We start from the raw sequence: 72,089 nt of genomic DNA, 5'->3' as shown, positions 1-72,089 counted from the left end.
GAAAATTGTTCGTAATCATAAGGCTAATGTATAATAGGTTTAAGTTTGGGTTAGATGTGAGTTAAGTAAAATTTAGGTTATAACGTAATGCGGTTTGATTTGGTTTTGTTCAGTTTACAAAATACAAACCGCAAACCGAAAAGAACCATGCGGTTTTGTTAAAAAATGACCCAAACTAATCTGAACCAAATGCGGTTTTTTACGGTTTTGGTTTGGTTTAGTTTGGTTTGCGGTTTTCTATTGGGTTGGTTTGGTTTTGAACACCCCTAATTTGGAGTGATTCTTTTGTCAAAGAGTCTCAACCCAGCAGCAGTTCAGGCGAATAGGAAACGTGTGGAGGTCGAAGAAATGCTAAAGGCTACGAGTAGGGTGGAATCAGATGTTCAGGATAAAGTAGTAGGGAAATTTTCACAGACCTTGGGAAAGATGAAAATGCTTCCTGGTTACACTAGCCCCAAGGAAAACAATGATAACTTGCACCTGGAAAGTATACGTGATGGAGACTTGGAAGAAAGTTAATGTTCGTGGAGTGGTCCAAAAAGCATTATCAGATACTGGTGTTGACTATTAGGCCAAGAGAAAATACAAGGCGGAGAAGGCCCAACTTTTTAAGGCAACTAAGGCCCATAGTAATAAGGGATTCTTTGATGATGTGGTGGCACAAAGCAGTAGCGTTTCCCAATTTCTTTTCAACAAAAAAGATTCTTAAGCATCTGATAAACAAGAGGGCAACCAAAATTTGGGTGACATTAAAATCTCAAAATCATACTTCTCTGTACTCAACAGATTCGATTCCAAAATAAATACGGATAGGGTTGCTTGAAATTGGGAAAGTAATTACTTATCTTCTTCAAAAAAGGGCTCGGCGACAACTCAATCTTCAGAGGGTTCTACTATATGCAGTAATTCCCTAACGTCCTCTCAAGGGAATCATATTTCAAAACGGGCGATAGAGGAGGATACGGCGAACAAGGTGTGGTAGGGCCTCTCACAATTGGGAATTTCAGGAGGTGGGAAGAATGATATGTTTGTGGAAGCAATTAGGGACATGGAATACAGAGATTTAGAAAGAATGAAGGCGAAAAATTCGGGGTTAAAATGAATATCATGTCATTCAATATACGTGGGTGCAACATCTCACTGAAAAGAAGGAGATTAAGAGAGATGATTATCAAGGGTCAGGCGGACATGGTCTTCATTCAGGAAATAAAAACAATGAATGTGAAAGATAGCTTTGTGTCAAGTTTATGGGGCAACAAACCAATAGAATGGACGGCAAAAGACTCCGACGGTGCATCAGGGGGGATTCTCACAATGTGGAAGAAGGATGTGATTTTCCCTTTGTTTAGTTTTAGAACAAAAGGTTCTCTGAGGCTCTGCGCGTTTTACGAGGGCCAGGTTTGTTACTTTGTGAATGTTTATTCTTCCTGCTTTTTAGACAAAAAGAGAAAGCTTTGGTCTGAACTTGTGATGTTAAAAAGAAAATTTGGTGAGGGATGGTGGTGCTTGGGTGGAGATTTTAAAACTACCAGAGATAAAAAGGAAAGGATTTGGAGATGTATGGTACAAGGAACTACGGATATGACAGATTTCAACGAATTTATAGTCATTATGGAAGTATTAGACTTACCTTCCTTTGGTGGTATATTTACTTGGTTGAAAAAAGAAGGTAGTGCTAGAAGTAGACTTGACAGATTTCTATTATCTGAAGCTTTGATTGATAATTGGAAGATTGTGGGTCAGTTGGTGGGAGAAAAGGATATTTTCGATCATTCACCTATTTGGATGAAATCCAAAGAGGTTAATTGGGGTCCAAAACCATTCAAAGTCAATAATTGTTGGTTTGATCATAAAGATTTTTTTAGCTTCGTGGAGGAGTCTTGGAAAAAATTGAATGTAACAGGTAAACAAGCACATGTGCTGAAGGAAAAGTTTAAAGCTCTTAGGGACATATTGAGAACATGGAATAGGGAGAAGTTTGGCTGGGTGGATCTAAAAGTGGAGGAGGCTTCAAGGATAATGAATAGTGATGATTTAATACCAATTAATGACGACGTGATTAACAATAACTGGCGTTTCGATAGTAGGAAGACGCCCACATATGAACTATGGAAGCAGTTACATCTTAAAGAGAACCTGCTAAGGCAAAATTTTAGACAGAATTGGATTAGGGAGGGTGACCAAAACACAAAATACTTCCACACAGTAATCAAAGATAGAAGGATACATAACAATATAGTTTCATTACAAGGGATTGATGGTTCCAGTTTGGAGGATTTAGAGGGTATTCGTAAAGAGGTGCTGAGAATGTTCTGGAATAGATTTGTGGAACCTATCAAATTCAGACCAACACTCAATGGGTTGGAGGTTAAAGCTATATCACATGAAGACAACTTATTCTTAGTTTCAGCTTTCACCCGGGAGAAAGTAAGGGTGGTGGTATGGGAATCTAACGGTGACAAAATTCTGGGCCCCGACGGTTTCAATTTTATATTCTTACAGGAATGTGGGGATTTCTAGAGGAAAATATTTTCAAATTTGCTATGGATTTTCATGAGACGGCAACGTTACCCAAAGCTATTACAACATCATTTTTAGCTTTAATTCCTAAAAAATTCAATCCACAGAGCCTCAATGAATATCGACCATTATGTCTCGTGGGTTATTTATACAAGATTCTCTCCAAGATCTTGGCTAACATAATCAAAAAGGTGTTGTCTTCTGTTATTTCCCATTCTCAATATGTGTTTGTACCTGGTAGACAAATTTTGGATGGTGTGTTGGCTTTGAATGAAGTTATAGATTTCGCAAAGAAGGAAAAGAAAGAGTGCTTCATTTTCAAAGCAGATTTTCAACAGGCATATGATTGTGTTAATTGGGAGTTTTTGAGATCATTACTTCAGAAATTAGTATTTGGAAGAAAATGGTGTATGTGGATGGAAGCATGCATATTCAATAGCTTCATGTCTATAGTTGTAAATGGAAGTCCAACTCGAGATTTTTGGGTCGAGAGGGGTCTCAAACATGGTGACCCTCTGTCACCTTTCCTCTCCACGTTAGTGGCGGAAATTCTGGCTGGACTGGTAAACAAGGCATCGGCTTTAGGCTTGTTTGAGGGTTTCAAAATCATTGAAGATCTTGAAGTTAAAATTCTACAATTCGCATATGACACCGTAATTTTGGGGAGTGGATATGGGAATAATCTTAGGAGCATTAAATCGATTTTCAGGGGTTTTGAGTTAATTTCAGGTCTAAAAGTAAACTTCTTCAAGAGCAAGATTTTTGGGGTGAACATTAAGGAAGAATTCATGGTGGGGGCATCCCAATTCCTTTGCTACTGCATAGATGTATTACCGTTCAAATTTCTCGGCATCTTAGTAGGGTCTAATCCAAGGAGATGTGAGATTTGGAACCCGATAATACAAAGCCTCAAGAAAAAACTCTCAAATTGGAAGGTGTGGTTTCTATCAAAAGGAGGAAAGGTTATTTTGTTAAACTCAATTTTATCTAGCATTCCTATCTACACATTGTCATTCTATCGATCCCCGGTTAAGGTTATCAAAGAGATTATTCAAATTCAGTGCAGATTTTTATGGTGCGGGAATGAAGAGAAAAAATGTATCAACTGGGTTAGTTGGAACAACACTTGTAGACCAAAGGGGGAGGGTGGCATAGGTATCAAACACATCGGCGTATTGAACAAAGCCTTACTATACAAATGAAAGTGGAGGATATTAAACGAAGAACGGACCTTGTGGAAACAAATTCTGATTGCTAAGTATGGTGACGTGGATCGAGTTGTGCTTTTGGGTTTTGAGATTAAGACAAACAAAAAGGCATCAACTTGGTGAAAGGATCTAGTATCGATCAGCACTCACAAAACTAACGTGTTTCACTGTTTTGCAAGTAACATTAATTGTAGACTTGGCAAGGGTGATTCAATTACATTTTGGTTCAATAGATGGTTGGGGGTGTTCCTTTTAAAGACACTTTCCTCTTATTGTTTAGTTTGTCGAAGAAGCCGTTGGGTAAGGTGAGTGAGATGAGCGGATGGCAATCAAATACATGGAGTTGGGATTTACACGTCGAAGCTGGAGAAGTATTAAACAACCCGGAAGCGAAGGAGGAAGCTTTTGATCTGTTAGAACTTATAACAGAACACAAATTATCTGTTGAAGCAGTAAATACTTATAAATGGTGGCCTAATCATAATGGTTTATTTTCTATTAAAAGTTGTTATAACTTTATACGCGATAAAGACCTTGAGAAAGAAGCAGATACGGATTCACTTGCAGCCTTGAAAATGCTTTGGCTCACAAATGTTCCATCGAAACTAAAAATCTTCGGGTGGAGAATCATTCTTGACAGACTTCCAACAAAGGATCAGTTGGTGAAGAGGAACGTTATTCACAACGAAACCGATAAGGTATGTCCCTTTTGTAGTGTAACTACTGAAGATAGAGATCATCTTTTCTTCTTGTGCGGTTTTTCATGAAACATTTGGAGGAACATTTATGTATGACTGGGCGTTTTGAATCTGGACGGTATACAGGGTGTATTTCACTTTGAGGCTTTCTACAAAGCTTTGGCAGGAAAGGTCAAAAAGAAAAAAATTCTAATATTTTGGCTAGCCACTATGTGGTGCATATGGTTGGCAAGAAACAATTATATTTTTAATGTAGTTTCTTGTGTTTTAGATGATATTGTAGAAAACATCAAACTTTTTTCTTGGTCATGGCAAGTCATAGGTAACAAGGGGGTGAAATGTCCCTTGTGGTATAATTGGTTACATGGGCTCTTAGACTGTATTATGTCGGTTTGTGTAAAATGGTTTGAGTACCCTTTGTACCCTATGTTAATATATCTCTTTTGCTTATAAAAAAAATATAAAAATTGATTACATCTAAAGGAATTCGATCATGCGATTTTAATAGAAATACATTCTCATAATCTAAATCTTGACCAACATACTTACCTCACCTCATCACCAACATGCTTAATTACCTCACTTCAGTAAGCTCAACTTATGAAGTTTTGTCAACTAGATCTATTAAGGTAGAGTTAATATATAGAGTGGAATGCCCTGCCTAATAAGCTTTCACGAATGAGTCAATGGTCAAGAATTCATGTGTGTAGATTAGAGGACATGTGCCTATCAAGGAATTAAATAAACTTGTTACCGATAGGTGAGAAACTAGTATTACTTACGGCTGGAATTAAATATTTAGCTCTCATAACCTCACAATTAAATTGATTGTAGACAATTTAAATTTGTATTATTGATTTTTTATTTATCATTCAGGAAACAAAAAACATGTCAATTATTATTTATAATTTTTTTATTTTATATTAAATATATAACGATATTAAATATTACTTTGTCAATTTAATAAATATATAAATGTCATACGCATAAAACATTTACAATAGAATGGATGATTAAATTAAGATAAGATTAGAAAATTGTCAATTGAGAGTTAACTGAAATGACTGACTTAGAACATTTCAATTTTTTGTGTCTGGTTTAATTACTTTAAATAAGAGTTGACAATGAACTAAATTGCATAGTTTAATCTAATTATTTTGTTTTAGTGATTCATACTACTCAAGTAATCATAATGGCTGTATCTTATCGAATGGTTACGACCATGTTTTATTTTAAGCTTAGATAGAATACTTAAATACAAAATGATATTCTCTATGTATCAAAGTATATTTAAGAATATTTTTAAAACTATTTTTATAATTCTTAAATAGAGTTGTCAAAATAAGTTTTACTTAAATACAATGATATTCTCTATGTATCAAAGTAATTTAAGAATATTTTTAAAAAATATTTTTAAAATTCTTAAATAGAGTTGTTAAAATGAATTTTACTTAAATACAATGATATTCTCTATGTATCAAAGCAATTTAAGAATATCTTAAAAACAATTTTTAAAATTCTTAAATAGAGTTGTCAAAATGAATTTGATATATAGGATAGTTCACTTAACATTTTTTTTTTTATCATGGGTCAGATTATTATAGATAAATATGAAAAAAGAGATCCTATCTTTAGGTCAACCAATTGTGTCTCTATATTTTTTATGGGTTGAGTTGGCCACTTGGACTTACTGTCTTTAATAATTAAAAATTAAAACAGTGTGTTTGTTTTGGCTAAAAAATAGTTGTGATCAAAAAGAAAAATTTAAAACTTGTGGTCAAGAAACTTAGTCCAAGTAATTATTTATTTTATTATTTATTTTGAATTATTAATTGATAATTGTTTTGTTAGTATAATTTTTGTTATTGTCTGATTGTCTCTAAGCCTATTCTTCTGAGTTGGGACAAATACTTTTTATATTTACTTAAATAATTTTGTTATATTAATCTCATGGAGTTTTTTTTTTTTTCGCAAAACAAATGAAATAAAATTTAAAAATGATAAGAGTTGATATTTTAACTCCATTTACAATTAGAGGTTAAAGGTAGTGCACTGATAGTGTAAAAAAGTTTTATACTGTCATCCAATAGAAACAAATCGTTTTGCCATGTCATATAAGTTTTTTTAAAATTACAATCTGACTTGTCCTGATTCATGGTCGTGATTGGTTGACAGTGTAAAACTTTTTTACACTGTCAGTGCATCACCCATTTTCTCTTACAAGCGACTTACTTTATGGATACAAATGTATGTGGTATGTTGTTTTCTTTTACAATACATCAAATAAAATAGTAATACTGGAACATGAGTCGCCAAGGTAGAGAAAAACATATATATATATATATATATATATATATATATATATATATATATATATATATATTTGAATTGGATTTTTAAAACTTTTCTCTTTAAAAATATTATTACAAATGCAATAAAGATAAAGGTGACACATTCATGGTATTCAGCTTCACTTTAGAAAAAATTAATCTTGTTCATCCGTTAAGGTGATTTTGTCTTAGAAAATGACTTAATCTACTATCATCAAAATGACTACAAATGCACGGGCTAACCGCCAGTGACTAACAACCAAAGCATTGATCTACTGTTAGTGATGTCATAAGAATTATGACCCACCGGGTCCCCTAAGAGATATAATGACAAATGACTCCTTAAGAATTCTGACATAACTGATCCCTTGAACAAGATTTCTCTACAATGACAAACTGTCAAAATCTTCTTGAGTCTACAGACTAACACTAATCACTCAAGGAACAAACAACTTACAGTTGTTTAATGTTTGGGTTTACATGATTGCTTCTTACAAGCTGATTACACAAATGTTTAAGTACAAGCCACTACTAGAAAATTCGCTTTTAGTGATCGTATTAGAGACCAAGAAAGCTTTAAAATAGGTCACTAAAACGTTTTGCGACCGATGTAGCGACCACTAATTTTCGGTTGAAAAAATTGCTAGTCGCTAAGCCTTTGCGACGAATTTAATGACTGAAATTTAGCGACCGAATTTAGTGACCAATTTTAGTATTCTTTTTTGTAAAATAAAATTAAAAATAGTGATATCTAGGAATCGAACTCGTGACCTCCACATATTTTAATAAAACTTTGTCACTACACCACTTACATCTATTGTTATATTTTATATTTAAAACAATAAAAAAATTGAAACTTTTAGTTAAAATTAAAAATTGAAAGAGAAATAAAATCTTTAAAAAAATGAAAATAAAATTGTAATATAATAAAGAGGATTAAAAATAGAAAATAAAATTATTAGTGACCGAAATTTCGGTCTCTAAATTTTAAATATAAATTAAATTGTATATAAAAATAATCTTTCGTGACTGAATAGGCGGTCAATAAATTTTGGTCTCTAAATCGGTGGCTGATTTATTTTAGTGACCAATTTAGTGACCTCTTAAAATTGACTCATGAATATCAAATTTTGGTGGCTAATTCGGTCACTACTGTGGCCAAAATGTTTCAGTCACTAAATCGGTCACTAAAAGCAAATTATGAGCAACAGCTCCTAGCTTTTACATGATCCTACAAAGATGTATTTGATAAATATTTTGGTAGCATCTTGTAGTATTCTTCTTTATCTTCTTTCTTTTCTTTCTCTTCATATTTTCTTTCTCTCTTTTTGTTTGGCTTTAACTTTCATAACTTTAGCATCAACTTCTGTTTTGCTTGAATATTTCGGCTTCAACAACGTTTCTTCTGAAATCTTAATCTTCTTTTATACTCTTCAAAAGAGACGTTGAGAGGATAGAAAAGTCTTTCCAAATCCAACGATTACTTTCCAACGGATACTTTCAAGTGAGATGTTGGATATTGCAACATGTTGCTTCCTATGCTTATAGCTTACAGCTTTATCATGAAAAACATGGAAGACAACTTCTAAATAGTACAAACGTCTTTGTGATAGTGGATTTGTTAAGTATATTGTTATACTAAAATCTTCTTGAGAAATTTTCTTGATCTTATTTTCAAATGATGTACTTTTGATCTAAAGTAATAAGCTTGGAAGAGATCAACTTCTTGTCTTTATTCTTCAAATAAATTTACTGATGAGTAGTTCAAAAACAGATTTTTTATGATAGTATAAAGAACATCACAGTCATTAGGAACAGAACCTTGTCTTTCAGAAATGATAGCAACGACTTTTCTGAAATACGACACATGACTTCCTATCTGAGACTGAAGTATATCTAAAGGATATATAAGATATCTGATTTGAAAGAATGAAGAATCTAGATGAGGTTTCGTGCCAAGTGTCAGATTCTTTCAGAAGTAAAATAATGTTTTCAGATATATAAAGCAACAACTTTTCTGAAGACAAGTCTTAGTATCTGAATTTTGAGTCAACACAACTGTTCCGCATTTCTAATCTTGACCTTTATCAGCTATTCTGACAAACATATCTTGACTTTTGATCTTTTGAAGCAAAAGCTTGTATCTGATATAATCTTGTTTTCTGATCTTGAAGCAACAAATTCTAATAGACTTGTTTATTCTAGAGACACTTGAGACTTCTGAAGTAGCAACTTATTGATAAGTACATAGAAGATCCTCTTTCTGGTTAACATTCAGCTTTCTTTAGAAGTACTTGTTGTGAAAAACGATGTCTTCAACAAAATATAATAGGAAATTAGGGAAGATAAGAAGAACACAAGATTTGGTTATAACTGCTATTCTTTTACTTTCTCTTAGAAAACAAAATTACAAGTTTACAAGAATAACAAATAACCTCTCTCACCCTAAATTAGGTTTTGCAGCTTAGCAATGATGAAAGACTAGTATGCTATTTACAATAAAACCTAACATACTAACTAATGGGCTTTTTCCACAAGGCCCATTACACAAGCCAACTTAATAAACAAGCTAACTTAACAAATTAGGGTTTAAACACTAAACCTAATTTAACATGCTAACAACCCTAGCATTTTCAACACAAGCATATGAACAACCTTCGACTTCATGCTTAATCCGGTCGAACCAAGAAGCTACCCTTCGACCATACTAGAGTTCGATCCAATATCTCACAAATCTCCACTTTGGACCTAACTCTACAACATCAAGGGAACAAACTAGCTTTCTTCATGCAGCTTTATCAACTGCATACAATGGAAAAACCTGCAACTCGGAAATATCTTTGTGATCATATCAGTAGCATTGTCCTCAGTCGAAACCTTCAGCACTTGGACTTCTCCACGCTCGATTATTCCTCTGACGAAATGCAGCCTCACACCAATGTGCTTAGTTCGCTCATGATAGACTGAGTTCTTCGACAGGTGTATTGCACTTTGACTATCACATTTAACAGTGATACCTTTACCTTGAAGTTTCAGCTCCTTAGCAAAACCTTCAAGCCACAATGCTTCTTTCACAGCTTCAGTTAGGGCAATATACTCCGCTTCAGTGGTTGATAGGGAAACAACCTTCTGAAGTGTTGCTTTCCAACTAATTGTTGTGCCAAACATGGTGAAAACATATCCAGAAATAGACTTTCTAGAATCCATACAACCTGCATAATCAGAGTCGACATATCCTTTGATTACTGCTTTACTATTTTCACCCAAGGCTCCACCATAAATTAGGACCTTGTTCAGGGACCTATTATGTACCATAAAATCCACTTCAATGCTTGTCAGTGAGTCTTTCTAGGATTCGCCATGTACCTGCTTACAAGACTTACTGCATATGCTATATTGGGTCTAGTACAGACCATAGCATACATCAAAGAACCAACTATATTAGCATATGGGATGCTATTCATATAGGCTCTTTCAACATCAGTACTGGGACACTGATCAATACTCAGCTTTATCGAGGGTTTGTCGGAGTCACAACTGACTTCGAATTCGACATACCAAACCTTTCGAGAATCTTTTGTTGATATGCCTCTTGAGATAAGCATAACTTCGACTTCTTTATATCTCTTCGAATGTCAATTCCAAGAATCCTGAAAGCAGCTCCCAGATCCTTCATATCGAACTCCTTATTGAGTTCAGCCTTCGCCCTCATCACATCTTCGACTTTGTTACTTGCTATGAGAATATCATATACATAAAGCAACAAAATAACAAATGAATTACCAGGTCAAAATCTGAAGTAAACACAGTGGTCGAACTGACTTCTAATGAAACTTATGTGTGCCATGAACTTGTCGAATCTCCTATTCCACTGTCGAGGAAATTGTTTCAGCCTATATAAAGATCTCTTAAGCTTGCACACATAATCTTCCTTTCCCTTTTCGACATACCCTTCAGGTTGCCTCATCAGGATCGTTTCATCTAAATCACCATACAAGAACGCAGTCTTCACATCCATCTGTTCCAGTTCAAGGTCGAACTGTGTCACCATGGCAAGCAACATTCAAATGGACCTATGCTTCACAACAGGAGAAAACACATCATTGAAGTCGACACCTTCTTTCTGAGTGAAACCCCTTGCGACCAACCTTTCCTTGTATCTTTTCGACGTCACTCCTTCAATTCCTTCCTTAACTTTGAAAATCCATTTACAGTTGACTAACCTGGCTCCAGCAGGTTTCTTGATCAGTTCCCAGGTGTGATTATCATGAAGAGATTTCATCTCATCATCCATGGCCTTCAGCCATTCAGTCTTATTTCGACTCCTCATAACTTCCTTATAATCTCTAGGTTCATCATCAAGAACCTCACTGGCAGAGATTAATGCATAAGCTATAAGATCTGCATACCCAAGTCTCTGAGGTGGCTTGATGACTCTTCTCGACCTATCTCTCGACAATAAGTAGTCATCGACATTTTCCTCAACTTCCTTTGCATCTTCTGCCTCTTCTTCGACTTCATCTGGAATATGCAATTCAGCATCAACTTGCTCCACCTCAACAGGAATCTCTACCTGTTCCAGCTCTTCTGCACTTCGACCATCATCATCATCACTTTTCTTGAAAGCCATCTCAGCTTCATTAAAAACTACATCTCAACTGGTGATACACCTCCTGTGACCTGGTTCTAGGCACCATAGCCTATAAGCTTTGACTCCTTCAGGGTATCCCATGAACATGCATTTAAGAGCTCTAGGTTCGACCTTGTCTTGCCTAATATGAGCATAGGCTACGCAGCCAAATACTCTCAGTTTGTCGAGATCTAGTGGATGTCCCGACCAAACTTCTTCAGGTGTCTTCATATCTAACGCTGTCGAAGGACATCTGTTTATCAGATATGTTGCTGTCGAAACAGCCTCAGCCCAGAACACCTTCTTTAACCCCGCACTAGTCAACATGCATCTAACTCTCTCCAAAATAGTTCGGTTAAACCTTTCAGCCAAACCATTTTGTTGTGGAGTACCTGCAGTAGTTTTGTGCCTTGCAATACCAGAGGACGCACAAAAACTGTCGAATGCCTCATTGCAAAATTCAAGGCCATTGTCGGTTCTCAACCTCTTGACCTTCCTGACAGTCTGATTTTCTACCAGAGTCTTCCAACTTTTGAAATTCTCAAAAGTTTCATCCTTAGTCTTCTAGATGAATACCTATAACTTCCTGGAATAATCATCAACTATGGATAGAAAATACATTGCTCCTGAATGTGATGGACACCTTGCAGGCCCCCAAAGATCAGCATGGATGTAATCAAGGGATCCATGTGTTCTTTGTTTGTCTTTGTTGAACTTCACTCTGCAAGATTTTCCAAGTACATAGGGTTCACAAAATTCCAGCTTCTCGACTTTGTCTCCACCAAGCAGATTTTGTTTCCCTAATTTGACCAGGCCCCTTTCACTGACATGGCCCAATCTCATGTGCTAGATTTTTGTCTTCGACAAAGGTTTCGTGGATGCAACATTTGTCGAACCACTTACAACTTCAGCCTTAAGGGTATACAAGCCTTGTTTCTTCACGCCTCTCAAGACTTCCTTTGACCCCTTCATGACTCTTAGGACATTTTTTTCTCCTTGGAAAACATATCCTTTCTTGTTGAATTCACCAAGAGAAAGTAGATTTCTCTTCAAATCAGGAACATACCTGACTTTAGTCAACAACCTTATTGACTCATCATGGAGCTTGAATCTCACAAATCCAACACCTGCAATTTTGCAGCCTTTATTGTTTCCCAGCAGTACTGATCCACCATCTCGATCACATAATTCCTCGAACAAGTCCTTGTTTGGAGCCATGTGCCAAGTGCAACCTGAATCCATAATCCACTCCTTCCTAGAGTCACTGCTCGAAACCTCAAGGACATCAGATGATTCGAAATCATCTTGAACAATGGCTGCATTGCCATTATCCTTACCTCAATGATCTTTTAGGCGTTCAGGGCACACCATTCTTGTGTGACCCTCCTTCTTACAATGATAGCATCGAATGCCGGATGCTTCGCCACTGTAAGACTTCGACTGCCTTTTGCCCTTCTTCTTGTTGAACTTACCATCCTTGCGCAAGAATTTTCCTTTAACGGCCAAACCTTCACCAACAGTCGAAGATTTATGCTCCTTTCATTCGTTCAAGTCCTTAGAATACAAGGATGATTGAACTTCTTCAAACGTCAGGGACTCACTTCCATACAGGAGAGTTTCTTTGAAGTGAGCATGTGATCGAGGCAAAGTGCACAATAGTAACAGCGCTTGATCTTCATCATCGATCTTCACATCATTATTTTCAAGATCAAGAATCAGCTTGTTGAACATATTCACCTGCTCTGCCAACACTTTGTCTTCAATCATCTTGAATGAATACAAAGCTTGCTTCAGGTAGAGTCAATTTACTAGCGATTTGGTCATATACAAACTTTCAAGTTTCACCCATAACCCTGATGCTGTCGTCTCCTTTGATACCTGTCTGAGAACCTTATCACCAAGGCTCAACAAAATTGTGCTACGTTCTTTCTCGATCATATCCGTATTCTCCGCTCCCGTCAATTCTGCATTCATGGCTGCCTCTCCCTTCAACGCTTCCAAGCAACCCTGCTGAGTCAGTAGGGCTTTCATCTTCAAGCGCCACAGACCGAAATCATTCACTCCGGTGAACTTTTCAATCTCATACTTTGTTGAAGGCATCTTCTCCATGCTCACCGCACCAATTTCTTGTGAAAAACGATGTCAAGAACAAAATATAATAGGAAATTAGGGAAGATAAGAAGAACACAAAAATTGGTTATAACTGCTATTCTTTTACTTTCTCTTAGAAAACAAAATTACAAGTTTACAAGAATAACAAATAATCTCTCTCACCCTAAATTAGGATTTGCAGCTTAGCAATGATGAGAGACTAGTATGCTATTTATAATAAAAACTAACATACTAACTAATGGGCTTTTTCCACAAGGCCCATTACACAAGCCAACTTAATAAACAAGCTAACTTAACAAATTAGGGTTTAAACACTAAACCTAATTTAACATGCTAACAACCCTAGCATTTTTAACACAGGCATGTGAACAACCTTCGATTTCATGCTTAATCCTGTCGAACCAAGAAACTACCCTTCGACCATACTAGAGTTCGATCCAATATCTCACAGTACTGATGTTTCATCAGGAGTGGATGTGAAAAGTATTTCTGGCGTACCAGGCATATTTATGATGATTCTTTAGACAACAGTCCTGAATCGATAAGCATTTCTAATCTGCACACTTAAGAAGCCGTTAGAATCAAAATTATTTACATATAAAATATATGTGTTGTTATCATCAAAACTTAGAGATAGTGTGCAAAATCAAATATTGTTCTAATAAGTCGGACCAACCCATCAGTAATTTATTTGATCTCAATTTTATAAGCCTATTAAGCAAGAGAAATTCTTTATACACCTTGTAGGGTGAAATAAACCTCTAAAAAATTTAAAATATCCTTCAGAGATGCATCTCCGCCGCACTCGTTGCCTCCGTAACCATTCTCTCTATGATAGCCACCGCCTCAGGACCTCCCCTCTCAATGATCCCTAAGTCCAAAGCCTTCTGCCCAATCAACTGTATCCGTTGACATATCGACAAAAGATTAGTGGCATGGTCATCTTCGGCCTGGTGGTTCTCCAAGATCTCCTCATGAGCTGGCCAAGGTGGACGTCCCGGAGCATCCTGTGTCAATATGCAATTCAGCATCAACTTGCTCCACCTCAACAGGAATCTCTACCTGTTCCAGCTCTTCTGCACTTCGACCATCATCATCATCACTTTTCTTGAAAGCCATCTCAGCTTCATTAAAAACTACATCTCGACTGGTGATACACCTCCTGTGACCTGGTTCTAGGAACCATAGCCTATAAGCTTTGACTCCTTCAGGGTATCCCATGAACATGCATTTAAGAGCTCTAGGTTCGACCTTGTCTTGCCTAATATGAGCATAGGCTACGCAGCCAAATACTCTCAGTTTGTCGAGATCTAGTGGATGTCCCGACCAAACTTCTTCAGGTGTCTTCATATCTAACGCTGTCGAAGGACATCTGTTGATCAGATATGTTGCTGTCGAAATAGCCTCAGCCCAGAACACCTTCTTTAACCCCGCACTAGTCAACATGCATCTAACTCTCTCCAAAATAGTTCGGTTAAACCTTTTAGCCAAACCATTTTGTTGTGGAGTACCTGCAGTAGTTTTGTGCCTTGCAATACCAGAGGACGCACAAAAACTGTCGAATGCCTCATTGCAAAATTCAAGGCCATTGTCGGTTCTCAACCTCTTGACCTTCCTGTCAGTCTGATTTTCTACCAGAGTCTTCCAACTTTTGAAATTCTCAAAAGTTTCATCCTTAGTCTTCTAGATGAATACCTATAACTTCCTGGAATAATCATCAACTATGGATAGAAAATACATTGCTCCTGAATGTGATGGACACCTTGCAGGCCCCCAAAGATCAGCATGGATGTAATCAAGGGATCCATGTGTTCTTTGTTTGTCTTTGTTGAATTTCACTCTGCAAGATTTTCCAAGTACATAGGGTTCACAAAATTCCAGCTTCTCAACTTTGTCTCCACCAAGCAGATTTTGTTTCCCTAATTTGACCAGGCCCCTTTCACTGACATGGCCCAATCTCATGTGCCAGATTTCTGTCTTCGACAAAGATTTCGTGGATGCAACATTTGTCGAACCACTTACAACTTCAGCCTTAAGGGTATACAAGCCTTTCTTCACGCCTCTCAAGACTTCCTTCGACCCCTTCATGACTCTTAGGACATTTTTTTCTCCTTGGAAAATATATTCTTTCTTGTCGAATTCACCAAGTAGATTTGTCTTCAAATCAGGAACATACCTGACTTCAGTCAACAACCTTATTGACTCATCATGGAGCTTGAATCTCACAGATCTAACACCTGCAATTTTCCAACCTTTATCATTTCCCAGCAGTACTGATCCACCATCTTGATCACATAATTTCTCGAACAAGTCCTTGTTTTGAGCCATGTGCCAAGTGCAACCTGAATCCATAATCCACTCCTTCCTAGAGTCACTGCTCGAAACCTCAAGGACATCAGATGATTCGAAATCATCTTGAACAATGGCTGCATTGCCATTATCCTTACCTCCATGATCTTTCAGGCGTTCAGGGCACACCTTTCTTGTGTGACCCTCCTTCTTACAATGATAGCATCGAATGCCGGATGCTTCGCCACTGTAAGACTTTGACTGACTTTTGCCCTTCTTCTTGTCGAACTTACCACCCTTGCGCAAGAATTTTCCTTTAACGGCCAAACCTTCACCAATAGTCGAAGATTTATGCTCCTTTCGTTCGTCCAAGTCTTTAGAATACAGGGCTGATTGAACTTCTTCAAAGGTCAAGGACTCCCTTCCATACAGGAGAGTTTCTTTGCAGTGAGCATGTGATCGAGGCAAAGCGCACAATAGTAACAGTGCTTGATCTTCATCATCGATCTTCACATCAATATTTTCAAGATCAAGAATCAGCTTGTTGAACATATCCAACTGCTCTGTCAACACTTTGCCTTTAATCATCTTGAATTAATACAAAGCTTGCTTCAGGTAGAGTCAATTTACTAGCGATTTGGTCATATACAAACTTTCAAGTTTCACCCATAACCCTGATGTTGTCGTCTCCTTTGATACCTGTCTGAGAACCTTATCACCAAGGCTCAACAAAATTGCGCTGTGTGCTTTCTCGATCATATCCGTCTTCTCCGCTGCCGTCAATTATGCATTCATGGTTGCCTCTCCCTTCAACGCTTCCAAGCAACCCTGCTGAACCAGTAGGGCTTTCATCTTCAAGCGGCACAGACCAAAATCATACACTCCGGTGAACTTTTCAATCTCATACTTTGTTGAAGGCATCTTCTCCATGCTCACCGCACCAATTTGTTGTGAAAAACAATGTCAAGAACAAAATATAATAGGAAATTAGGGAAGATAAGAAGAACACAAGAATTGGTTATAACTGCTATTCTTTTACTTTCTCTTAGAAAACAAAATTACAAATTTACAAGAATAACAAATAACCTCTCTCACCCTAAATTAGGATTTGCAGCTTAGCAATGATGAAAGACTAGTATGCTATTTATAATAAAACCTAACATACTAACTAATGGGCTTTTTCCACAAGGTCCATTACACAAGCCAACTTAATAAACAAGCTAACTTAACAAATTAGGGTTTAAACACTAAACCTAATTCAACATGCTAACAACCCTAGCATTTTCAACACAAGCATGTGAACAACCTTCGACTTCATGCTTAATCCAGTCGAACCAAGAAGCTACCCTTCGACCATACTAGAGTTCGATCCAATATCTCTCAGTATTGATGTTTCATCAGGAGTGGATGTGAAAAGTATTTCTGGCGTACCAAGCATATTTATGATGATTCTTTAGACAACAGTCCTGGATCAATAAGAATTTCTAAGCTGCACACTTAAGAAGCTGTTAGAATCAAAATTATTTACATATAAAATATATGTGTTGTTATCATGAAAACTTAGAGATAGAGTGTAGAACCAAATATTATTCTAACAAGTCGGACCAACCCATCAGTAATTTATTTGATCTCAATTGTATAAGCCTATTAAGCAAGACAAATTCTTTATACACCTTGTAGGGTGAAATAAACCTCTAAAAAATTTAAAATATCCTTCAGAGATGCATCTCCGCCGCACTCGCTGCCTCCGTATCCATTCTCTCTATGATAGCCACCGCCTCAGGACCGCCCCTCTCAATGATCCCTAAGTCCAAAACCTTCTGCCCAATCAACTGTATCCGTTGACATATCGACAAAATATTAGTGGCATGGTCATCTTCGGCCTGGTGGTTCTCCAAGATCTCCTCATGATCTGGCCAAGGTGGACGTCCCGGAGCATCCAGTGTCATGATTGGGTGTGACACTGTGTAGAACCATGTCACATATTCCTCTACACAATGCCAATTGTTGGATGCCTGCATTAAGCGATACTCCTCTGGCCCCAGATGATGCTCATAATCCTCAAAGATGTCATCGAGATCTAGAAGAACAATGGTGTTAGGAGCAGCCTAAAATGGAGATCTGGGTATGGTCAAAACATAGCCAAATTGGCGCATGCATCGCTCTGGCAGATACCTGACCATAATACCGGTCCCACATGTCAGCCACCCGGAGTACAATGAGATGGAGTCAAATGGAATAATCTCCCTATGATCCTCGAATGACGTCCATAGGATGTCATCATGAACAGTACGATTAAGATACACTCGGAACGACAGCACAACATGATTCCCTCTGTGGGGGATATACATTGGAGCCTAGTTTCACTCCTTCACTATAACCAAATCAATGAAGTACCAGAGGTATGTTACATCCACGAGTTTGCACTTTTGTCCAAAAAAATGGACATGCCAACCAAGAACATGAAGTAACACCTTAAAGCTCACTCTTGGCGATACTGAACAAAGAAGGTACCGCCCTCAGTCTCAAAATCAATTTTTGCAATGAGGTCATCCTGATAAAGGTCCTTCAAGAATGAGAAATTGGCATGATCCCTATTAGTCGAGAAGCATTACTTATCTGCCTTTTCTGGTTGAGCTCTCAAATAGTCAAACATCCATTCAGTGGCAACATCACAATTGATCCGGGAGTGGTTAAGGAACCTCCCTCTGATAGGAAGGTGTAGAAGGCAGGCGACATCATCAAGAGTGATCGACATTTCCCCAATCGGAAAGTGGAAAGATGATGTCTCTTTGTGCCATGGAGAAATAGGATCCGAGTGGTTTCTAAGAGATGCCTATTTTTGCGTTCGACTACCCCCGTTTTGTTGAGGTGTATGAGGGCAAGATGTTTGGTGGAGTAGACCATTGTTGGACATAAAAGTTTGAAATTTTTGGGATAAGTATTCACGAGCACTATCACTTCTTAAGGTACAAATAGACACACCAAACTGAGTTTTTATTTCTTTATAAAATTGTTTAAAAATAGAAAATAATTCAGGTCTATTTTTCATTAAAATTAATCACGTGCAATGTGAAAAATCATCAATAAAGGTGACAAAATACCTAGACTCAAGAGTAGAGACAATACGCGAGGGACCCCAAACATCAAAGTGAACTAAAGCAAAAGAGGACGAAGCTCATTTATTGACTCGGTTGGGAAATTGATTACGAGTGTGTTTCCCAACCCGACACGACTCATAATGTAAATTCGATACATTCGATAAACTTGGCACCAACCTCTATAGTTTGGGGAGATTGGGATGACCTAATTGAGGGTGGATAGTGAGTAGGTAATCTTTGGCTAAGCATGTTTGAGATAACATTGAGAGGCAATAAAGTCCTTGAGACTCACATCTGACGCCAATTGTTCGTCCCAAACTCTAATCCTGCAGGGTAACATTACTATTAGCAAAGATGACAATACAATCAAGAGAACGAGTTAAATGACTGATTGAAAGTAAATTAAATGGACAATTAGGTACATAAAGAATATAAGTAATAGAGAAAGAAGGTAAAATTTTAATAGTACCAATCCCTTCTGATCAGGTTTGAGAACCATTTGCAGATGTTATAGTAGGCAAGAAACCAAAGATAGAGAAGAAAAAAGATTTTTATTACCGTTAACATGATCAGACGCACCAAAATCAATGACACAAGATCCAAGAGAAGATTATTGAGAAAGGCAAACAAATGAGTTACCAGTGTGTGGAACCGAAGCAATAGAGTCCAAGTTCTGATAATTTTGGTATCACCTAAGAAAATCATCATAACTTGGCGTAAAGTTCTAAGGAGTAGCCATGAGTATATAAAGAAAGAAAATATCACACGAACCGGGTGAAAAAAGCTCGGTTTGAACAAGATCACAGTTTTTCGTGAGTGGAAAATAGAATCTGAGGTCGAATCTGGAACAAGTGCAAGAAGAGTGGGATGGTGGAAAATTCGTCGGTATCAGCCGGCGGGCGCGGTGTCACACACGGTTCAGGTGGCGGCACGTGAGGCCCACACACGGAGATGGAGGTGGCATGTGTGGGCGCGTGTGCAGGCTTCTAATGGTGAAAATTTCGAAAAATGGCCCAATCAGAGGAGGTGCTTTTTACGGTAGTGTGGGTTTGCCGGAAGGTCCCCATAAATAGTGGCAACGACAGTGAGTTGGTGATCGGAGAAATTCCAAAACTGATGCCGAAATGAGTCACGACAGTGTATGGAAGGCAAATTGGAGGTATGACACAGTTTGCCAAAGATTTCTCACCGTAAGACAATGGTTCAACCGAATAAAGCACAATGAAAAGTTATCTTTCAGTAGGCTCTGTTACCATGTTAAATTACGAGAGACTAAGAGACATTTGAATAAACAATATATTTTTAAAAGCACTACGGAGATTGTATTATATATAGAGAGAGAGATTTATAGCTAATTACATGATATAATCGATGTGGTACTTTTAATATATACAAATATTCTTAACACTATATATCAACAATTTCAAACCGACTTAAATACATACTTTTTCTCTCGGATAATAATAGAAATCGAGAGGTATGTGGCGCATATTTTATAGTTTTGAAAATAATTCAATGTTTTTATCGGAGATCGAACCAATGACCAATACAATTTTTCCTTCGGTGGATCTATAGCCAATGGGAAAAGTGGCAAGTTTTCATGACGTCTTTCGTTAACTCGCCTGTAAAATCGAGGTAAAACCCCTTTTTCAATAGGAATAAAATGTGTTTTTCGTAGTAGTGCTAAATACACAATAACTTTCAAGAGCAGATTTGATACCTGATGGATCCAAATCGCTTGTCGAAATTGACCTGACTACTGTTGCTGCCGACCCGGCGACCACTGATTCTTGCCGCCGATCAAATCTACCGCTGGTTCTGTTGTCGTATCGGCCCGCCGCTGGTCTTCTTCAACTTCTGGGCTAATTTCTGCTTTATGCAATTTTAAAACATACTTCAATATGTACTCTAGACGATCCTTTTCTGGTTTTTGTTTCTTTGATAAATATCGTTTTTATTGGAGGACTAAAAAACAACTAATTATATCAAGATCTTCATCAAAAGCGAAATATTGAGCCTTGACAGTTGCAATATTTGAAGTCTAATGTTTGTCGTACTTATGTGTGACATGCAAGTTCAATGTGCTTATGCATCTGTCATTCATTGTGACAACCAAATACAGAATGGTGAACATTTGCCATTCTCCAACTTCTGAGGGAATATTAAGCAATAAAGATGAGATAATAGAGAAACCTAATCCACTGACTCTAACGAATTACAATACAAGTAGTTAGACATTAGTTAGTTAGAGAAGTGGTTAATGGTTAAAACTATCAGTTAGTGCTAATTACATCAGCTTCTTGAGATTCAAGCTACCTTGATTTGTTGAAACAGATTCAAGGTGCGGCAAAATAGTATGGTCAACATCACATTCAATTTAAATCCCAAATTATGATTATAATTACACAGAAATGGATGATCGTATGCTAGTTTAATCTTAATGTCACCACTTCCTTCCATCCAAAACGCACTCAAAACAACGCACTCAAAATAACGCACTAAAAACACATTGATCAATCGCCTGTGAAGTACAGACACATATAAACACCAAATACGGTACTAATAAATCGACACCAATAATCTTAAAAAATAATTTAATTAATTATAACTGCATGTATCATTGTCCTGACATCAAGATTACGAGATGACAACTACACTTATATGAATGAAATCTCGAAGTTACATAGTTTCTTAATGACTATTTCTCTCAACCTACCTCGATTTTGCATACTTTGCCAAGTTGAAAAGTAAATGGAGCCTCTAATCCAATTCACCTAAACTTCAAGCCTAATCCAAATATTATTTGTTCATTTCTATCACCAAATCTCTAGAAAACATTATAATCAACCCACAAAATCATGGATCATGTGTCCTCCATACTGATGTCTAAGCTCTACCTCCTGCTGCAACTGTTGTTGCTGTTGTTGTACACTTTCAACCCCATGTCTAAGACCCAAAGTCAGTGACACAGATCCATTTTGATAAGGCAAAAAACCCATATCCATGTTTGGTGTAATCTCATTTTCCATTTTAGATCTCTTCTCATGAATGTTATTATTCCATTGCTCTTCGTTTGTAATTACCTTTTCAACATTGTGAATGCCCGAAGACGATGACCCCATTTCCAAACACTGGAATTTCCGTTCATGTGTTCCAACTCTGTAGGGTTCGTTTTTGTTATTGTTCTGATTCTGAGCTTCTATTGCGCCTTTTGATTCAAGCATGTGTATTTCTTCAACCATCGGTTTCCATACACGAACTCGAGCATTTATGAACCAATTGGATACCTATGTGACATCGATATTGCAGCAGTAATGATAAAAATTGACATGAAGTTTGGATATTGAAAACAAAAACAATTAAAGTAACAATTATTGATTCAAAAGAAGTAGACTCCTACCTGGTTTCTTGATAGACCTGTTTGTGTAGCCAACATGTGTTTATCAGTATCTGTAGGGTACCTAAAATGATATTTAACAGCAAAACAAAATCATAATTTAATCATTTTATCTATGAAACGCAAAAATAGACACGAACACGAGAAGCTATTTTGACACTAACACGTTGACACAGATATAAATTTGATAAAATGAAATGATGAAATACTCCAAACACAGATTGAAACGATAAAACCACCAAATGATGAAACCTAGTGTCTGTCTAGTGTCCGAAACATGTCATTATCAGACATACACTGAAGCGTTTGTCTAGTGTGCAACATATGTCAGTATCAAACATCTACAGATAGTATACACGAGAGACTAGAGCGTCTGTCTGGTGTTCAACAGGTGTCAGTATCAGACATCAACAAGTAGTATAATTCTATGTCAATGTCTGATACTGGTGTTGGACACTAGACACACATTCGTCTGAAGTGTCAGTTTCTTTATTGTTTTTCAAAAAAATAGACGTTGAGAAAGACAGAAACATACGGATGAAGAAAATGCTCAAACAACCAAGCTTTAAGAATAGCCACTGAACGTTCAGGTAAGCCTCTCTGTGGTCTCCAAACATGTTGCTGAGGTTCAGCAAAGTCAATATTACTGTTCTTCTGTAAGCTATGATTCATGAACCTTAGCCTTGTCATATTATTACTGTCACTTTTAGTGCTACTACATGTGGTGTTTGGTAGTACTGAAAAGTCCTCTCCCAATGCTTGGCATGTATGCTTGAGTTGATCTGTGATAGCATTTTTGAGGCATTTGAAGTGTCTTGATAGTGACTTAAGAGCCATTGAAATGTATGGTGTAGCTGAACTTAGACCTGCTACGGACTCAAATGATGAAACCACCATTTGCATTTGTTGATGGTATTGCTTGTATCTTCTTGTAACCTATATATTCCAAAATGCAACACTAATGTCAATACCATTTTTAACCAATAACTAAAATTTGTTTGAACAAATGTAGAGTGCTAATGACACAAACACGGACACGAGGTATTAGACAGACAGTGCGTCTAAGAGGTATTGTCTGCTTTAGGTTTATGTTTGAGCCTTGACAATTTTGTCCTTTGTAAAAGACTATTCGTTATGTTAAAGAGTGTGATTATAGGATATAAACTATTCAAGACCTCAATTCCTAAATAATATGAGATTTTTTGGTGTATCATAATCACTGTAGTATTGATACCTCTGAAAAATTGTGTGTCTCTCTGTCAACATTTGAGTCTGAAACCAACATTGACACCCGTGATTACGCTTAATTTATTCGTTTTTTCAATATTATCGATGTCAACGTGTCAGTGTCTGTATCGTGTTTCTAGTGTCCGTGCTTCATAGATCAAAATATTAGCTTAAACAATATTAAACTTATTCTAACAAATCTTCAACTACATCGAATACAGACACCAGACACACCTTCGATCAAAATTTTAAATTTTTAAATGCAGATAAGTAGAATGCAAAGAATAAATCCTGATAAAACTGTTCAAGACAAAAAGTAGTATTCTTATTGCATCTGATAATATACTGATTAATACAAAAAGCAATTTTTGCTTTTTGCACAGAAGCTGTAATTTTGTAAAGGAACTTTTTTTAATTATTTACTTTTATCTCTGTTTCACTTTTTTTCTCCCTATAAAAATCTATTCATCATAGATTTTTATACCATTCATCTTGTTGTGAATAAGAAAGTTCTTTAAACCACAACAGAAAAAGTTAAAGTTATTGAAACCATGCACTCTAAGCAACACTAAATTATGATGAGATATTTTATACTGTTGTAACAACCACAATTACTATATTAAGGTAAAAATATTAGTAGATACTGTTTTGAATTAGCTAGATGACAAAATAAGGCAGGTAGGGTATTCTCTCAAACTCTTCTATAGAGTTCTGAACAAAGTACCTTTAGAAAATGAATTGTTATCCAAAAGCACTGTTTTGCTTGGATTTTGGACCAATAGAATGATTTATCAATAACTATACAAGATGCCAATCACTGTTTCTCAACTTTTTAGAGACAAAGATTGAGTTTTGCTCATTTCATTCTTTTGGATTGCATTAAACAACAGTCATTTAAACCTAGCCACATATTAGACTGCAACATTGCAATTGTCACTGCCAGTTATGGCAAATGCAATTTCGGTTACATCAACTGCACTTTTAATTTTTCGAGGATCCTCTATGCGTGCAAGGGCAGAGACTATTTTTAGTTAAGCCTAGTCACATAATACAATCAAGAATATGATTTGAGGATATACTTTACACTCAATTGTAGAGACTAATCTCTATATTTTGTTAAACCTATTCACATATTACAATCAAACATATGATTTGAGAAGATTTTAGTGTATCGTATTCGTGCAATACAGAGACTAATCTCTCCAGGTTGAAAAAACCACAATAAACGACAAAGTTCTTACTCGTGAGAATTTAACATTCTAGTTCGAACTCATAACTTCTAGTTAAACTATTATATTGTTCAATTGCTCTTGAATATTCCAATTTACTATTCAGCTAGGAGAATCAATTTTATATAGTTAATTTATTTAAATTTAACTTTGATGACAAATCATATGAAAGGTAAGATCTCTAGACCCTTAGGCCATACCCTACACAAAAAATAGAATAAAAAGAAAACAAAATAGGGAAGATTCCCATCTAGCACTTCAATCAATCCCATTAAAAGCATAAATATAACTCAACAGTGATTCTAAATTAGGGAACTACAATATGACAAATTATAGTACATTATAAAAATGAAAACATTTATACTTAACATGTAGAAAAATAAGCGATTTAATTAATGATTTTTTATGCTAATTTGTAATAAAATACTTTGTAATTAGGGTTCAAATGAATCGAGTCGAGTTGAACTTACTTCAGCTCGGTTCAACTCGTTAAGAATTGGTTCAACTTAAATATCAGTTTGAGTCGTTAGAAGTTTACGAACAACTTAGTCAACTTGTTAGATTTACCTCGTTAGATTTAACTCGTTTGTTTCACGAACTTAAAAGTTATTTTTTAAAGTTAATTTTTTAATATTTTAAATTTATTGTTTTTAATTAAAAAATATAAAAATAAAATAAAAGTTATAAGATTGGAATTTTTACAACTTCGATTTTATTTGTATAATCATTTTTAAAAATGTTTTTCCCCCTTGAGAATATAAATTATCAATTAAAGCCGTTAGATTAAAAAAAAATATATAGGGTTAAAATTTGGAGTAAATCTTTAAACCTACTATTAAAAACAATATAATTTATCTCATATATAATCGAATTGACTCATGAACTTAACAAGTTGAATTATGTATAGTTCAAATTCGACTCATTTAACTAACTAACTTAGTTTTTAATTCATAGTCAGCTTATTTATTTTATGAACTTAATTCAACGATTTAATTATTGAACCGATTTCCAAATTATTTTTGAATTGATTCGATTTATTCTCAGCCCTAATTATATTTATAAAAGAAACTAGAACTGATGCTCAAAAGTAGTTTATTATATAAGCATATTACTTAATAAACTTCTTTTGGTGAAAATGAATGTATTTAAATTTAACATAGATAAGTAAGTAATTTGTTAATAAATAATATTCTAAACTAGTTTTGTAATAAATTACCTAGGCTTCTAATAGAAAGCAACTTGTTAATGACATTCAAAAGTAGTATCTTTAAAGCATTATTAAATTAATTTCCTTTGATGACAAAACGTTTGGCAAGATTTTTTTACTATACACTTTTCCATTATTATCACTAACAGGTGGAATAGATCTGATCGACATGAATATGCTATCTTATCTATAATAATTTTAAATTATGAAAGACATTTATTATAAATTAATAAAGAAGACTAAAACTATTATAGAAATCTATTTAGATCCAAAATAAATAAACTCTATAATATTTTTTTGAAAACTTTTTGGACCTACTAAGTCAGCATATCCAGATAAATATGAATAATATTCTATTATATATTAGATTTTAAGTTTATTGGTTCATATTAATGTTTTTGTATATTTTAATGTGTTAATATAAATTAAAATTGAATATAATAATATATAAAATCAATTTCTCAAAAATATTGTGTTAAACAACAAAATTGAGATAACTCATTAATCTAGTACATGTTTGTATATGCATTTAAACTCATGTTTAAATGATCCTCCACTGTAATAACCAGAAAGGACAAATTGTAGCTTCTACATAAATGTGATAATTTACACAAATTTTGGATAACCCTCACCATCCCAAACATGCTACGAGTCTATTTAAACAGGTTTTAAAATATTTATTCAAATATATTAATTTAAAAGAAGATTTTAAATAGATTAAAATGTTATAATGTAATGGAGACCTAATTATGAATCTATGACACACTTTGACCCCAACCTGAAAATATTTAATTTTTTAGACCAAACTTCAATTTAGTCTTATAAAATCTAATCCTTCCGGCTTATTCTCACAACTTTTCAAGTGTAATATCTATAACTTTTTTTATATTTTAGTCTCTACTTAATGTTAGTTACTATTTAAGTCGGTAGAGAGATTACAAGCACTCATTTTTTCTTTCTAAGAAAGTTCTAAAATTTTGATATAATTTAAAAACTTTGATCATACTAAGACAAAAATAGAAGCATGTAAACTTTATTTTTTCATTTTTCTTATGGTTGAATATGAACTTTGTTAAAAACTTTGATCATACAAAGACAAAAATAATTTTACATTGTTATCTTATTTATCAATCATTCATGTCATATAATTTTTTTTAAAATAACACAATAATTTAAAGTTTAATATGAATTTGACACTTAACATTGGTTACCAGTATAAAAATATTTTCTTTTTTTTATATTAAAACAGTAAATTTCTGACTCAGACATTAATTAACTCCGACAAAAACATAATAAAGACACAGCAAAAAAAACATAGTACATAAATTAAAACAGGCTAGAATATAACAAGGGTTACATGAACAGTTCAGAAAACCTACCTCTTCTTGCATGAACAGTAGTTGAGCCTTATTCTTTTGGCACTCAGGTCGAGAACTAGAAGAAGTAAGACAAAAATTATTCCCAACTCCTCCTCCATCATCAGCAACAACAGCAGCACTATTCTCTTTCTCTTTTGAACCATAAAACATAGAGCATGAACCACCTGAACTACTACTACCTTTCCCAGTTTCATTATCTTCAACATTAACATTAACATCTCGAGAAACCCATTTTGGAACATTGTCACATGATTTTGCCGTATTTTGAACATTTTGACAGCAACATTCCTCTAACAACTGTTGACAAGGTTTTAAAAACCTTGAATTTTTCAGTATTGTTGCGTATCCAGTAAAGGGTCCAAGAGGACCAACGTTCCTAAAACCGCTACTTGTAGTAGTAGTGGTAGTACTGTTTGGAGAGACTCCAATTGGTTCTGCTTGATGAATTGGTTTCACAACATTTAAGAAAGACCCTTGTTCAAAATTTGAAGCAGAAGGTGAATGTTTAGATTGCGAAGAATTTGATGAAAGTGACAACGATAAACCTTGTGGATTATTACAATCATTAAAGAAAGAACCCGTGTTGTTATTGTTATTGTTGTCAACAATATTAACACCTCTATTTGTCCACAAATTAGCTTGATTTTCATGAAACACATTATGACTACTATTCCCACCTCCCCAAACACCATGATGCATTAAAGAAGCAACTTCTGAAGTACTTTGAGGACTAATAGAACTTGAAGACTTGAAAATATCACTATGGTTAAGCTCAGAAGGCAAAAAAACATTCTGATTCGTTTCATTTGCATAATAATAACTCAACCTGTTATTGTTGTTATTGCTACTTGGTTCACCTAGCTCATGATAGTACTCCAAGGGGTTTCTGTGTAACGGATTTGGCGGTGTCGAAAAACTGTTCATCATCTGATCAGATGAATAAAGACCAGCTTCACCAACATCATCATCTTCAAGCATATTGTTGTTGGAATTTCTGAGTTGATGATGAAGTTGAAGATGAAGATCCATGTTGAAACCTTGTTGTGGTTGTTGGTGTAATGATAATAATTGTTCTATGTTGTTGTTGTTGTTAGGAAACTCTTGATTCTGGATTCTCAATTTGTCACGCCTAATTTGTTGTGCAACATGCAATTGTTCAGGCCTCATCTCATATGAGGTTTCAACTTTCAAACACCAAATTAATTAACTGCCATAAAAATACACAAAAAATAATAAAAAAAATTATAAATATAATTACTCAACAATAAAAAAAATAATATAATAATAACATTCATAACAAAAGCAAATTAAGAAAACAAACTACCTGTTTTTATTTTTTTTGTCTCTTAACTTTTCATACTTTCTTTCTTTCTAGCTTTATAATTTTTGTGTAACCACAAAAACAAAAGAAAACTTGAATCTTCTGCAGTATAGGCTTTACGGTGCAACTTCAACTCAAACAAAACAAGAGAGTTAGGTTAGGAACTTCCAAATTCCAACACCTAAAGAAGAAAACGAGAACAACAACTAGTGAAAGTAAACCCTAGGTAGCTCTTGATTTCTACTACAAGAACTCAAATGGATCTGAAGGTTATTGGTTGAAGTAAATTAACCTTGAAAGTGAGGTGTTAGGGAAAAGTGAAGATTGTTGAGGATAGAAAGATGGAGGAAGCAAGGTGTGTGAAAGAAAAACAATGATTGCGGAAAAGATTTTGGATCCGTTAGCTTTCACGTCTAAATTAACGTCAACTCACTTTTTTTTATGTGGTTAAATTAAAATTACTCTTTGTTGGAATATTGATGAGGAAATGTGTGACGTTATTGTTGTGAGTGGTGTGAGTGGGGTGAAAGTGTGAAACTCAACTCCAACATTATTTGTGGGTCCTTTTGGTTTTTCTCTTTTTTTCACGGTTTTATTATCTGTATTGGTTCCTTACTTTTGCTACTTTTAATTACTAACTTCTCATGTATCGATTCTGTCATTTAATTGTCTCCTTCGTGTACGATATATTATCTTTCGTACACTCGACCTCTACATATTTAGCGTAATCTTACGGTGTTGATCTGTGTCTTATCTATGTGGTGTACTCGTGTATTTTAAAATGTTTTAGGATATGTCGTTTTCTATATGCTGAAGTTAATGGTGTTATTCATCCAAGTCATTGAGACTGTGACACGAGAAAAATGTTCTTACATCAATCTAACACCTTGAGATAGAAAAAAAAATAAAGAGGGGATGTTGCTATTAGACGATGTGATGAAATAACGATGAAAAGAAATAAATTAAGTGTTGAGTGTACATTTATTTTTTATGCAGTACCTATAATAATGGAGAGAAAAAATAGAGAGGATCCTATCTTTAAAAAATAGTGTGTTTATATATTATTTTTGAAGAATGCTAAATGGAAATGATGATGTTCAGAACTATAAATTATCGTTGAAACGATGAGGTGGTGTTTAGCCACAATGGATTTTTTTTCGGTGCGGATGAGAGAGTTAAAAGTTAACACTCTAATGTTCAAGTTTGATAGAGAACCATGAGTAATGTGTGAGTGAAATATGATTTTTAAAACCTAGTGGATGCATTTTGTGTCTCTAAAATAGTGGGAGCATTTAAAATCATTTGCAAGGAGTGTGGCCAGGACTGACCCAATTAAACTGGATGTCCCGTTCAAATTCATAAACTAGACCCAATTTTTTTAAAAAAAATTAATTATAATAATTAAAAATAACACATCACAAATATAATTATATATTAATAAAAAAAATTAATTATAAATATTTTGACTTTGATCAATCTCATTTTTTAATGTATTGAATTTTTACCATTTTTTTATTTATTGGATTTTATAATAATATTTTATTTATTTATTAATATTAAAGTAAAAACTAAACTTTTTAAAATTTTAGGCCCCTCCAAAATTTAGGGCCGTGTGTTGTAGAGTCTGCTGCTCCTACACAGGGCCGAGCTTGAGTGTGGCATGTAATGCAAACAATCGTCTGTTTGATCTAGACTATGGATGATGCCTTAAGGGGCGGAGTTGTCTGCTTTATGTGAGAATGGGGAACATTTGTTTCTCAAGTTTGCTTCCCTCACTTTGTCTCTGAACCTTTTGCTTTGGGTCGTTTGGGCGGCATAGAACAATTGCCCCATACGCCCTAGATTGGTTGTCGTACACGCCCTTTTTCTCTTGCTTTGCAGGACGAGGGGTTGTCGTCGACGCCCTAGATTGGTGAATTGGCCTAAAGATGAAAAGCTTTCATGGAATGTCATTGTAATTGGGAACATGCACAATAAATGGGTAACCTTTCGCACAGAGTATTTGACGTACATCCATATGCTAGAGAGCAATGATGCTCCCTCTTCCTCTAGGTACTCGAATACCTTGAAATATCTTCTATGAAATATTTGTTGTTGGTAGTGTGTCTCGCATTTCCCATTGATCGCGACTTTACGTGTCTATTAATCTGATGACTGCAAGTGCACAGTCATGTTGTGTAGTTTTAAAAGATATCGAATCCACATGAACTATGAATCGACCTACCGTTATCTAAGGTTACTATGTAAAGCTAAGGCTACGAATACTTGGGTTGTTTCTAACGGGAAAATTAAAATACTAATTCTAAGAATATAATGATAAACAGATATCAGTATGTATTTCGTCTAACTTAGGTGATCCGAAGGTCCATTGGCTATGGTTTTTAAAAAATCTCTATTAACTATGTTGTTTAAAAGTCCTCCTCTCAAACTCTCGCTCTGTTGATTTAGACTACTATCCTAACTCATATTGTACGCTCTCGTCATCCCATTAGATTTAGAAAAGCTTTTTGAAAACATCATATTTAATAAAATGCTCGTTTCATGAAGACGTTATCTACTTAAATCTCCTAGTCTCAAACTCTCGCTCTGTTGACTCGGATCATGCTAGTATTCCCTAACGTACGCTCTCGCTGTCCCGCGTCGGGTTTAAAAACACTTTTTGAAAATAAATAAATTCTAATCAGTTTTAATACGCTTTCTCCATCCTTAAAACTAATGTTCTATGTCTACTATCCAGTTAAAGATCTCAAACTCTCGCTCTATTGATTTTAACTTTTATCAGTTCTAAAATCTCAAACTCTCGCTCTATTGATTTTACAGCTTTAGCATATTTAATTAGACACAAAACCAGAAACGAGTGATATTTAATAAAACATATTTAAGCCAACTTACTTCGGATCCCTACGGTTAAATTACTTTACATACCGATATCTTAATTAAATTAGCCATACATATTGATACGGTTAAGCATGCATAAATTGATTTGATTCATAATAATAAGCATATTATTTGGCATACAATATATCATGCGATAATAATTAAAGCGGTAAATGGAAACCTGAATAATAAAAATCTGGATTAAATAAACTTGAAATCTTCGAGTGCTTGAACTTCCACCACAGGTCGGTTGGATCGTTCTTCATAAATTATTCAGCGTAAAATAGTAAAGCAAGGAATAAAAACTAAATCTAACGCAAGGTTAGATCTATTAAAAGTTCACAACAATTTCTGGTGTAGAAATTGTTGTGAGAAAAGAATAAATGGAAATTAAATTGCAAAGCAAATAACGAGATCAGAAAATAAAAACGGCAGAGTTTTGTTGCAGAAATTCCGACCCTTTTCAAGTGTTATGTATGTGGTATTTATAGGACTAGGTTTTGTAATGTACTTCTCACTTTCCAGTCTTTCACGTTCCTCCTTTTTCTCCTCAAAATGTGCGTTCACGTGACCAGAAAAAGAGTCGTTGTTGAGGTGCTTGAGACGTGCGTCTCAAGTGGCTACAATCAAGGAGACGGGCGTCTCCACTTTTTGATGTGGCAAGGGGAGTGGGAGACGGACATCTCCACTCCATTTACTTGGTCTTCAATTCAATTGGGCCTTTTCCACGTAGCAAGCCCAAGACGGGCGTCTTCCATGAGCATGAGACGGACGTCTCACTTCCTTGAGTGGGCCACGTGCTCACTCTTTTGGGCTGGGCCAGTTGCTCTTTGCACCTCCATCCTTTACTAATGCTTCTCCTCCATCTTTTACTTGTCTTTTAAATTGATTTTTCTCTATTTCTTCTTATTTTGACAAATAGTTCTCAACACGAACATAATACCCGAAACATCGGAAATACCCGCATAATACTAAAATAAAGCAATTAAATCGAATAAAAGTACTAGCAATACATATGTAAACCAAGTCAAATAAACTATATAAATTCGTGTTATCACCCATTGTTGTGAATCGTACGGTCCCTTGTGGCTAAAGCATAGATAAAAGGGTTCTCGACGCTTCGTTTCCCTTTTTTACCATTTGTGAATTGCAAGAACTCTTCTTCTTTGTACCGTCAAATTCCTCATTTCTTGTGAGATTTTCTATATTCACTACTACAAATAATACTTGTAACGTCAGTCACGAAATGCGTTTAACCTTGGTTACCCAGGCGAGGTAATGAAGGGCGACATGAAAAGCTAGCACTTAACACCTCGGAAAATTGATGCTATAATTTTAAAGATCTTGGGTTCAATCCCTAGGAACTGCATATTTTAATTTGCTAAATTTTGTTGTGTGCGTCATTTTGTCATACCCTAATTTTTAGCCCTAAGATCCCCTCTCACTTGCATATATACATTGCATCAAGATCACATGCTTAGTACTCTCTTATCTTAGGCTCTCTTGTGGGTCTCATCACTTGGGGATCAACAAGCACCCTTGTGTATATTTTGTTTGTGTGATTTATTGTTTTGTTTATTAACATCTAATTAAAATATCAAAAATATGTCTTGTTCCTTTTATTTTTTGTCTGCAAGCTAGGGTTTTGATTAGAGACATCCATCATGGTCCTTCAGCTGGGGTTTGGAGTTTTTCAAAGTCAAAACATGATCATCAGTGATTCTCAATGTCTTATGCATTAAATTTTGACCTATAATCTTAGGTAATATCATTCTCAAGTGTCATTCATCATCAATTGATCAAAGTTTGCTAGTGTTGGTTACTTCTTTCTCAAGAAAAGTCAAAGGTTCATGTGTTTATTTCCATGTCTTTATCATCAAGTAACCTAAAGTATGGCCAAATCCAATACCAATTCATTCAAGGAGACATCATTTTTAGTTCATATATACATCATGTTGCCTTTAATTACAAGAAAATGTCAAAGGTTTCAAGTTTGATCAAGTTGGTTTGATCAAAAAGAAAACTTTTCAAGTCCGTGGACAAAAGAGTGTAACTCCTTCTTGGTTCAAAAATTTTTCGTGCCTCTTTTTGAAAATGACTCTCCTTGACATCCTCAAAAACTTCTCTTTGCAAGTGAAGAACCAATTATGCTTGGAAGATCATTAAAGATTTGAAAACATTATAGGTCTTTTATGCACTTAGTGGAATTTTGACTTAGTTTCAAGTGATTTTTATCCAACTTGACAAGATTATAACTTGCTCAATTTTTAACATTTGAGGTCCATTCTTTTCGCACAATACTCTTCATGATGCTCTATACAAGTTCTCTTCAAGGATCAAGAACTAAAAATGCTTGGAAGGACATGTAATTCATCGGAACATTACAGATCATTATAATGCATTTTGGACTTAGAATTTTTCTAAGTGTCAATACAGTTTTTCTAACAACTTCAACATGCCATAACTTTTGACTTTAACTTCCAAATGAATACTTTCTTGGCATATTGTGATGTTTTCTATCAATTGCAAAATGTATGGTATCAAAAAGCCTCTTGTGTATGATGCCCCATGAATTTGAAAATGGTTACTTAGGTCCGAATTTTTCACCTTGGTTAAATTTTTGAATCATCTTAATTCCAATTAGGGATAAATATGTTATTAGTCCCTATAAAATTACCCAAAATGGTTTTTAGTCCCTATAAAATTACTTTTGCACTCAGTTTTAGTCCCTGTAGATGGACTAAAAGTCAGTGCAAAAGTAATTTTATAGGGACTAAAAGTTAATATATTTTTATAGGGACTAAAAGCTAAAATTGAGATATTTATAGGGACCAAAAACATATTTAACCCTTCCAATTAAAGGCCAAATTAAGGTTCAAATTCGTGCCTAATCAAGTTTATCACATGTCTAGAAATTGTTTGGCACATAAAGCACAAGTTTTGAGTGAGTTTTGAGTGAACACAAGTCACATTTTTCTCATCATCAAGGGTGCACACGTTTCTCAATCAAATTATCATAATTCACCATACCTCAGCATTCCATTTGCTTCCCTATAAATAGGAGATCATCCCAACTTCATTTCCAAGCTTTAAAAGCCCCTTAAACCCCTACTTGAACTTCAAATTCACTAGAATTTTCTAAAATTGTATTAAATTCTCAGCCATTTTCAAAGCTATTTCTCATTTCCATTAGCACCTTCGGCATCTTCTGAAGCTAAAGCAACAAGAATAAAGCTCTGAGACCTTTTGAAATGCTCTAACCAAATCACTTTATTCACTACTTTTGATCATACTTGGACAAGGTAGTTAGAAGCATCATTCCAACTGAAACTTGATACCATTGTGTAGCTCTTGGTCCCCTAAATCTTTCCTCTAACTTACCTTTCATTTATCAGTTGACTTTTAAAATTCTGGCACTTGTAATACATGTCACTGTTGATGTCCCAATAGCGAAACCTGGTGTCAAAATAGATTTTCCAACATCGGTTGAGAGACATAATAGAACAAAATAAACCACACCAGACTGTAGGTATGCAAACTTAAAGTATAGAATGATGAGCATCACATAAAATAGGTTAAGACAGATGTCTCAACATAAATCATAATGTTATGACAAATGTCTTGACATCATTTACTGAAATAACACATCTGTACCAAATAGAAAATCATGCAGGATTAAGAAGCATAATGGTAAATAACGCAGCAGATTGTTAACCCAGTTTGGTGTAACATCCCCTGCTCTGAGGGTTATTAAGCCATGAAAGAAATTCACAATACTAGTATTAGTTCAAAGTCTAAAGAGTCCCAGTTTACGAATTCTCTCCTAATCACTATCTCACGCAACTTCTACCTAGAAATCACCATCTAGATCTGATAAATCACATCTTACTTTTAATCACCTCAGTGATAAAACAGTCCCAATCCCACTTACTGTTTTAAAACAAGTCACAATCCTAGTGACAAAACAAACATAATATTACACTTCCAATAAACAAGACTTAGTCAATAACTTTAACTAAGAAAAATACTTGATCTTGCTTAAAAGCTTCAACCTAGAATAAAAATCAACTCCATGCTTAAAAGCTTTAAGAGTGAGAACAATAACTTGACAACCAGTCAAGTAACAATCAGTCTACCACATGGTATCAAAAGATACATGGTTCACTTAAAACACAAGAGACTCTCAAAACCTATGACTTCTAACCTTCCTCTAATTTTACAATTGTGAAACACTTAGTTACATTAGGTCTAGGGTTCTCTTTAAATACTCTTAAGTAGACCACGGACTTTGAAATCTTTGCCTAAATATTACTTCATCCACACGCTGAGAGCTGTAACAAATCTGCAGAAAAATATCTTTGAATTTTGGAACAAGTCTTCAAGTTTCTTAAATTGTCTCAATATCCAATTTTAGAAACTTTAATTCTGTTGGAGATTTGATTCACTTTTTCCAGATTAAATATTCTTGACATGCACAGATAATTGATATATATATATATCCAAAAGAGATATTACAAAATAAAATCAAATATTTCAAGATTTAAAACATCCTGTATTGATGTTCAGGTTCAGGATGTCACAACATCTGTTGAAACATGTCTTCAATGCCACCTTTAGATCTTGTTGTATCAGTTTGATCTAGATGTTATGACATCTTGCTCAACTTCAGTCATGAACCATGAGCAAATCAAACAAAAATGATGAGGATAAAAAGGATCTCCTTGTTTACGATGATTTCCGGTAAACAACCGCTAGTCCTCCAAACTATCTAATATACTTTGGTTACTTGCAGGATCGACTAGACTGATCCTAGGAAATGTGTCGAAAATGTGTCTTTTATGATATTTGAATTCATATTTATGGGTTTTGCTTTTAAAGAAAAGATCCTAATCTATGACTTGATGTAAAATAATGTGAAATACAATGCAACGAAAGAAATTACAAAAAGTAATTCGGAATGATTAGACTGTAAACATAAATGATTCGACAAGAAATGTAAAGGGATTTAAATGACTTTGTGTTCATAAAACGAAAGATAAATATTGAAAATATATCGGTGTTACACGTACATTTCTCAGCGAAAACTCTTTCTCTTACGCTTGATACTTGAGTGATTTGTTAGTGATTTGTACAAAATAAACACCTCTGGATCCTACCACTAAGACCCTTATTTATACTAATTCGACCCTAACGGTCCTACTCTAATGAGATGCCACGTCGCTCTTTTGCATGTGCTTCGAATTCTTGGATTTCCACGTGTCTCTTTGTTTTTAAACGAAAAACGTTTAAAATTCAAATCTTCCCGCTCGAAGCGCTTCGACGCGAAGCAGCGTGATTGTAACACGTCAAAATATTCTAAGTCTTTTACCACTTATACTTCGAAGAGGAACTATCTCATATTTACTTCGATTTAAAACTTCCTAACACATAATAACTTAGAGATAGCCCTTTAAAGGCCATTCTTTCTTCGAATCAAATGACTTCGAAGAACATTGTTGGTTGTGTCGAAATCTTCAGCTCACACTTCTGCTAAAAGCCAGAAATGTTTGAGAGGAGGACCAACCAGTAAGGTATTTTTAAATGCATAGAGAGTTAACTCATTTGTAACGATTCCTTGCTTGTAACGAAAGTTAAATCAATGAGAAAGTTCTTGAAAAACGTTAGATCATCCTTAGTAACAGTGCACCACTCACCATAGGAGAGAGATACTCTTTTGTTCTCCCTTTTCTTTTTCCAAGCATTGACAGCTGAAAAATGTTCCAACATTTGAAATGACATTCTCTATGTCATTGGAACATGTTTATTTGATTTTACACGCATCACTAACTGAAAAAGGAAGAAATGTTGTTGGCAAGCCTTCCAGAAAATAATTGTTATGATTCTTCAGTAATACAAAATTCCTAAAATTACCCTTCAAAAACTCTCAAAATGGAATGTCTCCAAATACTTAAAAAATATCTCCTACTAGCTTCTCGGGAGTCCCAAGCTTAGGGGAAGCAATATTGCATGTAACAAGACCCTTGACAAGGATGTGACCAATAACAATGATATTTGATTTGCTATGCTACCTAGCATCCTTAAATGTTTGGACTTAAACCATTTTTCCACAGTACAATGTCATGACATTCTGTTGGACATTGTATTCTTTTAGCATCCAAAACAATTGAGTAATAGCCTCCTTCAACAAATTATTTAGCCTTTGTGGAAGACCTTGATTAGCTCAGTTCTGATCCAAGGGACAAAACTTGTTTATTAAAAAGAAACTTTCTTCATAAATCTTAATTAGACTTGGCCAATAAGATTACTCCTAAAATCACCATAATTGGACATTTCCTTTTTAAAAAAAAAAGGTGATTCAAACTCCAAATTATGAATTCCCATATATAGATTTACTAATCTCTAGAGGAAAACATTGTTGACTTGAGAGTTGTCTTATTCAATGCCCACCAGCTCTTTTAGAATCGGTCTTTACTTTTAGCGTGCCAATCTGTTTAGATGATGTTCCAACATATGATTGGACATCAGTCCCTTACATCATTCCATTACTTATGGAGCATGCATAAGTTCTATTGTCACCATAGTACATCCCTCTGGTATCTTTGATGAAGATGATGAAGATCTCTGACTTTTCTTTGCAATAGATCATCTCGATTATTTAGAAAAATCAGCAACAACCTTGTAGGCAAGCCTTTGTTTGGCAAGTCTTCCTTCTTGTATTGACCTCATTGGTCCCAAAATATGAAGTTCTGGAACTTTGTCAACAGTCTAATGTTACAAATTTTGGTATGAAATCCGGGCTTCATCTTTCTTTTGATCATTAAGCATGTGGATGAGCAAGTGGTTTCTTGAGGTACCACACAAATAATAATTGTTTAGACTTAGCTCCCTCATCAGTCTTCATTCATCTCATTAGAAACCAGACAATCTTCCTTAATGAGACATATCTTTATACCTTGGTCACACAACTGGCTTATATTTATCATACTAGTCATTAGTTCTTTAGCAAGAAGAACCTCATAAAGACTAGGAGATCTTGTTACATCGTGTTTCTCAATTCTTTCCATGTTTGGCATCATTGCCAAATTGACATTGAAGATGGAGTGATACATAGAGCTTACCATAACTCCTTTACTCCAGTCATGTGTCTAGAATAGCCAGTGTCAAAGAAGATATAACAGTCTTCTTTTACAAACAAAAAAAAAACTCTAAGGGAAACACCTTCCTTTAGTTTTTATCCCCTTCTTGGTCAACCTTTGGGATAGACAAACATCTTAAGACAAAGTGGCATGGTATGCTTATCTTTTACCACAGAAGTGAAATTTCCAATTCAAGCCCCTTCCATTAGTTTGATGACTTTGATGTCTTGAATGATGTTCAGACGCGTTGTTTGACATTATTGACTCAACTCTCTGCCTTTGAATGGAAACAAATTTATGTCACTTAAGATTTTCTTTCCTTGTTAAAGCCTTGAAAATCACACCCTATCCCTTTTAGGTTTCCAGTCATCTTCTAATTATGAAGAATCTATTAACATATTGGAACTAATTGTTCACCATTCTCACAAACATGATCATGATTTCAAGTTTGGAATTCAAAGAGGTTACCTCATTCTATAAGTTAAAGATGGTATACAAACATTCTTTCTTTACAACCTATAGTTGAGAAACAGTTACCTTTTGCTTTTCTCTTTGTTGACATCTTCATTGTAGAAGTCCACAAAGGAACCTCACATTCCTGTCTTGACAAGTACAAAATCAGGATCACTATCCTGAACAGCTTTGGAGATAAAGAGCCCACTTAATTTGTTTCTTGACGAAGGTATGACATTCTACAAAAACAAGTCCAAGGCCTTTACATACTGAATGCTTTTTATTTTAGATCTAGCTTTACTTGATCATGAAGGATCTTGTTGATGACATCATTGATATTCTTGACATCTGGCCTTGATCTTTTATTCACTTTCCTAGAACTTGAAATACATAATAGCATTAAAATAAACCTTCACTAGAGATTGGGTTACAACCTCCTACATAGTTGGAGATAAAAGCCTTGCCTTTATTCTATTATTTTGGACTGTTGTTTGAAACAATTCAAAAAAATGAAGTGCCCAACAAGTTCACACTCTCATGTTGTTGATATCTTGGACTTCTTCAATGGTTGTCACTTTCAAATATCTTGCATGGAGACATTAGTAACTTCATCTTGATCAACCTTTCTTATGGACTTTTTTCTCCCAAAACACCTGGATGTGTGTAACACCCCAATTTTTTTAACAGCGAGAGTGTATTTTTTTTAAAGGCAGTATTTCCATAAATATATCAATTAATGGTTATCCTTATACAAAATAACGTCTTTTTTTAAAGATACAATCATTAAACACTATGATGAGTTTTGTAATTAGATATGTTTTAAGAACTCAACCTAGATTTATAAGAGCAATTAGATAAAATAGATTTAGAACATAAGGAAAACATATTATATAAATACAATGTAGTGTCATAAGTTATAAAGTGTTGATAGTGGTTAGCAATACAAACCATAAAATGATAGAATAAGAGTCCCCGGCAGACACTCACGCAGGAGAGCTGCCCTAGGGAAAGTCCGGACCACACATAGTAAACCGTCATCTAGTGCTGAAAATACTACTATCGTCTTCTCCCTAACTACAATGATAGAAATCTAATGGCAACCACAATACTCTCCAGCTCCAACACCGCACAATCATAATTGTGCTCTAAGGGATCATAATCATCGTCATCCTCTACTCCACCTACACCATCCCTTGATCCACCTACGTCCGACTCCAATGATGGCACGCGTGTCGGATCAATACGAGGGAGCTCGCCTATGGGAAAAATGTCACGCGTATACGTCGAAGGTAACCCTAGCGACATCTGTAAGTCTACGGGTGGCATAGATATGTCATGATAGAATGGCCCCCCTCCCATGACTGGAGCGTATGAGGGTCTAGGTGGGGCTGAAGGAGGAGTCAATAATCTGAAACGGTCAATCACACCTGAAAGAAAGCTAGATATGACCAAGGAAGCTGGAATCTGGAAGCTCATGGTCCTAAGGGAGTAAGTGGTCTTCGGATCCTTTCCTATGATAGTAGTGGTTTCCAACACGTTCCTGGTAAATGTGAGTCGTCCTAGGGCCAGGTCGAACTCCCAGGACGTATGAGTCTATGCATCAGGGAAGATGAATTCTGTCACCCTTGACGGCGATGTCTCCGCGTGTCTTGGGTGCGTCATAATCTATTGGCGTATAGCCCACACAATCCACTAAAAGGGTCATTAATCCAAAAATAACAAATATACAAGAGCGGAGCAATAAGCATAAACAGAGGATACATTATACATGGCTAGAGATCTCATTCTAACACATGTTTATAAACATTTAAAGATAATAATACATATAGCAAAATTAAGACTCATTCCTAATGCAATGTCTATATGTCGATGCACATTGTAGATGCTTTTAAATTGGCTGCATTTTGCGGTAAAACATTCATGTGTGTGTGTGATGTCTTGACTAATGTCATGACACACTATGTGTAGAATTGTGTATGATTTTATGGTTGAGCTATTACAGGTTTTCGTTGGATGTCATGCTAGATGTCATGACATCAATATCTGACAGCAGTAGCTGTTATATTTTAGCTTTCATGTTTCCTTATTTATCTCAGGCTACAATTTTGGAAACTATATATTTTTTGCTGTATGATTTACGCTAAAATATCTCATACAGCAACATGTGTGAACATCCTGATGATGTGGAAATTAGGTTAACTTGGTTAACCCTAATTTATGTTTGAAAGGCCCAAGGCCCATGTGCTGCCTATAAAAAGATTTCTAATCCTACTTTCAGAGGCTGAGATTTTGGCGTGAAGAATTATGTGTTTTGTGTTTGTTTTCACGTGTGTTTATGTTAGTTTTTTTTTCTTGTACTCCAAGCACTTGTCTCTTTGATGATTGTATTAGAATTGGGTGTTTTAAGTTGTAATTGTTTGTATCACTCTAAGTTGTTAAGCACGAGTGTGTGTCTCTTGATTGAAGCTTCTAAGCAAGATCTAGATTTGTACGAAGTGTGTCTTCAATTTGCTTTTTATAATTATTTGTTTTTGTTATCACTGTTGTGATTGAGGGGGAGTGAGTAGGGACTCAGGTCTAGCACTAGATTGAAATTGCATTGGGTAGGTCTTAAGTGAAGAGTTGTAAACAGGGGAGTTTAGCTCTGAATTAATACTACTTATAGTGGATTTCCTCCCTGGCTTGGTAGCCCCCAGAGTAGGTGTTGTTGTACACCGAACTAGGTAAACAATTATTTGTGTTCTTTACTATTTTTGTTTACTATCTGCATAATTCATTGATCTGTGTCTCAGTGGATGTCATAACATCCAATACGACATCTATCGTGTGTTACTGGAATTTTTCAATTGGCATCAGAGCAGGCACCCTGCCTGTTTATTTTTGGGTGAGATCTAGGGACAATAAATTCTGGTACTATGGACAAGGATGTAATTGTGTTTTGGAATAGACCTCCCATCCTGGATGGGTCTAACTATGACTACTGGAAACCTCGTACGGTAGTCGTTTTAAAATCTGTGGACAGCAAGGCTTGGAGAGCTGTGAACAAAGGATGGGAACATCCCACGAAGAAAGATAAAGATGGAATAATTGTGTTAATACCCGAAGAAGAATGGAGAAAAATTGAGGAAGAACTGGCTTTGGGCAACTCCAAGGCTCTAAATGCTTTGTTCAATGGAATAAACAAGAATATATTCAGACTTGTGCAACACTGTGAATTGGCCAAAGATGTTTGGGATACTCTCAAGACAACGCATGAAGGTACATTAAAGGTAAAGATGTCTAGACTTCAGATGTTAACCGCTAAGTTTGAGAATCTCAGGATGAAAGAGGATGAGACCATTCACGATTTCTACATGAATATTCTTGAAATTGCCAATACCTCATGAGCCTTAGGAAAAAAGATGTGTGAAGAAAAGCTGGTGAGAAAGATCCTCAGATCACTACCTGAGAGATTTGCTATGAAGGTTACTGCTATAGAAGAAGCTCAGGACATCAGCAAAATGAAGGTAGATGAACTCATTGGTTCCCTTCAAACCTTTGAGATGAGTATATGTGACAGTGTTGAAAAGAAGAACAAGAGCATAACTTTAATATCCAACGCTGAAGAGGACTCGAAATAAAGCAATGGTGGAAGTGATGAAAATCTGTCAGAAGCCATGGCTAAGCTTGGAAAAAAATTCAACAAATTTATTAAAACATTTGATCAGAAGTCCAGACCCAATGTCAAGAACATCCCCTTTGACAACATCAGAACCTATGACTCTGGCAGGAAATCAAAAACTGAAGACAAGCCCAACCAAGGCAAAGGAATTCAATTTCATGAATGTGAAGGTTATGGGCATGTTAGAGCTAAATGTCCCACCTATCACAAGAAGCAAAAGAAAGGGCTATTTGTCGCTTGGTCTGATGGAGATTCTGAGAGTGATGCTGAAGAGGAATGTGCAAAACATGTCACAGCACTAGCTAGTGTATGTGCATCTGCTGATGCTTCAAGTGTAGATGAGCTCACCTTTGATAAACTTGCTACCTCATACAAAAAGCTGTGTGTCAGGAGTGCTGAAGTGTGTAAGATAGGAGAGAAGTAGAAAAAACTCAAAAAGGAGTTGGAAGCTGAGAAAAAAGAACACCTTGCAACCGTAGATTTACTCAATGGTGAAATCAGTATGTTAAACTCCAAACTGGATCAGATGTCAAAATCTATCAGAATGTTGAACAATGGAACTAAATCTTTGGAAGAAATTCTGCAAGCTGGAAAAAGAACAGGAGACATGTCTGGAATAGTATTTGTGGTAAATTAGAAACAAATTTAGGGTTCAAAAGGTCAAAGCCTAAAGCTCACATGAAAAAACAAATGTCAAGACCAATGTCACAACATCATGGAAACAAGGGGATGACCCATACAAAGAGGAAATTTCAAAGATGGAGATGTCACTACTATGGAAGATTTGGACACATAAAACCATTCTGCTTCAGACTGTATGGTTATCCTAATCAAACACCTTAGGAAAAACCTAAGCATAATGTCCCTATCAAGAAACAACAATGGGTTGCAAAAGCTTATGCCTTAATAGCACACACCTCACTGAGGGTGTCATCCAAAGAAGACTGGTACTTTGATAGTGGCTGCTCAAAACATATGACTGGAATAAAGAACCTGTTGGAAGATATCAAACCTCATTCCACTAGCTATGTGACCTTTGGTGATGGAGCAAAAGGAGAGATCAAAGGGGTTGGAAAACTAGTATGTCCTGGAGTTCCAAAACTGGACAATGTATTGCTAGTAAAAGGGCTGACTACAATTCTAATCAGCATCAGTCAACTATGTAATCAAGGCTTCAATGTCAGATTTACCAAAGATGAATGTGTAGTCACAATTAAAGACAATATTGAAGTCATGAAGGGAGTCAGATCCAAAGACAATTGCTTCTTGTGGGAGCCTAAAACCACAAGTTATCCCTCTGTATGCTTTATGGAAAAAGAAGAAAAAGAGGTCAAACTGTGGCATCAAAAACTTGGTCATCTACATTTAAAAGGGATGAAGAAAATCATATCCAAGGATGCTGTAAGAGGAATACCTAAGATGGAAATTGATGAAGGAAAAGGTTATGGAGAATGTTAGGTTGGCAAGCAAACCAAGATATCACATCAAAAGATCAACCAACTTACTACTTCCAAAACTCTGGAACTGTTACATATGGATCTGATGGGACCAATCCAAGTAGAAAGTCTTGGTGGGAATAAGTATGCCTATATGGTAATTGATGATTACTCTAGATATACCTGGATAAGCTTTATCAGAGAAAAACCAGATGTGTTTGAGGTGTTCAAGGATTTATGCACAAGACTTCAAAGAGAGAAGAAAAGTGGTGTGATCAGAATCAGGAATATGTATCCATATGGAACTATAGCAATCAAAGCAACTGGGAAATAAGGTGTTGATCAGGTTAAGTAATCAATTAGTGACGAGGCTGCTGAGTGTGAAAGACATTAAATTCCCTCCTCATTTGCGAATTCACCACTACAGTTTCTATTTCCATCACAAGTTCAAAATTTAATCTCTCGACTGTTTCATCTCCCCTGCTCTCAACAACTTTCAAGATAAGGTTCATGAGAAGAATGATGATGTTCAGATAACAGATGAAGCTGCTGATGCTACTCAGGATGTCACTGACAACAATGAGAATGATCCTAATGATGATTCAGGTAATAATGTTATGGATCTTGATGATATATCTGATAGTGAACTGGTTGCCAATGTAAATCCCAACATAGCAAAAAGGCTCATGACTAGGAAAGGTAAGAAAATAGCTGATCAGCGTCCTCCCAAGAGGAGAGTTCCAAAGACTACTTCAACTGGACCCATCATGAGTAAAGCTGGTTCCAAAGATAATTCCACTGGTCTCAGTAAAAGTAAGGTTATACCAAGAGCACCCCAGTTGGTCTTACCAAGTCCTGGAGCAAGTTTGCTTTCAAGAAGAGGAAGGCTAGTGTCATTGAAGAATCAGATAGATAGGTTGAGAAAGAAGTCAGTCCTGATGATGGCACTGATGAAGATACTGCAGATGCTGAATCCAGCAGCTTTGAGTTTGAAGACTGAAGCATCTGTTTCTGGTGATTTTTTTTGTGGATTTTAATATCTTCAGTACATTTTGGTTTAATTCTAGCTTGTACTTAATTGTATAACAATTTTGCTTTGGCAACATTTCTGGCACAAAGGGGGAGTAGTGTAAAGTCACCCCAGGACAACAAATTTTTTTGGTTCTGTTGAATGAAGTTGTATTCTGGAGGTCTACTTCTGCAGTTTATTTCTTTAGTTAGTAGTGTTACTGCATGAGGAAGTATTGATTTGGTTGTGTGATTGTATGCATGATGGTATGTGTGATGGTATGATGTGGTAGTGTAGCATGTCTGGTAGTTGTAGCAGTAATATAACTATGTAGTGTAGTCATGCATGCTGACTGGTGTGGTAGTGTAGTATACTTGACGATTACTTGATGGTAGCTGTAGTTGTATTACCTATTCTTGTAGGTGTGGATGAGTGGTTGTGTGCTATGTATTTTTCTGCTGCGAAAATTCTCTGATAATGTGGTGACAGGTTGTTTTAGCCAAAAATTTACCAAAGGTGGAGTTTGTAGATGCTTTTAAATTGGCTGCATTTTGTGGTAAAACATTCCTGTGTGTGTGTGATAACCTGACTAATGTCATGACACACTATGTGTAGAATTGTGTAGGATTGTATGGTTGAGCTAATACAGGTTTTCGTTAGATGTCATGCTCGATGTCATGACATCAGTATCTGACAGCAGTAGCTGTTATATTTTAGCTGTCATGTTTCCTTATTTATCTCAGGCTACAATTTTGGAAACTATATATTTTGTGTTGTATGATTTGCGCTAAAATATATCATACCACAACATATGTGAACACCCTGATGATGTGGAAATTAGGTTAACCCTAATTTATGTTTGGAAGGCCCAAGGCCCATGTGATGCCTATAAAAAGATAGCTAATCCTACTTTCAGAGGCTGAGATTTTGACGTGAAGAATTCTGTGTTTTGTGTTTGTTTTCACGTGTGTTTATGTTAGTTTTTTTCTTGTACTCCAGTCACTTGTCTCTTTGATGATTGTATTAGAATAGGGTGTTTTGAGTTGTAATTGTTTGTGCCACTCTAAGCTTTTAAGACCGAGTGTGTGTCTCTTGATTGGAGCTTCTAAGCAAGATCAAGATTTGTACGAAGTGTGTCTTCAATTTGCTTTTTATAATTGTCTGTTTTTGTTATCACTGCTGTGAATGAAAGGGTGAGTAGGGACTTAGGACAATCATTCGCACAATGCCCACCTTCACCACATTAGTAACAACATAGCCCCGAGGAAACTTGAGTTCCTCCTCCTCCCCTGGTGTTATAATTTTGTGTTCTTTGAGGTCCTCTGTTGTTATAGTGTGGTAGTTGGTATGGCCTCATTTGTTGTTTATTACGTCCTCGATTTTGAAAATTTGAACGACTAAGTCCTCCAGAGTTCTGGACCGCCCCGCGATGTGTCCTCTTATTCTTCATCTCCACCACCTCTCTGCATTTCTTCACTAATGGTTGAAAACATCGTATCCTTAATGGTACCACCGAGTCTTGTAGTTCGTACTTGAGTCCTTCTTGGAAACAGTGGCACATGTAAACTTCATATACTCCTTCTATGAAGAATCTGAAATACCTAGACAAAGTTTCAAATTTGGCGGTGTACTCACCTAGAGTTATACCCCCCTGTCGAAGTTTCAGAAAATCGTCTCCCGATTTGGAACTCTCACTTACGGGAAAGTATTTGTCTAAGAACTTTGTTATAAAGGATTCCCAATTCACTTCTCCTCGTGCGCCCTCCATCATCAACCTAGTGCTTCTCCACCAATACTCTGCATCGCCTAAGAGAAGATACGTGGCATACAACACCCTTGCCCTTGGAGGGCAATTTATTACCTCAAAGATATTTTCAATTTCTTGTTACCATAAGTACGCCTTCTCGGGAGTAAAATCCCCTTTGAGTTTAGGTGGATCGTGGCGGCGAAACTCGGTTAATCCTCTTTATTCTACGACTCTTATATCTCTGCCCCGCTTCTCCAAATCTCAATGGTTCTTAGTAGCAGTTTGGGCGGTGACAGCAGATGCCATATTGGCCATAGCTTGGGCCATTTGATCCACCTTATGATCATTAGTATTGTCACGTTTTGGAGGCATAGTTCTCCTACAAAATCAATACCCAATTAGAATTCTCATTACCTGTTTCAAGAGAATTTCCAATGTCTTACTTCCAAATTGCGAGTGGCTGTCAAAACTTTACGATCCCGAAAATGTGTAGCTGGACACTAAGAATTTACTCAACGTGCAATCAACTTAAGACAATAAACTAACGGTTCTTAAGAAGCTTAAACCTAGGCTCTAATACCACAATGTAACACCCCGATTTTTTTAACAGCGAGAGTGTATTTTTTTTAAAGGAACTATTTCCATAAATATATCGATTAATGGTTTTCCTTATACAAAATAATGTCTCTTTTTTTTAAAGATACAATAATTAAACACTATGATGAGTTTTGAAATTAGATATATTTTAAGAACTCAACCTAGGTTTATAAGAGAAATTAGATAAAATAAATTTAGAACATAAGGAAAACATACTATACATAAATACGGCGTAGTGTCATAAGTTATAAAGTGCTGATAGTGGTTAGAAATACAAACCATAAAACGATAGAATAAGAGTCCCCGACAGACACTCACGTAGGAGAGCTGCCCCAGGGAAAGTCCAGACCCCACATAGTAAACAGTCATCTAATGCTGAAAATACTATTATCGTCTACTCCCTAACTACATTGATCGAAATCTAATGGAAACCACAATACTCTCCAGCTCCAGCTCCACACAAACCCCTACAAGTGCTCAACAGGGTATGGTCGGAGTCATCACGTCTGCTATCATAATCGTGCTCTGAGGGATCATAATCATCGTCATCCTCTGCTCCACCTACGCCATCCCCTACTCCACCTACGTCCGACTCCAATGATGGAACGTGTGTCGGGTCAATATGAGAGAGACCGCATATGGGAAAAATGTCATGCGTATACATCGAGGGTAGCCTTAGCGAGATCTGTAAGTATACGAGTAGCATAGATATCTCATGATAGAATGGCCCCCCTCCAATGACTGGAGCGTATGAGGGTCCAGGTGGGGCTGAAAGAGGAGTCAATAATCCGAAACGGTCAATCACACCTGAGAGAAAACTAGATATGATCAAGGAAGCTGGAATCTGGAAGCTCATGGTCCTATGGGAGTAAGTGGTCTTTGGATCCATTCCTATGATAATAGTCATTTCCAACACGTTCTCGGTAAATGTGAGTCGTCCTAGGGCCGGGTCGATTCCCCAAGACGTGTCAGTCCATGCATCATGGAAGATGAATTTTGTTGCCATCGACGGTGGTGTCTCCTCGTGTCCTGGGTGCGTCATAATCTATTGGCGTATAGCCCACACAATCCATTGAAAGGGTCATCAATCCAAAAATAACAAATATACAAGAGCGGAGGAATAAGCATAAATAAAGGATAAATTATACATTGCTATAGATCTCATTCTAACACATGTATATAAACATTTACAAATAATATTACATATGGCAAAATTAAGACTCTTTCCTAATACAATGTCTATAAGTCGATGCACATGATTCCGGAATATCAATCCCTCCACAAAGGGTTGTGGTATCGCTTCAGAATTTAGCGCCATTAAGGTGATAGGTATTTTACCCATCAATCAGACTAAATGATCCACCACGGGATAAGGTGGTTCCCTCTTGGACACACCCCGTGCCACCTCTCTGGTGTGCACCTCGTGACTCCTCTCTGGTAGCCATGTAACCATGAAATGTATGAGCATAAAATTTCCCGTTTCAACATATGGGTACATCACCATAAGTAATCACTTATCTCATGCATCAAAATTTTGCACAAAACACATTTATATAGCATTTACTCACCTTCACAATTAGCCACCTTCAAAGTAAACACGTAAGAAGATACAAAGCAGGTATATACAATATATATATATATATATATTTGAGAGAAGTATATAGAAATAGAGAGATGCCCTTACAGTTACGAGGGTCGTAAGAATTGGTGTTTTGTCGGAGTAGGTTGGCTGATTGTGCACCTTAGCAAAAATTAGTGGTAGAGACTTAGAAGTAGTGTTGAGACTTGTCATACAGTGTGCATGTATTGTATGAGGTAAGTCTTGTAGTATTTAAATACTACTTTGGTGAAAGGTAATATCAGTAGGATTACGCTCCATGTTCCTAATCTGCAGGATATCTTATAATGTAATGTTTAAGAGTTACTATAAGATAAGCCTTACCGACATCATCTAATTATTACCCATCAGTTCCTAATCTGCAGGATATCTTATCATATATCCTTCCAATGATGACTCTATATTATTTCTTTTTTTTCCACATTAGTGCAGTTTCCAGTGTTATGTGATACTGATAAAAATGTCTGAAATGATTTTTGCTGATAATAAAACATTTTTACCGGTTATTCTATACTGCGTCATATAAAAAATCGGTCGAGAAAATAAAATTTATTATTAACTTTTTATTAATCTAATAAAAATAATTTATGTTTTCATTGCTAAAATTTCGTTATGAACAGAGATCATTTTAAAATTTTAAGCGGGTAATGTAACACCCCTTTTCTAACCCCAAATATTAAACATAAACAGAGTAATATATGCATACAAAAGGGCGTCGCATGTAATTTTCATCACAATGAAAACCTAGAACAAACATACTAACATGCATCCGATCATTTCATAACACAATTTGAATTTCATGTTTTCAAATATAACGCACGCGGAAGAATTAACACCTCTCAACAGTTTCAATGAATATATCTCATACTATATTCATCTACCAAATCATAATAACATATCCTATCATCAAATGTCGTACGAATCCAACAATTTGACAGATAGCCATTAACATAATACATCCATAATATCATGTTCAATACAGTAAAGATAATAACAACCAAACATCAAATAGCATTAGTTCAAATAACCCCCGTGCTACATGACCAGAGCATTAACTCAATACCTAACTAAAAGACAAAACAAAGCTCCTCGGCTATATCCTCGGACAAGCTACTAATCGCCGGAACCTGCACGGTGTCACGAGGAACACCATCCAACACCAAAAGGGTGAGAATTCAAATTATTATAGATAAACATAATAATGGGAAATGCAATACACAACATAAATACATTTCATAATTCATCACTTTCCTCAAAATATGTATTCATACACCATATATCAAATGTCACACAAAGCAGTCACATCGACACAAAACCATCTCATAGCATACAATGTGACTCGAATGTACTAAATGTGACTCAATGCATGTGGTACCGTGTGAACCCAAAGTTTCACCGCTTATATCTCAATCACGGATCAAAGCCACTACGCCTATTTCTAATTAAGGATCAACGTCTATCCTGTGAACCCAAAGTTTCACCGCTTTCCGATTCTACCTCTAGAATCCAAGCCACGCTTCTGATTCGGACAAGACAAAAGCCACCATTGTGAACCCAAGTTTCACCGCCTCTATTTCCAATCAAGGATCAAAGCCACCACGCCTATCTCCAATTAAGGATCACGTCTGCTACGCCTATTTCCTTTCAAGGATCAACGTCTAATACCATGTCAACCCACAATTTCATCGCCTATATTTCAAAGCCAACCATGAATGCATGTGCAACAAGACTCACAATATATGCAATTAAGATTATCACACAATCTTAACATACTGCATACCATAATTATTGAACACATTGAACTATCCACCAAAAGTTGCACAACATGCATCAAATAAATATCATCACTAAAATGCAACTCATAGCATTTATCCAATCACAAATGACCTATAGCAATCATAGCACCAACCATGTTATTATCACCCAACCTCAATTCACATATTTCCTAAATACAATTTAAGTAACATGTTATCACTTACATATAAATCATACTCATAGTATTTACTAATTCAACATCTCATTATACATGTAGTAAACAATTGTCAATACATTTTGTGCACATCCTCATCAATTCATTACGGTATACAATATGAATAACTTACCATGTATCATATCAACACATGTTATTCCCATTTCAACAAGCCATAACACATATTCACATACATACATGTTATTCAAACAACCACATCATAATTAAGTCATCAAGTAATCATTCTCTACAAGAACATTCAAATAACATATATTCATTCACACACATCATGAATGTTACACCACATAACATGCCATCACAATGTTATTCACAAATTATCAAGTCATAACGCACATATACATAATTACATGTTAACAGCATCATGATTTATTCATCATGTGCTAACCATTCTACTTCTATCATATAGGTAATTTCATTAGCTTCTCAACTCTTCGAACTGCGCATAAAACGGAGTTACGAATCAAAAGTTATGACATTTTATAGTTTCACAAAAATTCATGACAGTAGAGTTCGCCCAGCGGCCGCCCGATTATGCAGAAAAATACATCAGCAAACAGACCTATGAAAATGCTATATTTCCATCCAAAATCACTTCCAATCAACAATTCAAAGCATATATGATCAGTGTACATCATTTATCATCATCAAATCATACCAAAACATGTTTAGATCACCAATTTCATGAAATCTAACATAAACCCTAACATTTCTAAAACATTCAATTGAAAGAATAGAGATTATCAACATAGCAACACACAAACATTACTCAATCATATAAACCTATATTAATTTGGATTCTAACCCTTACCTCTTGATTTTAATCCACCCTCTTCAAGAAATCTACAAATCCCCTCTTCTTCTCTTCTATGTTCTTCTTGTCTTTTGCCTCTTTCTCTTCTTTCTATTCTTTCTAATCAAAATGATAGTAAACTCTAAAACCCTATTTCCTTACTATCTTCTCTTAATTAATTGGGCTTAACCCAACCCACTACTCTTTCTAATAATTAGGCCCACCACCTATAATTCTACATTAACTAAAATAGCCTCAATTAATAATAATAACTCAAATCAAATGATTATCATGTCAAATAATAATTAAGTAAAACAAACAATTATTAAAACACCAAATAAACTTAACATAAATAAATAGCTGATAAAATTGGGATGTTACATGTAAAACTATCGTTTTTTTAGAGACCGAAATTTATTTCCAAAGAGAAACTATTTTTATTTTATAATTCTTTCATAAATAATTTTTTTATTCTATCACGAAAATTTTCTTATCAAACAGGGGTTGTTTTAAAAATAAGGCGGCTAATTTTATCGAACACTAAAGAGACTGAAATTAAGATTTTTAGCAAGTTTCTATCGAGAACTACTAAAAATGTTTTTAGCATAACTTAAATTTACTTATATAAATACTATTTAATTATATGTTTGATAATAATATATTATAGAGGTGCGAATATACTAAAATCTTAAAATATTTATTTATAAAATTACGGGTCTTACAATGTGACTTTATGACAGGTCTTGAGAATCTCTCAAGCATCATTGGCCATAACACATGTGATAATTAGTTTGAACAGGTGCTCATCAACTCCATTGATTATGGCTTTGACAGCTTCAGAGTTACAAAGACCCTATTTATTTTCTTCCCTTTTGTGTCCTTGGCACAAGAATTCTCCCATCTTGACAATCATCAAGATTCAAATGTCAAATGATTTCCAGAATGCTATCATTCTAGCTTTCCCAAAGAAATTTAGTGCCAAAAAATCATCACCCTGGAGCTAACCCAATAGAAAGAATAGGGTGTCTGCTTTGATGCCAATTAATTTCTTGCACTTGTAATACATTTCACTGTTGATGTCCCAATATCAAAACCTGATGTCATAGATGTTACAACATCTGTTGACGGACAGAACACAACAGAATAAACCACACCAGACGATAGGTATGCATACTTATACTACATAATGATGAACATCATAAAAAACATGTAAAGACAGATGTCTCAACATAAATCATAATGTTAGGAAAGATGTCTTGCATCATCTGCTGACAGAACACACTTTTACCAAACGGAGAATCATGCAGGATTAAGAAGCAGAATGGTAAATAACACAACAGGTTTTTAACCAAGTTTGATGGAACATCACCTACTCTAGGAGCTACCAAGCCAGGAAGAAAATCCACTATAACAGTATTACTTTAAAGCCTAAACAGACCCAATTTATAACTTCTCTCCTAATCACTACCCCGTGCAACTTCTACCTAGAAATCACCATCTAAATATGAGAAATCACATCTCACTTTCAATCATCTCTCTGATAAAATAGTCACAATCCCAGTTATTATTTCAAAACAAGTCACAATCCCAATGACTACGGGTGTTTGCGGTGCGGTTTGGGCGGTTTTGATAAAAAAATCATCCGAACCGTAAGAAAAAAATCGTGCGATTTGGTTTGGTTCAGTTGGCTTTTAGTAAAAATCGAACCAAACCAATGCGGTTTAGTTCGGTTTGGTTGGTTCAGTTTTTTACAAATATTTTATTGAGCCATACATACACATATAGATGACAACATAACTTTGTATGTAGACATTCATACACTATCAAATAACAACAAAACTCGTCATATTTTGACAACAACTTTCAATTTAATATGTAAGAATTAAATTAGACAAAAGTGGAATAATAAACATAAAATAATAGCATAAAAAATTATAAAAATTATTATAATGAAACAAAAAAATAGAAGAGACGAGAGATTAGTGAAGATGAAAAAGAAAAAACAAAAGAATTGAGAGATTAGAGAAGAAGATGTGCAATAAAAAATGAAACTGAAATAGGGAAAATTTGCATAAAAATGAAAATGTGAAAAAGAAAGAATATAAGAGAGTAGAGAGTAGAGAGTAGAGAAGAAGATGGAAGATGTATGTGGTAAAGAAGACGCGATAATGCTATTAGAGATTTGAGAAGATCGGGACTGAAATCATATGTGTAAGGATGAGAAAATTGTTCAAAATCATAAGACTAAGGTATAATAGGTTTAAGTTTGGGTTGGATGTGAGTTAAGTGAAAGTTAGGTTGTAACATAATGCAGTTTGATTCGGTTTGGTTCGGTTTACAAAATACAAACCGCAAACCAATCTAAACTGTATGGTTTTGTTAAAAGATGACCCAAACAAATCCGAACCAAATGCGGTTTTTGCGATTTCAGTTTAGTTTGGTTTAATTTGAGGTTTTTTATTGGGTTGGTTTGGTTTTGAACACCCCTACCAATAACAATATAAACAGAAGAATGCACTTCCAATAAACAATACTTAGTCAAGAATCTTAACTAAGAATAATACTTGATCTTGCATAAAAGCTTCAATCAAGAACAATACTTAACTCCATGCTTAAAAGCTTTAAGAGTGAGAACAATAACTTGAAAACCAGTCAAGTAATAATCAGTTTACCACATGATATCAAAAGATACATGAGTGACTTAAAACACAAGAGACACTCAAAACCCAATACTTCTAACATTCCCCTAATTTTAACTTGTGAAAGACTTTGTTATATTAGGTCTAGGGTTCTCTTTAAATACTCTTCAACGGTCCATGGGCTTCGAAATCTTCGCCCAAATATTACTTGATCCACACGCTTAGAGCTACAACAAATCTACAGAAAAATATCTTTGAATCTTGGAACAAATCTTCAAGATTCCTAAATTGTCTCAATATCCAATTTTAGAAACTTTTTGTTGGAGATTTGATTCACTTGTTCTAGAATAAATCTTCTTTTCTTGCATAAACCATTGAGATATATACAAAAGAGATATCACAAATCAACTCAAATTTGTCAAGATTTAAAAATCATGTACTGATGTTCGGGTTTAGTATGCCACAACATCTGTCAAAACATATGTCTTCAATGCAACCTTTACATACTGTTGTATCAGTTTGATCAAGATGTTATGACATCTTGCTTAGCATCACTCATGAACCATATTTTAGCAAAAAATATTGCCAATCCTAAAATCACGGTACTAACAATTTCATCATTTAATTTTACTCTTGGTTTTCTGATAATTGATCGCGTTTTCCGAAGTTCTCTTCATCGAGGTTGACTAAATTTCAATGGTGGTATTGGTTGAGATGGCAATGAAGAGGAGAATACAATGGTATAAGTATCAGCATATCATGTTACCAAACTCAGAAACTCCGATGAAGGTCAAACGGAAAAGACGGCCGGAGTTTTCAACTTGGTGGTCTGAGTTAAGTGAGGTGTTATAATTTCATTGGTTGGATTTAAATGCGTTTTTGTGCATTTTTTGAATTAAATTCTACCATGAGCGTGCGCTTCTTGGCCATTAGATCTTGCCACGTTAATTATAGAAGCAAATCCCACGCTCCTCATCTTTTCCAGTTTATTTTCTTTTTTCTAGTTTTAATTTTAATTCATTTCATCTTTAAAAATTTATTTTAACTCCAAAAAAATACCAAAATAATTTATAAAATTTTCTTTTCTTTTTCTTCATCTGATTTAATTTTTTAAGCTTTAATTTTTATATTTGATATTTTTTATCTATTTTCCCCCTTTTGCATGCATTTTAAAAAGTTTAAAAATACTTGTATGCATTAAAAATTTCTGGAAAAAATTTATTATATGATCCAATGATGGTCTATGACCTATGATAATTTTTGTTTGATTTTTGCTTGATGATTTGATATACGTCACTATTTTCATCTTTACTTTTCATTTAAAAATCTTTTAAAATTTCTTTTTATGCATTTAATTGCATTTTAATCTATTTTATGATTGGCATTTGTGTTAGACCTTGATATTTTTCTTAATCCAATTTGGTCTCTTTGCTCATCTCCCTCTTCTTTTTCTTTTTTGATCAATTGGATGATTGATGATTGATCTGGTTCAGTTAGGTCTGGACTATATCTGATGAACTTTCACCAATTCAAATCTACTTTCCACTTGATCAAAGGGTCATGTGAAGTACTTTGAGTTGATGATAAGTTTGTCCTATGGTATTGAGAAGGATTTGGTTGATGCAATGATCTCATCTCCTCGACTTAGTCTTGATCACATTTGTTTTGACTTGTGCTATTTGTTTTAGAAGAATGATCACTATCACTTCTCTAACAAATAAGGTATATAAATTTTATTGACTGATCCGCTGTCGCGCGCGGGTCAAAACAAGTATTTTTTAAAACTTGTAGATAGCGACAATGGCTCGAGTTGTATTGTAAGGATTCTTGTAATTTTAACCAACTTAAATCGAATTAGGGGGTTTTGGTTCTAAATCGATTTACATAAAAAAATCAATTATCAAAAGAAGATTATGAATTAAGCGATTATAAATCAAACAAATTCATTGCCTCGGGTTCTACTTATCATCGATTGCTACAACTACGATTTCCTAAGCGGAGTCTATATCCTATTTGAACACAAGATCATTCAACAAGCGTGATCAACATCGTAAGATATATATTCCTATTGCCGGATTAAGCATACGATTATAGATGTCACAATTTAACGGTTAAGTAGCGTTGAATTAGGATTAAAAGTCAAGAACATATATCAATCAAATTTAATCAACAATATTGTTAGAACAAGATTTGTTCTTATCAATTATCTTAGTTTTGATGATAACAATAATATGAATTTTGCTCAAGATAATATGGTACTCTAATCCAATGCAATTTTCCTTTCAGGAAATATATATAAAGAGTACGCATAATTCAGCGCTCAGAAGTTGTATCTCAAATGGTTCAGCATGCAACATCAGAACATGGTCTGGCAAGACATCAGAAGATGGTCGAAGCAGAATCAGAACATGGGTCTATGGAAGCATCAGAAGAACATGAGATCAGAAGCACTGAAGATCAGAAGATGGTATCACGCTCAGAAGCACTTCAAGGTCAGAAGATCAGAAGATGCTATGCACCAAGCTATTTTGACTCTGATGATATTCAAACGTCGTATTCACAAACATCAGATCAGAAGGAAGTACAGGTGGCAGACTACGCTGACTGACAAAAGGAACGTTAAAAGCTACTAAAGGCTACGTCAGTAGACACAGCGTGAACAAGGCTCGAGGTAGTTGACAAAAGCGTATAACATTAAATGCAATGCTGTACGGAACACGCAAAGCATTAAATGCATTCAACGGTCATCTTCTCAACGCCTATAAATATGAAGTTCTGATGAGAAGCAAGGTTAACGATTCTGCACCAAAACAACTTATATCAAACTTGCTGAAACGCTGTTCAAATCAAAACTCAGAATCTTCATCTTCATCAACTCACTACATTGCTGTTGTAATATTTTAGTGAGATTAAGCTTAAACGTTAAGAGAAATATCACAGTTGTGATTATCGCTTTTAAGAAGCATTTGTAAACTCTTGAATAGATTACATTAAGTTGTAAGGAACTAGAGTGATCGTGTGATCAGTATACTCTAGGAAGTCTTAGCAGTTGGCTGAGCAGTTTGTAACTAGAGTGATCGTGTTGATCAGAATACTCTAGGGAAGTCTTAGGAGTGAACTAAGCCTAGAGTGATCGTGTTGATCAGTAGACTCTAGAAAAGTCTTAGAGGGTATCTAAGCAGTTGTTCCTGGAGTGATCAGTGTGTGATCAGAAGACTCTGGAAGACTTAGTTGCGGACTAAGTGGAAAACCATTGTAATCCGTGCGATTAGTGGATTAAATCCTCAGGTTGAGGTAAATCATCTCTGCGGGGGTGGACTGGAGTAGCTTCGTTAACAGCGAACCAGGATAAAAATAATTGTGCAATTTATTTTTATCGTCCAAGATTTAAAGTCACACTTATTCAATCCCCCCCCCCCTTTCTAAGTGTTTTTCTATCCTTCAATTGGCATCAGAGCGCCGGTTCTAAGGTGCAAGCACTTAACCGTGTTTAGTAAAGATTCAGGAAGAGAAAAACGCTTCATTTAAAAGATGGCTGGTGAAACTCCGACAAATCCACCTGCATCTACATCTGGCTCTGCTGAGCAATACAACGGTAACAATGGTTATACTAGACCGCCGGTATTTGATGGTGAAAACTTTGAATACTGGAAAGATAAACTGGAAAGTTACTTTCTGGGTCTAGATGGTGATCTATGGGATCTTCTAATGGATGGTTACAAACATCCAGTAAATGCCAGTGGCGTGAAGCTGTCAAGGCAAGAAATGAATGATGATCAAAAGAAGCTTTTCAGGAATCATCATAAATGTAGAACTGTTTTGCTGAATGCTATCTCTCATGCTGAGTATGAGAAGATATCTAACAGGGAAACGGCCTATGACATATATGAGTCCTTGAAAATGACTCATGAAGGAAATGCTCAAGTCAAGGAGACTAAAGCTCTAGCCTTAATCCAGAAGTATGAAGCCTTCAAGATGGAGGATGATGAAGACATTGAAAAGATGTTTTCAAGATTTCAAACTCTTACTGCTGGATTGAGAGTTCTTGACAAGGGATACACCAAGGCTGATCACGTAAAGAAGATCATCAGAAGCTTACCCAGAAGATGGGGTCCTATGGTGACTGCATTCAAGATTGCAAAGAATCTGAATGAAGTTTCTCTGGAAGAGCTGATCAGTGCCTTGAGAAGCCATGAAATTGAGCTGGATGCAAATGAGCCTCAAAAGAAAGGTAAGTCTATTGCATTAAAATCTAATATCAAGAAATGCACTAACGCTTTTCAGGCCAAAGAAGAAGATCCTGAAGAATCAGAATATGAAGAAGAAGATGAACTGTCCCTGATCTCCAGAAGGCTAAATCAACTCTGGAAGACCAAGCAAAGGAAGTTCAGAGGCTTCAGAAGTTCAAGGAAATTTGAACGTGGAGAATCTTCTGATGAAAGAAGATTTGACAAGAAGAAGGTCATGTGCTATGAATGCAATGAGCCTGGACACTACAAGAATGAATGTCCAAATCTTCAGAAGGAAAGTCCCAAGAAAAGGTTTCATAAGAAGAAAGGTCTTATGGCAACCTGGGATGAGTCAGAAGATGATTCAGAAGATGAGCAGGCTAACTGTGCGCTGATGGCGACAGAAGATGACGGATCAGAATCTACATCAGAATCAGATTCTGAAGAGGTATTTTCTGAACTTACTAGAGATGAGTTAGTTTCCGGTCTAACTGAACTTCTGGAACTCAAGTCTCATATTAGTCTCAAATACAAAAAGCTGATAAAGCAATTTGAATTTGAAACAAAGAAGCTTGAGTTGGAGAATTCTGAATTAAAAGAAAAACTTTTAAAATTATCCAATAATGTTGGATCTCCTTCTGATTCAGAGAAATCCACTCCTAGTCTAAACCATATTCTGAAAGAATATGATTTAAGTTTCAGGAAGTTCTTATCGAGAAGTATCGGCAGAAGTCAGCTAGCTTCTATGATATATGCCGTATCTGGAAACAAAAGAGTTGGCATTGGTTATGAGGGTGAAACCCCATACAAACTTGAACCTGTTGATGAAATGAAACTCACATACAAGCCATTGTATGATCAGTTCAAGTATGGCCACTCTCATGATATTAGGCACACTTCACATGCACAAAGTTTTCACATAACACACACCAAGAAGCATGTGACACAACCTAGGAAATATCATAAAACTCACATTAAGAATTATCATGCTGTTCCTCTTATTGCTTATAATGTCAAACCCAAGTTCAATCAGAACTTGAGAAAATCTAACAAGAAAGGACCCAAGAAAATGTGGGTACCTAAGGATAAGATTATTCCTATTGCAGATATCCTTGGCTGCAAGAAGGACAAAGCACAACATGTCATGGTACCTGGACTCTGGATGCTCGCGACACATGACAGGAAGAAGGTCTATGTTCCAAGACCTGGTGCTTAAGTCAGGAGGAGAAGTCAAGTTTGGAGGAGATCAGAAGGGCAAGATAATTGGCTCTGGAACTATAAAGTCTGGTAACTCTCCTTCCATTTCTAATGTACTTCTTGTAGAAGGATTAACTCATAACCTCTTATCTATCAGTCAATTGAGTGACAATGGTTATGATATAATCTTTAATCAAAAGTCTTGCAAGGCTGTAAATCAGAAGGATGGCTCAATCCTATTTACAGGCAAGAGGAAGAACAACATTTATAAGACAGATCTGCAAGATCTTATGAGTCAGAAGGTGACCTGTCTTATGTCTGTTTCTGAAGAGCAGTGGGTCTGGCACAGAAGATTAGGTCATGCTAGTTTGAGAAAGATTTCTCAGATTAACAAACTGAATCTGGTCAGAGGACTCCCTAATCTGAAATTCAAATCAGATGCTCTTTGTGAAGCATGTCAGAAGGGCAAGTTCTCCAAACCTGCATTCAAGTCTAAGAATGTTGTTTCTACCTTAAGGCCATTAGAACTCTTGCACATTGATCTGTTTGGACCAGTCAAAACAGCATCAGTCAGAGGAAAGAAATATGGATTAGTCATCGTAGATGATTATAGCCGCTGGACTTGGGTAAAATTCTTAAAACACAAGGATGAGACTCATTCAGTGTTCTTTGATTTCTGCATTCAGATTCAATCTGAAAAAGAGTGTAAAATCATAAAGGTCAGAAGTGATCATGGTGGTGAATTTGAGAACGGATCCTTTGAAGAATTCTTCAAAGAGAATGGTATTGCCCATGATTTCTCTTGTCCTAGAACTCCACAGCAAAATGGGGTTGTAGAACGAAAGAATAGGACTCTGCAAGAAATGGCCAGAACCATGATCAATGAAACCAATATGGCTAAGCATTTCTGGGCAGAAGCAATAAACACTGCATGTTATATTCAGAATAGAATCTCTATCAGACCTATTCTAAATAAGACTCCTTATGAATTGTGGAAGAATAGAAAGCCCAACATTTCATATTTCCATCCTTTTGGATGTGTATGCTTTATTCTGAACACTAAAGATCATCTTGGTAAGTTTGATTCCAAAGCTCAAAAGTGTTTCCTTCTTGGATATTCTGAACGCTCAAAAGGCTACAGAGTATACAATACTGAAACATTGGTTGTAGAAGAATCAATCAATATCAGGTTTGATGATAAGCTTGGTTCTGAAAAACCAAAGCAGTCTGATAATTTTGCAGATTGTGATATTGATATATCAGAAGTTGTTGAGCCAAGAAGCAACGCATCAGAAGCAGAGCTCCTCAGAAGCAAAGAACCAGAAGATCAAGTATCAGCTTCTCTGGAGGATCTAAGTATTTCTGAAGAACCATCTGTCAGAAGATCATCCAGACTTATCTCTGGTCATTCAGAAGATGTCATTCTTGGAAAGAAGGATGATCCAATCAGAACAAGAGCATTCCTTAAGAACAATGCAGACTGTCAATTAGGTCTTGTATCTTTGATCGAGCCAACTTCTGTTGATCATGCTCTAGAAGATCCAGACTGGATAATTGCTATGCAAGAAGAACTGAATCAGTTTACAAGGAATGATGTTTGGGATCTTGTTCCTAGACCAGATGGATTCAATATAATTGGTACAAAATGGGTCTTCAGAAACAAGCTCAGTGAGAAAGGTGAAGTGGTAAGAAACAAAGCCAGACTGGTGGCTCAGGGTTATAGTCAGCAAGAAGGGATTGATTATACAGAAACCTTTGCACCAGTGGCCAGGTTAGAATCTATTCGTCTATTAATTTCTTTTGCCACTCAACATAACATCACTCTCTATCAAATGGATGTTAAGAGTGCCTTCTTAAATGGTTATATAGATGAAGAAGTTTATGTCCATCAACCTCCTGGTTTTGAAGACTCTATGTCTCTGAATCATGTGTTTAAACTAAAGAAATCATTATATGGATTGAAGCAAGCTCCCAGAGCTTGGTATGAACGCTTAAGTTCTTTCCTTCTAGATAATGGTTTCACTAGAGGAAAAGTGGACACTACTCTCTTTTGTAAAACCTTTGAAAAGGATATTTTAATTTGTCAAATATATGTAGATGATATTATTTTTGGAACATCTAATGCTACACTTGGAAAGGAGTTTGCTGAGTCTATGCAGGCTGAGTTTGAAATGAGCATGATGGGAGAACTCAAGTATTTCCTTGGAATACAAATAAATCAAACATCAGAAGGAACATATGTTCACCAAACCAAGTATGTGAAGGAACTTCTGAAGAAGTTTAATCTTCTGGACTGCAAAGAAGCCAAAACTCCTATGCATCCAACATGCATCCTAGGTAAGGATGAGGTAAGTAAGAAGGTAGATCAGAAGTTATACAGAGGTATGATTGGATCTCTTCTATATCTGACTGCTTCTAGACCTGACATTTTGTTCAGTGTTTGTTTGTGTGCTAGATTCCAATCAGATCCTAGAGAATCTCATTTAACTGCTGTTAAGAGAATTCTAAGGTATCTGAAAGGTACTACTGATGTTGGCTTAGTTTACAGAAAATCTAAAGAATACAACTTAGTAGGATTCTGCGATGCTGATTATGCTGGAGACAGAATTGAAAGAAAAAGTACTTCAGGAAGTTGCCAATTTCTTGGAAGTCATTTGATCTCCTGGTACAGCAAGAAGCAAGCAACTATTGCTCTATCAACGACAGAAGCAGAATATGTAGCTGCTGCTGGTTGTAGTACACAGATGCTCTGGATGAAGAGTCAGTTAGAAGATTATCAGATATTTGAGAGTAACATTCCTATATTCTGTGATAATACTTCTGCTATATGTTTATCTAAGAATCCTATTCTTCATTCAAAAGCTAAACATATTGAGATTAAACATCATTTCATAAGGGACTATGTTCAGAAGGGTGTTATATCCTTAAACTTTGTTGATACAGACCATCAATGGGCTGATATCTTTACAAAACCCCTGGCTGAAGATAGGTTTAAGTTCATTCTGAAGAACATCAGTATGGATTTATGCCCTGAATGAGAAGATGAGCAGTTCTCATGTATGAGTATCTTCTGAAATGAATGTGGAACATTTTTTTTTAAGAAGTTCTGATAGAAATCAATTAGAAATTATGATTCGGTTATTACTAACGTTTCATTGTCTAAGTTGATTCAGAACCTCTTTTAAAGCAAAACAGCTGTTACGTTTTATCTCGGGATGGTAAACCTGTCGTTACTATTCATGGATAAGCGCGCGTGCAGTTGAAGGGACGTCGACCATAGGTAACTGTGCTAGTCACCTCATTTGTCTTTATTATCTCTCCTCACGTCACGTAACATTAAATGCTATTCATCATTCGTTTCATTTTTTTTTTTTAAATACTCTTCAAACTCTTCTCTTTCCCTCTCATCTTTCGCTATCTCCTTGCATTCCTCATCAAGTTTTTCTCTCTCTCTCTCTTCCATATCAAACCCTACCTGTTCATTTTTCTGCAAACCCATCATGAACTCTTCATCAAGCCCAGGAAATAATGAAAATGATCAAAACAACAAAAGAAAAGCTGTTGAAACATCACCTTCCAAACCCAAAAAGATCAAAATCACCTATGATCCTCTCAAGGTGAATCCATTCGAAGCAATGTTGTCTGGAAACTATTCTAGACGTGTGTTTCATCCTCCTGGTGAAAGCCCTCCATCATCTCCATCTTCTTCCTCATCTTTCGACCTTCAAGACTCAGCTTCCTCTTCATCAAACCCTTCCTCTCCCTTGATCGATTCCGAAGAAATCTCTTCATCTTCACCTGCTGGGAATGCTGTCTCTGGTAAAGATGGTGGAAGATCTGCATCAGAACCAAGTCTCCCTGAAAGCCCGAGAAGCAGTCAATGAGGCGTTTCACTCCTTCATGGCATGTTGGCACAGACTTTGTCTTAGCTAGGGTCTTAGGATTTGGTCTTTGTAGTTTCCTTTTCTTGTTGCATCTGTTTTCCTGCATTCCTGTCTTGTAAACCTTTTTGATTATCAATGAAAAAGTTTCTTTGATTTACATTCCAGTGATTCTATTTGTCGTTTTATACATCTGAATCTTTTTAAATTTTCTTTTTGATGTTATGACAAAAAGGGGGAGAAGATAAATGATAAATGATTTGATTAATCTATCAGTTGCTGGGTAAAGGCTCCCACACATTCACTAACAAGAACTGCAAGTTCTATATGGTTTGAGTGTTTTGCAGGTACAGAAGTGAAGTGAATCTTCAGAAGCAAACACAAGAAGCAAAACCATGGAAACTGAAGCAAGCTGAGTGCTGTCAAGCTTCAGAGATCAGAAGCAAGAAAGAAGAATGAATCAGAAGCACTGATAATAGAATTTGAATATCATTGTCTATCCTGTTCTGACAAAATTCTATTTGCTCTGATACATATAATGTTATGGCTCTGATACATTATTTGCTCTGATACATTATTTCAGCCTATATGGCTCTGATACATATAATGTGTTCAAACATACATTTTATGTTCTAACTCGTTCATGCTGACTTTTGTCGTTTAGTTTTTGTTCTGTAACATTTCAGGATGTAGAGATGCTCTGATGATGCTCTGGTACATTCAACAATGTTCTGATACAAATCTAGCATGAAGTGATGTTGGTAGACATTCAAAGTTCTGAAGCTATCAGAGGGAAGCAGAAATCAGAAGATGTGAATGTTCTAAAAGATCCAGAAAATTCAAGTTCTGAAGCTGTCCTGAATGGAAGCAGAAGTCAGAAGCTGTGAATGTTCTGAAGATCAAAGAAATTCAAGTTCTGAAGCTGTCCACGATGGAAGCAGGAATCAGAAGCTGTGAGTGTTCTAAGGATCTAAAGAAATTCAAGTTCTGAAGCTGTCCAATGGAAGCAGAAGCCAGAAGCTATGAATTCTCTGAAGGCAGAAGCTTATATGATCGTCTCTACCGAAATAATCAGGGAAGTCTTTTATCAAAGTTCTTCGAGTATTTATTTCAGGGGGAGATTATTTATCTCAGGGGGAGATTGTTAATCTCAGGGGGAGACATATTCATATGCTTATGCTATAGCTGTGTAATTTGTCTTTTGCCGTCTACTCTTTCTGATCGCAAATTCATATCATTTATATATGTTTTTGTCATCATCAAAAAGGGGGAGATTGTTAGAACAAGATTTGTTCTTATCAATTATCTTAGTTTTGATGATAACAATAATATGAATTTTGCTCAAGATAATATGGTACTCTAATCCAATGCAATTTCCCTTTCAGGAAATATATATAAAGAGTACGCATAATTCAGCGCTCAGAAGTTGTATCTCAAATGGTTCAGCATGCAACATCAGAACATGGTCTGGCAAGACATCAGAAGATGGTCGAAGCAGAATCAGAACATGGGTCTATGGAAGCATCAGAAGAACATGAGATCAGAAGCACTGAAGATCAGAAGATGGTATCACGCTCAGAAGCACTTCAAGGTCAGAAGATCAGAAGATGCTATGCACCAAGCTGTTTTGACTCTGATGATATTCAAACGTCGTATTCACAAACATCAGATCAGAAGGAAGTACAGGTGGCAGACTACGCTGACTGACAAAAGGAACGTTAAAAGCTACTAAAGGCTACGTCAGTAGACACAGCGTGAACAAGGCTCGAGGTAGTTGACAAAAGCGTATAACATTAAATGCAATGCTGTACGGAACACGCAAAGCATTAAATGCATTCAACGGTCATCTTCTCAACGCCTATAAATATGAAGTTCTGATGAGAAGCAAGGTTAACGATTCTGCACCAAAACAACTTATATCAAACTTGCTGAAACGCTGTTCAAATCAAAACTCAGAATCTTCATCTTCATCAACTCACTACATTGCTGTTGTAATATTTTAGTGAGATTAAGCTTAAACGTTAAGAGAAATATCACAGTTGTGATTATCGCTTTTAAGAAGCATTTGTAAACTCTTGAATAGATTACATTAAGTTGTAAGGAACTAGAGTGATCGTGTGATCAGTATACTCTAGGAAGTCTTAGCAGTTGGCTGAGCAGTTTGTAACTAGAGTGATCGTGTTGATCAGAATACTCTAGGGAAGTCTTAGGAGTGAACTAAGCCTAGAGTGATCGTGTTGATCAGTAGACTCTAGAAAAGTCTTAGAGGGTATCTAAGCAGTTGTTCCTGGAGTGATCAGTGTGTGATCAGAAGACTCTGGAAGACTTAGTTGCGGACTAAGTGGAAAACCATTGTAATCCGTGCGATTAGTGGATTAAATCCTCAGGTTGAGGTAAATCATCTCTGCGGGGGTGGACTGGAGTAGCTTCGTTAACAGCGAACCAGGATAAAAATAATTGTGCAATTTATTTTTATCGTCCAAGATTTAAAGTCACACTTATTCAATCCCCCCCCCTTTCTAAGTGTTTTTCTATCCTTCAAATATTACATGGAAATCAAATTAAGCAAACAACAATCATATAATATTATTGAAAGGAATGGGGTTATAATTTCCGTTATAACAATCTCAAAGTTTTTGAACCTGAATACAGCAAATCCGTTCGGATTGATTAGTTCTCCATTACAGTTCTTTCAAGTGTAAGAAAAATAAAATTCGTGAATCGTGAAAAGAAGATATCCTCCTATAGCGGATGCCAGCCCTTATAAAACAAGAATAAGGTTTTCATTAAAAATTCGAACCGGGTCGAAAACATAACCCACTCCCATAAAATAATGATCCAAAAAAAATTATTCTAATTACTAAAACTTCAACAAAAATCTGAGAGCTATGCACTCCGAATTTTCGTTTGACTCCAACATGAAAGTCGTAGCTCTTTCTCTTAGCTTTTCGGCAAATACTAGAATGCATCGATCTGATTCTCGTTGCTCTAGTTATGAATTTCTTATTAAAAGTTGTTAATGCTGAAAATAACATACGAAAATGAATTACCGGTAAAATAAACTAAAATGGAAAAACATCATAAAATATAAAATAAATAAAACAAACCATGGATTGCTTAAATAAAACATCATGAATCATCAAAATGCTCTGATCATTGACCGACATCATAGATGCTACTTCTACATAAGTACATCTACTATTGTTTAACATAGCACTAAATTTGTCCTAAATCGGATTATTAACCCTAACACTAACAATTAACCATATATTACTGTGCTAACTTTTACTTTATTTATTTAATTCTTGCAATTTATTTCTTGCCTTTACTTTTTTGCAATTTACTTTTAGCATTTCGTCTCATTCTATTTGTTTATGTTTATGTTGCTTTCCTTTTGTCCATTTGGACCTTTTATTTTCTTTTGTCTTAATACATTAATAAAGGAAAAACTCTAAAAATGACTTAACCTCTTCTTTGGACTATGGTTACTATCCCTTACTCAAGGAGTTGGACCTTTTGAACTTTGGATTAGAACCTTGACTTGGAGCTTTCATCTGATACCAATGTATCTGAGACCTTGGATTTTATCTGTTGGTTGGTTGTCTTGCTGTGTGCAGGTGTTTTATTGATTTGAAACTTTGAAAGTTCATATGATACAATTCATCTGATGCAAATTCATCACAGACAAGTTCAAGTTTTATCTGACACATGCTTAATTGGATTGTTATCTTTTGGCTATTGGTTATTCATCTTTTCAAGTGCTTTGACTCATCTGATATTATGCTTTGTGGTTAATCCAAAGGAAGGAAATTCTTGTGTTAATTTGTTTGATTTCTTCTTGGTTAGATCTTAATATTCCTCGGTTTTTATTTTATGCTTTAGAATAGTCCATTCATCTCTTACCCATCTTCTTAAATTTCAAAATTGTCTTCCTCTTTTCAAACTTAAACTCCTTTGTAATAAACCTAGGCTTTATCATGTGATCGTAAAATCTTTTCTTGAATAAATACTAAAACACTTAAGCATATAAAAACTCTTTCAAAAAACATAAATAACACAAACATCATCATAACTTGAGATGTTATTCTACTATCTCACGATATTGACTGATATGGTGTTGACTCTTTTCCACTTGAAAGAGCTAGTGACATACTTGTTGATCTTTATCCAAGTTGGAGTCTTTCTTTCATTTGTGGTGCAAAGATCTATCTGCTCTCATGTTCATGGTTGACTAGTTGAGTTGTTTCCCTTTAAAGATGACAAAGTGTCTCTTCATTTAAAATCAATCAAAACAAACCATCATGTTTTCTTTATGAGCCTCCCAAAAATCATTTTAATGCATTTATTTTGTCCTTTTTTATCATTTAATTTTTTTTTACTTCTATTGACTTGGACCATAACTTATTTGATCAAAAATTTCATCAATATCAATGGACTTTGGGTGTTACTTTGTTTGCATGAATCTTCGTCAATTCAAACATATCGTTAAAGGATTATTTGAGTCATTTTTGGTATTTTCGGTTGATGTAGGTTTATCACATCGATGCACTAAGAGAGGTGATTGATCTTGATAGTAAATTTGATCAATATTGTGGTTCAATTAGGTTGTTTCTCTCTTCATCTATTTCTTTCTTTTGCTTTGATCAAATGGATGATTATGGATTCATCTTGTTCATTTAGGTTTAAATTGATGCTTGGTGAACTTTCATCATTTCAAATCTACCTTCATGATCATTTGATCACTTGAGGTCCTTTGGATTTATGATAAGTTTGTCTCAAGGTATCATGAAGAAATTAATTGAAGTAATGGACCAATCTCCTTGCCTTGTGCTTGATCCCCATTGTTTTGGTTTTGACTTGTGCTACATGTTTTAGGAGGATGACACTGTGTCTATAGATGCTACTTCTATAGTCGATCATGTTATGGTCGAAACTCCCTAAAACTTTGTAGAACTCGAACCTTGGAGATTGTATTTTAAAGGTTATAGTCATAGAGAGGGAACTAGGATTGGAGTTTTGATTATTTCTCCTAATAAAATCACAACAAAATTCAAGTACACGATAAAAGATCCTTGCTCGAATAATGAGGCGAAATATGAGGCTTTAATACTTGGCCTTGAAGTCTTATTGGAATTGGGGGCAACTAGAGTCAAAATAATGGGTGACTCTGAACTGGTTGTCAAACATATAACTAGAGAAAACAAATGTGTCAAAGAAAATTTGATCATGTATTTTGTAATAACAAATAGACTGTTGCGAAAATTCGAATACATGAATATGAAGCACTTTCCTTGACTCAAGAATCAAGAGGCTAATAATTTGACCCAAATTGCTTATAGATGTAAAGTATCAAAAGAAAAACTAGAAGAGATGATTGAAGTTTGAGGAAAAGTAAAGGCAACCATGTTGTCGCCATCATACTTGGAAATAACAAAGTTGGGTTATGCAGACAGAGAGAATTTCAAGGTATTGGCTATTGATAGTTAAACAGATGCAAATTGGAGAAAGCCAATAGTAGATTACTTGGAAAATCGAACTACATCTGTAGAGCAAAAGATCAGGTAATGTGCTTTAAGTTATATTCTCCTGGAAAATGAATATTTTGAAAGAAACTTGAGGGAGTTTAGCTTAATTTCCTGAGTGAAAGCGAGGCATATTTAGCTCTATACAATGTCCATTGTGGCTCATGTAGGGTGTAGCGGGGGAAAATTAAGAACAAAGCCATTGGATTGACTTGACTCATTATTTTAGTAAATGTCGCCATCGCGCTTTATTGTTTCCAAAAGGTCGCACTGAGACTGCGAGAACACTAACAGAACACTCTCTGACCCCTGTCTTCCGAGCCTTCCCTAATAGAGAAATAAAACCTAAAGAAGTTTTTAAATCAAAACTAATAAAAAGAAGATATCTTAAGTACGAGGGTTGATTATGCAAGGGGAAGGTATTAGCACCCCTCACATCTGTGGTACTCCACAGTAACCTTTTTGTAAGTTTGTGTAAAAAGAAATGAAATTTTGTGCAAAAGAGAGTTTGTTTTATTTTAAAACTATGCTCGTCAAGACATTACATCTTATGCCTACATACCTCCTGAGTACAATGGAGAATTCAGAGCAACTATAGTTCCACTTAAAAGGGAAAAAAGATTTTGTTTAAAATTGGATAGACACTTTGTCATCATAGAAGAGAAAACTCAGCCAACCATTCTTGAACATGAGAATAGATGGATCCTTTGTATCACAAATGAAAGAAGGTCTCCAACTTGGATATATTAACAAGTATGTCACTAGCTCTTTCAAGTGGAAAAGAATCAATCATATCAATCAATATCAAGGGGTTAGGGGATTACATCTTCACCATGATAATTAATCATGTCTAAACTTTAGAAAAATATTTTAAGAAGAAATACCATAAAAGGCAAAAGAATTTGAAAGAAAGTTTTATCAAAAGAGTTTTAAAATTATGCAAACATAAGGAGATTTTTGAAATAGAGGAAGAAGTTTTGAAAATTTAAGAAGATGGGTGGAGAAGAAGGAATTACCCTAATGCATAAAATAAAAGATAAGGACAAGAACAATCTAACAAATCAAGAAGCCAACACTTGACATAAAGTCAACATAAGCATTTCCTTCCATTGTATTTAACTTAATCATCATAGTAAACAAAGAAATTGAACCAAATAAACCAAAGCTCTAAGATAGTAATCCCATTTTAAGCATAGATTCACAAATTTTGGTTTTGACCCATATGAACTTGCATTAACATAGCATATAAATCCTTTTCATAACACACAAGGTACTTGCACACAGATAAAATTCCTAATGCCTTTAGACAAGCATAACAAATAAGATGACACAAGGCCCAGAGGTCTCAAGGCAACAAGGCTCCTAATACTAAGTCCAAAAGATCCAAAGCTCCAAAATGCCAAGGGATAATAACCATAGTCCAAGAGAGCTTTAAGTCTTTTATTATTAAAGTTGATTATTAGTGTTTTAAGAACAAAATAAAAGGGTCCAAATGGACAAAGAAAAAAGTGCATAAGCATAAATATATATCCAAGTGTACAAAGGGAAAATGAGCATAAACATAAACATGATGATGAATGAGGAATAGTAAATTAAAACATAAAATAGTAAAAGAAACATAAAATAATGTTAGAAGTTAGTTGTTAAAGTTAATGATCAATAATGGTTGAATAATGAACTTAGGTCAAAGTTGATGAAAAGTCATTGGAGGATTGAGCCAATTGTCAAATAATCAACCATCCTTGGGCTTATAAATATAGGTTTAGGTCACGAATGATCATTTTCCGATACGGAACAAATTTAGCAATATGTTAAGCAATTGCCAAATAACTTATATAGAAGTCACCCTACAACGAGGTTGATCAATAACAATTTATGTGTTTCAAAAACAAGTTAGAGAAATGATATAGAAGATCATTCTCCAAAGACTTGCAACACATGTAAAATACCAAACAAAAAGAAGAACGAGATTGAGATGAAAAGGGAGGGGAATGGGTTGTAATTAAAACCAAGTGTCCAGATGAATTCTTTTGATCATCATGGGATTTCATCTTAATGATTCATCAGAAGAATGATAAAATTATAACATCTACACAATGGGTTTATCAAGACTTACACCCACAAATCAAAATAAAATAGATGGAGAGAGAGATTAAGGCACCAAATATAATAAAAGTCAGAACCAAATATCAAAAGCAATAAAATCCAATTTAAAGGAATAAAAAGGGATTTTAAATGGTCAAATAATGAGAAATTATTGATGAAATACTTAATTAGTATCTAAACACCAAATAAATTTTACACGAGACCATAATAAAATCATAAAAACTATATAATATTTTTAGAAAAAAGATTGGTAATTTTTGGAAACTCAAAACTATTTTTAACCCAATTAAAATCAAGCAAACAAAGCAGAAATCAAGAAAAATATTAAAATCAAAAATAAAAATATGGAAAAGTATAAATCAGAAAGATAAAAATAAAAGAAGATTTTAGCAAAAAATTTGGTATTTTTTGGAATTAAAATAAAATAGTTATTAATTTTTGAAGATAAAACAAAATTATAACAAAATAGAAAAAGAAGTAAAATATGAAAAAAGCACACGTGTTGGATCTTGTTCATTAATACACGTTGGCAGATCCAAGGGATCAAAGGTGA

At 35.3% G+C, this 72,089-nt stretch overlaps 2 protein-coding genes across 2 annotated transcripts; one reads left to right on the top strand and one right to left on the bottom strand.

Annotated features, from left to right (window-relative positions):
• The first annotated feature begins 1,215 nt into the window (after positions 1-1,215).
• LOC131605072 (uncharacterized) lies at positions 1,216-2,520 on the top strand. Its single transcript, XM_058877470.1, has one exon. It carries the CDS (start codon positions 1,216-1,218, stop codon positions 2,518-2,520), a length of 1,305 nt encoding a protein of 434 aa, XP_058733453.1.
• An 18,950-nt stretch (positions 2,521-21,470) lies between these two features.
• On the bottom strand, positions 21,471-29,144 carry LOC131601876 (BEL1-like homeodomain protein 8). The gene is made up of 5 exons (XM_058873786.1): positions 28,652-29,144; positions 27,328-28,534; positions 22,821-23,221; positions 22,289-22,349; positions 21,471-22,175 (listed from the first exon to the last, which is right to left on the bottom strand). Exons 2-5 carry the CDS (start codon positions 28,492-28,494, stop codon positions 21,732-21,734), a joined length of 2,073 nt encoding a protein of 690 aa, XP_058729769.1. The 5' UTR covers positions 28,495-28,534; positions 28,652-29,144; the 3' UTR covers positions 21,471-21,731.
• Positions 29,145-72,089: the final 42,945 nt, after the last annotated feature.

The sequence above is a fragment of the Vicia villosa genome, linkage group LG5, assembly GCF_029867415.1.
Source record: "Vicia villosa cultivar HV-30 ecotype Madison, WI linkage group LG5, Vvil1.0, whole genome shotgun sequence".
NCBI classification, from domain to species: Eukaryota; Viridiplantae; Streptophyta; class Magnoliopsida; order Fabales; family Fabaceae; genus Vicia; species Vicia villosa.
This window is presented reverse-complemented; position numbering and strand designations above follow the sequence as displayed.

Excerpts from the sequence above, each read along its gene's own strand:
- LOC131605072 (XM_058877470.1), top strand. The coding sequence starts at position 1,216 with ATGAATGTGAAAGATAGCTTTGTGTCAAGTTTATGGGGCAACAAACCA.
- LOC131601876 (XM_058873786.1), bottom strand. The coding sequence starts at position 28,494 with ATGAGGCCTGAACAATTGCATGTTGCACAACAAATTAGGCGTGACAAA. Across the intron at positions 23,222-27,327 it reads TACTGTTCATGCAAGAAGAG|GTTACAAGAAGATACAAGCA; the intron begins GTAGGTTTTCTG and ends TGGAATATATAG. Across the intron at positions 22,176-22,288 it reads CAGGTCTATCAAGAAACCAG|GTATCCAATTGGTTCATAAA; the intron begins GTAGGAGTCTAC and ends GATGTCACATAG.